Source organism: Bos indicus x Bos taurus, chromosome 1 (assembly GCF_003369695.1).
Source record: "Bos indicus x Bos taurus breed Angus x Brahman F1 hybrid chromosome 1, Bos_hybrid_MaternalHap_v2.0, whole genome shotgun sequence".
Lineage (NCBI taxonomy): Eukaryota > Metazoa > Chordata > Mammalia > Artiodactyla > Bovidae > Bos > Bos indicus x Bos taurus.
This window is the reverse complement of record NC_040076.1, coordinates 28,015,705-28,087,793: the sequence shown is the minus strand read 5'-3', so window position 1 is coordinate 28,087,793 and position 72,089 is coordinate 28,015,705.

The following is a 72,089-nucleotide window of genomic DNA, read 5'->3' as shown; positions in this document are numbered from 1 at the left end:
AGACTGCAAGTAGATGGGACCAGACCATCCTAAAGGATATCAGTCCTGGGTATTCATTGGAAGGATTGATGTTGAAGCTGAAACTCCAGTATTTTGGCTACCTGATGCAAAGAGCTGACTCATTGAAAAGACCTGATGCTGGGAAAGTTTGAGGGCAGGAGGAGAAGGGGACAACAGAGGATGAGGTGATTGGATGGCATCACCGACTCAATGGACATGAGTTTGGGTAAACTCTGGGAGTTGGTGATGGACAGGGAGGCCTGGGGTGCTGTGGTTCATGGGGTTGCAAGAGTCGAACATGACTGACTGAACTGAACTGAACTGAATCACTTTCTATGTCATATCTCTGTCCCAGAAGCTATGAGAATTGCTCTTCCTTATTGAATGAAGCACTGATTCTTTAAGGAGGCACCTTTAATCAGCTCTATCCTAACTCTATATCATATAACCTGAGCCTTTACTCAAACAAAGTTGAACCATTCACCTTTACCCAAGCATGACTCACGTTTCCCCTCACTTTCCTCTCTTTGATTCATCTGTCTCTTCTTTTTAGAAGATCACTTTCTTTTACTTTGGTTTGTCACTAAGTCACAATTCAAATGCCATGTCATTCATGAAACAAGCCAGAAATGTCTCAGCAGTTCTTTCATGTTTATATACACCACAATATATATTCATAGTATATAATGTTTTATTATATATATATATTCCATATTTCAACTCTCATATCAAATATCTATCATTTCTAATGTTTCTTATCATCATACTCATATTAGATGCCTATTCTTATCATATATGAATGGTTATGCAACTGTCCTAAAATATCTTCATAAAACTCTACACTTTCTAAGTATTGGTAATCATTCTTTATTAAGACTCTAATTTTGCCATGGATAGATATTGTTTTCTCATTTTTGTGTTTCTAGAACCTGGTGTAGATGAACAATGAATGAAAACTATTATATAATTTAAATGTTTTCTGTTATGTTATTACAATATTTTTTTTTATTTAAGGGAAAGGATCAATGCATACTCAATTCTTTGGTATCCATAGCATCAAATATTAATAAAATATCAATATAAAAGAATAAAATATACTTTACAAGTTTTTACATGTTTAGAACTAATGATAGCTAATAACATTAAAATAACTGACACACAAAATTAAGTAAAACTTCTAGCTAAATATATCAGTCATTATTCAACATTATCAGTGATATATCAGGATTAATATCTGAAAAAAGTACTTTTACATCAGACAGTTGGAATTAATAGATCTCTACAGGAAATGTTGAAGAAGTGCTTCATCAAAGTAATTTCATATATTATCATTATGAAAGTAAATGTTTTCTCCTTAGCTTATACATATTATAAACTTAGAAAAGCAGTTGGGCTTTGTCAATATTATACTTCATTTGAACTCAGGCTCGGTTTCATCTGGCTCTTTGTGATCCAATGGACTGTAGCTTGTCAAGAATACCAGAGTAGATTGCCATTTCCTAGTCTATGAAATCGGAAAAGGCAATGGCACCCCACTCCAGTACTCTTGCCTGGAAAATCCCATGGATGGAGGGGCCTGGTGTGCTGCAGTTCATGGTGTCGCTAGGAGTCGGACACGACTGAGTAACTTGACTTTCACTTTTCGCCTTCATGCATTGGAGAAGGAAATGGCAACCCACACCAGTGTTCTTGCCTGGAGAATCCCAGGGACGAGGGAGCCTGGTGAGCTGCCATCTGTGGGGTTGCACAGAGTTGGACATGACTGAAGCGACTTAGCAGCAGCAGTAGCAGCAGTCTATGAAATATGAAATGGACTTTCACATGAATAATGCTGTAATTTAAATAAGGAAAATGTGGTTTTTGAATTAGAAAAGAGTATGTATTAAAATACCCCTGTGGCAGATTCATGTTGATGTATGGCAAAACCAATACAATATTGTAAAGTAATTAGCATCCAAATAAAACAAATAAATTTAAATTAAAAAAAAAAAAAAACCAAATCACCAATCAACACTGTCAAGTTCAAATTGAATCCTTGTTGAAAAGTATTTGTGAAGGCTTTATAATCATAAATGGAGACATAATTTGACTTCTGGTTGATTGCCAAGTCCACCTGTCATAATGTCAGTGGTACTTTTTGAATAGTGAAAATATTATGTAAGTATAAATTTGGGGGGTTTAATATGAACCATTATATCTACTACTGCGGAAAGGAATCCCTTAGAAGAAATGGAGTAGCCATCATGGTCAACAAAAGAGTCCGAAATGCAGTACTTGGATGCAATCTCAAAAACGGCAGAATGATCTCTGTTCGTTTCCAAGGCAAATCATTCAATATCACAGTAATCCAAGTCTATGCCCCAACCAGTAATGCTGAAGAAGCTGAAGTTGAATGGTTCTATGAAGACCTATAAGACCTTATAGAACTAACACCCAAAAAAGATGTCTTTTTCATTATAGGGGACTGGAATGCAAAAGTAGGAAGTCAAGAAACACCTGGAGTAACAGGCAAATTTGGCCTTGGAATACAGAATGAAGCAGGGCAAAGACTAATAGAGTTTTGCCAAGAAAATGCACTGGTCATAGCAAACACCCTTTCCCAACAACACAAGAGAAGACCCTACACATGGACCTCACCAGATAGTCAACACTGAAATCAGATTGATTATATTCTTTGCAGCCAAAGATGGAGAAGCTCTATACCGTCAGCAAAAACAATACTGGGAGCTGACTGTGGCACAGATCGTGAACTCCTTATTGCCAAATTCAGACTGAAATTGAAGAAAGTAGGGAAAACCACTAGACCATTCAGGTATGACCTAAATCAAATCCCTTATGATTATACAGTGGAAGTGAGAAATAGATTTAAGGGACTAGATCTGATAGATAGAGTCCCTGATGAACTGTGGATGAGGTTCGTGACATTGTACAGGAGTCTGGGATCAAGACCATCCTTATGGAAAAGAAATTCAAAAAAGCAAAATGGCTGTCTGGGGAGGCCTTCCAAATAGCTGTGAAAAGAAGGCAGACGAAAAGCAAAGCAGAAAAAGAATGATATAAGCATCAGAATGCAGAGTTCCAAGAAAAGCAAGGAGAGGTAAGAAAGCCTTCTTCAGCGATCAATGCAAAGAAATAGAGGAAAACAATAGAATGGGAAAGACTAGAGATCTCTTCAAGAAAAATAGAGATACCAAGGGAATATTTCATGCAAAGATGGGCTTGATAAAGGACAGAAATGGTATGGACCTAACAGAAGCAGAAGATATTAAGAAGAGATGGCAAGAATACACAGAAGAACTGTGCGAAAAAGATCTTCACAACCAAGATTATCACGACGGTGTGATCACTCACCTAGAGTCAGACATCCTGGATGTGAAGTCAAGTGGGCCTTAGAAAGCATCCCTATGAACAAAGCTAGTGGAGGTGATGGAATTCCAGTTGAGCTATTCCAAATCCTGAAAGATGATGCTGTGAAAGTGCTGCACTCAATATGCCAGCAAGTTTGGAAAACTCAGCACTGGTCACAGGACTGGAAAAGGTCAGTTTTCATTCCAATCTCAAAGAAAGGCAATGCCAAAGAATGCTCAAACTACCGCACAATTGCACTCATCTCACACTCTAGTAAAGTAATGCTCAAAATTCTCCAAGCCAGGCTTTAGCAATATGTGAACCATGAACTTCCAGTTGTTCAAGCTGGTTTTAGAAAAGGCAGAGGAACCAGAAATCAAATTGCCAACATTTGCTGGATCATCAAAAAAGCAAGAGAGTTCCAGAGAAGCATCTATTTCTGCTTTATTGATTATGCCAAAGCCTTTGACTGTGTGGATCACAATAAACTGTGGAAAATTCTGAAAGAGATGGGAATACCAGACCACCTGATCTGCCTCTTGAGAAACCTATATGTAGGTCAGGAAGCAACAGTTAGAACTGGACATGGAACAACAGACTGGTTCCAAATAGGAAAAGGAGTATGTCAAGGCTGTATACTGTCACCCTGCTTATTTAGCTTATATCCAGAGTACATCATGAGAAACGCTGGGCTGGAAGAAGCACAAGCTGGAATCAAGATTGCTGGGAGAAATATCAATAACTTCAGATATGCAGATGATACCAGCCTTATGGCTGAAAGTGAAGAGGAACTAAAAAGCCTCTTGATGAAAGTGAAAGTGGAGAGTGAAAAAGTTGACTTACAGCTCAACATTCAGAAAACGAAGATCATGGCCTCTGGTCCCATCACTTCATGTGAAATAGATGGGGAAACAGTGGAAACAGTGTCAGACTGTATTTTTTGGGGGCTCCAAAATCACTGCAAATGGTGACTGCAGCCATGAAATTAAAAGATGCTTACTCCTTGGAAGAAAAGTTATGACCAACCTAAATAGCACATTGAAAAGCAGAGACATTACTTTGCCAACAAAGGTCCGTCTAGTCAAGGCTATGGTTTTTCCAGTGGTCACATATGGATGTGAGAGTTGGACTGTGAAGAAAGCTGAGCACTGAAGAATTGTTGCTTTTGAACTGTGGTGTTGGAGAAGACTCTTGAGAATTCCTTGGACTGCAAGGAGATCTAACCAATCCATTCTGAAGGAGATCAGCCCTGGGATTTCTTTGGAAGGAATGATGCTAAAGCTGAAACTCCAGTACTATGGCCACCTCATGCGAAGAGTTGACTCATTGGAAAAGATTCTGATGCTGGGAGGGATTGGGGGCAGGAGGAGAAGGGGATGACAAAGGATGAGATGGCTGGATGGCATCACTGACTCAATGGACGGAAGTCTGAGTGAAGTTTGGGAGTTAGTGATGGACAGGGAGGCCTGGCGTTCTGTGATTCATAGGGTTGCAAAGAGTCGGACATGCCTGAGGGACTGAACTGAACTGAACTGAATACGGATTTTAACTTTAGTCATTCAGTCGTGTCTGACTCTTTGTGACCCCATGGACTGTAGCCCAACAGGCTCCTCTGTCCATGGGATTCTTCAGGCAAGAATACTGGAATGGGTTGCCATTCACTTCTTCAGGTGATCTCCCCAACCCAGGGATCAAACCTAGGTCTCCTGTATTGCAGAGAGATCCTTTATTGTCTGAGCCATCAGGAAAGCACAATATGCATTTCAACTTGAATTATTCTTAAATTAGAAATATGAATTATTTTTACCACTATAATAGGAATAAGTAAATATGTCTATTTTTAAATTGTGTTTTCTATAATCATTAATAAGTGTTTTAAACTCACTTAAAATCTCAAACATATATCTAAATATTAACTGTGGCTTTTGAAAATATAAGTAACTACCCATGATAAAAATAATATACATTTATTCTATTTGTTATTGATTAAGTGTATGGGCATCTCTCTACAGTCAAGTGAAATAATGTCAATATCCCATAATCTATGCCTGGACATAATATAAAATAATACTTATTAGGTGCTAAATACATGCCTAGTTCAGTGCCATGGCCTTCAAGTATAAGATCTCATCTTAAAAATAACCGTGGGATTCCCTGGTGGCTCAGATGGTAAAGCATCTGCCTGCAAAGCGGGAGACTCAGGTTCAACCCCCAGGTCAGGAAGATCTCCTGGAGAAGGAAATGGCAACCCACTCCAGTACTCCTGCCTAGAAAATTCGATGCATGGAGGAGCCTGGTGGGCCCCAGTCCATGGGGCCACAAACAGTCGGACACGACTGAGTGACTTCACTTTTAAAAATAACCCAATTAAGTAAATGTGTCTGTTGTACATAAGTAGTTGTTTAGATAAAGTTCTCTAATTTTATAATGCTTATACATGAGAGAAATGACACTTGAACCTAAGTATGTGTTCAAACACCAGGTTATTCAATATGCTCCAAACTTATTACCAAACAACCTCACATAAAATATATGCTTCATACATTCTTTAGGTTTCTCTTATCTAAACCAGGGGCCAAGCCTGGACTATGGGCCAAATCCCCTCCCGGCCTGGTTTTGTAAATAGTTTTATTCAAACATATCTCTCCTCATTTATTACCATATTGCCTAGAGCTCCTTTTTTCATACAGTAGGAGAGTTGAATAGCTACAACGTAAAACCTAAAATAGTTACTTTAGAGAAAAATATGCCAATTCTTAATGTAAACTACATTGTGCTATATAACCTCCTGAGTAGGAAGGGACTGGATGACTTTATAATTATAAGCATTGCAAGGAGAAGACAACCTAGAATTTATGATGTCAGTGATTACAAGTAACTCAACAACCATTCATAAATATTTCCATTGTCCTCCACCCCCTGAAATGTTTACATCTGAATCCCCAGAATTAACGTGTTACTTACATGGTAAAACAAACAAACAAAAAAAGACATTGAAGAACTAGTTAAGTTACAAATCTTGAGATAAGAAAATTTACCCTCAAATTTTTCAGGCATGCCCTGAATGTATTAACACCGATCCTTATAAGGTAGAAACAGAAGATCAGATATGAGAAATGATAATGGAAACAAATGGTTTAAGTGATGTGCTTTGAAGCTGGAGGAAGGAGCCACAAGCCAAGGAATGAAGAAGGTCTCTGCTGCTGCTGCTGCTAAGTCACTTCAGTCGTGTTTGACTCTGTGCGACCCCATAGATGGCAGCCCACCAGGCTCCCCCGTCCCTGGGATTCTCCAGGCAAGAACACTGGTGTGGGTTGCCATTTCCTTCTCCAATGCATGAAAGTGAAAAGTGAAAGTGAAGTCACTCAGTCGTGTCCTACTCTTAGCGACCCCAGACTGCACCCTAGCAGGCTCCTCCGTCCATGGGATTCTCCAGGCAAGAGTACTGGAGTGGGGTGCCATTGCCTTCTCTGAAAAAGATCTCTAGAAGCTAGAGTAAGGAAACAAATTCCTTCTGGAGCCTGGAGAAGGAAAGACCCAAGTGACACTTGACTTTTGCCCAAACAGAATTCAGACTTGTGGCCTCTATAACTATAGGAGAACAAATTTGTGTGGTCTTAAGCCACTGATTTTAGGCAATTTGTTATAGCAGCTATTGATAATAATAATACAAATAATACAACCTTTGACTAAGAGCTGAACTATTTTGAATTTGTAAGTCATGTCTTCTATAATTCTTAAACTTTTTTTTTTCTAATTTTATTTTATTTTTAAACTTTTGAGGGATCAGTAACCCCTCTGATCAATCTGATAAAACAATGGACACTCTCCTCAAAAATTTTTGAACATGCATACATGAAGAAAATTTTACATTCAATTTCAGAAGTTAATATGCCCCCAATATCACCTATTTAAAGACTTTTTAAAGTGCAAAGGACCTCAGGTGCTATGCCTATAATTGGGTTGACTACTGCTATTCAGTGAATCATAGAGATAATGCTCTATTTTTGTATCAACATACACTGGCATTGTTTATCTGATTTCCTGTCTCCTGCCTCTAGAAAGAAAACACCATGATGACACAGACTTGGTCTCTTTGTTTGCCAGTCAACATGTAGAACCCAGAACGGTGACTGGCACATCATAGATATTTAATGTCTTTAATGAAAGAAAGGAAGTGTGAACACATCAATGAGCCAAAACTGAGGTTTGGGGGCTTCTTTTTGTACACTCTGGGCTACACATTTATTAAGAAGGGAATGAGTAAAAGTGCTTAGTATTTTGTAAAAATAATTTTGACAGCAGTATGGAGTAGCAAACAGATTAAAAGCACAATGATAAAGCATGTTAGGTAGTTTAAAAAAAGAGAGAGAGAGAGAGAGCGAGATTAAAATTAAAAAAAAAAAACTGTTAGGTTTCTAAGCAATGCAAATTTAATTCTTTGTTTACCAGAGCATTTTTTTTCCTTTATCTCTCCAAAAGAACCTTGGCGTGAAACACCAGGCAGTGCTAACAAAGTTTTATTCTAGGAAACTTTAAAAAAATGAAGATTCCTAAAGTTTCTTAAGCAGACACATCTGCAAAAGTCTCCAAATCTGCTTTAAAAAGTTACCAGGTGATTCTTAATAATATACTGCTGCTGATGCTAAGTCGCTTCAGTCATGTCCGACTCTGTGCGATCTCATAGACGGTAGCCCACCAGGCACCCCCGTCCCTGGGATTCTCCAGGCAAGAACATTAGAGTGGGTTGCCATTTCCTTCTCCAGTGCATGAAAGTGAAAAGTGAAAGTGAAGTTGCTCAGTCGTGTCTGACTCTAGTGACCCCATGGACTGTAGCCTACCAGGCTCCCCTGTCCATGGGATTTTCCAGGCAAAAGTACTAGAGTGGGGTGCCATTAATACAGTCCCCTTCAAACCGAAAAACTTTCTAATTATTAACAATCAAAGAAACAAAACATTATGTATTTCTATTCCTTAGAAAGTTTCCTAAGCTTATCTGAGCTTATGACTTACCCGGGGAAAGTATTATAAAGCAGAGATCAGATCAGTTCAGTCCCTCAGGCATGTCCGACTCTTTGCAACACTATGAATCACAGCACACCAGGCCTCCCTGTCCGTCACCAACTCCCAGAGTTCACTCAGACTCACGTCCATTGAGTCAGTGATGCCATCCAGCCATCTCATCCTCTGTCGTCCCCTTCTTCTCTTGCCCCCAACCCCTCCCAGCATCAGAGTCTTTTCCAATGAGTCAACTCTTCGCACGAGATGGCCAAAGTACCGGAGTTTCAGCTTTAGCATCATTCCTTCCAAAGAAATCCCAGACCTGAGTTCCTTCAGAATGGACTGGTTGGATCTCCTTGCAATCCAAGGGACTCTCAAGAGTCTTCTCCAACACCACAGTTCAAAAGCATCAATTCTTCGGTGCTCAGCCTTCTTCACAGTCCAACTCTCACATCCATACATGACCACAGGAAAAACCATAGCCTTGACTAGACAAACCTTTGTTGGCAAAGTAATGTCTCTGTTTTGAATATGCTGTCTAGGTTGGTCATAACTTTCCTTCCAAGGAGTAAGCATCTTTTAATTTCATGGCTGCAGTCACCATCTGCAGTGATTTTGGAGCCCAGAAAAATAAAGTCTGACACTGTTTCCACTGTTTCCCCATCTATTTCCCATGAAGTGATGGGACCAGATGCCGTGATCTTCATTTTCTGAATGTTGAGCTTTAAGTCAACTTTTTCACTCTCCACTTTCACTTTCATCAAGAGGCTTTTGAGTTCCTCTTCACTTTCTGCCATAAGGGTAGTGTCATCTGCATATCTGAGTTTATTGATATTTCTCCTGGCAATCTTGATTCCAGCTTGTGTTTCTTCCAGTCCAGCGTTTCTCATGATGTACTCTGCATATAAGTTAAATAAACAGGGTGACAATATACAGCCTTGACGAACTTCTTTTCCTATTTGGAACCAGTCTGTTGTTCCATGTCCAGTTCTAACTGTTGCTTCCTGACCTCCATACAGATTTCTCAAGGGGCAGGTCAGGTGGTCTGGTATTCCCATTTCTTTCAGAATTTTCCACAGTTTATTGTGATCCACACAGTCAAAGGCTTTGGCATAATCAATAAAGCAGAAATAGATGCTTCTCTGGAACTCTCTTGCTTTTTCTATGATCCAGCAGATGTTGGCAATTTGATCTCTCGTTCCTCTGCCTTTTCTAAAACCAGCTTGAACATCAGGAAGTTCACGGTTCACATATTGCTAAAGCCTGGCTTGGAGAATTTTGAGCATTACTTTACTAGCATGTGAGATGAGTGCAATTGTGCGGTAGTTTGAGCATTCTTTGGCATTGCCTTTCTTTGGGATTGGAATGAAAACTGACCTTTTCCAGTCCTGTGACCAGTGCTGAGTTTTCCAAACTTGCTGGCATATTGAGTGCAGCACTTTCACAGCATCATCTTTCAGGATTTGGAATAGCTCAACTGGAATCCCATCACCTCCACTAGCTTTGTTGGTAGTGATGCTTTCTAAGGCCCACTTGACTTCACATCCAGGATGTCTGGCTCTAGGTCAGTGATCACACCATCATGATTATCTGGGTCGTGAAGATCTTTTTTGTACAGTTCTTCTGTGTATTCTTGCCATCTCTTCTTAATATCTTCTGCTTCTGTTAGGTCCATACCATTTCTGTCCTTTATTGAGCCCATCTTTGCATGAAATGTTCCTTTGGTATCTCTGATTTTCTTGAAGAGATCCCTAGTCTTTCCCATTCTGTTGTTTTCTTCTATTTCTTTGCATTGATCGCTGAAGAAGGCTTTCTTATCTCTTCTTGCTATTCTTTGGAACTCTGCATTCAGATGCTTATATCTTTCCTTTTCTCCTTTGCTTTTCAATTCTCTTCTTTTCACAGCTATTTGTAAGGCCTCCCCAGACAGCCATTTTGCTTTTTGCATTTCTTTTCCATGGGCATGGTCTTGATCCCTGTCTCCTGTACAATGTCACGAACCTCATACCATAGTTCATCAGGCACTCTATCTATCAGATCTAGGCCCTTAAATCGATATCTCACTTCCACTGTATAATCATAAGGAATTTGATTTAGGTCATACCTGAATGATCTAGTGGTTTTCCCTACTTTCTTCAATTTCAGTCTGAATTTGGCAATAAGGAGTTCATGGTCTGAGCCACAGTCAGCTCCCGGTCTTGTTTTTGCTGACGGTATAGAGCTTCTCCATCTTTGGCTGCAAAGAATATAATCGATCTGATTTCGGTGTTTACCTTCTGGTGATGTCCATGTATAGAGTCTTCTCTTGTGCTGTTGGGAAAGGGTGTTTGCTATGACCAGTGCATTTTCTTGGCAAAACTCTATTAGTCTTTGCCCTGCTTCATTCCGTATTCTAAGGCCAAATTTGCCTGTTACTCCAGGTGTTTCTTGACTTCCTACTTTTGCATTCCAGTCCCCTATAATAAAGAATCACAATAATTTCCTGGGAAATAATTGCTCCATATATATAAAATAGAGCCCAGAAGTAAGATATTTTTGTAGAATCCCTAGGAATTTATGAGGCTTCCCAAGTTGCACTAGTCATAAAGAATCTGCCTGTCAATGTAGAAGATACAAGATACACAGGTGTGATTCCTTGGTCAAGAAGATCTCTTGGAGAAGGTAATGGCACCCTACTCCAGTATTCTTGCCTGGCAAATCCCATGAGCAGAGGAGCCTGGCAGGCTTTAGTTTATAGGGCTTCAAAGAGCTGGACACGACTGAGCACGTGCACACACGGGTGCACACACACACACACACACACGCACACACACACACACGGAATGTTTGCAAAGACTATATGTGCATGCAAGAGCAAACCTAGAAGAAATAAGGAATAAAGAGAATAATAGAGTTGACAATCTATGTTTGTGTGCTTAGTTGCTCAGACATTTCTGACTTTTGCGACCCATGGACCGTAGCCTGCCAAGCTCCTCTGTCCATGTAACTTGAAAGTGAAGTCACACTCAGTCGTGTCTGACTCTGCAACCCCATGGACTGTGTAGCCTACCAGGCTCCTCCGTCCATGGGGTTTTCCAGGCAAGAATACTGGAGTGGATTGCCATTTTATTATCCAGGAGATCTTCGCGACACAGGGATTGAACCCAGGTCTCCTGCATTGTAGGCAGACGTTTTACTGTCTACGTCACCAGGGAACTTAACCAGGCAAGAATACTGGAGTAGGTTGCCATTTCCTTCTACAGGAGATTTATCCAACCCAGTGATCGAACCCAGGTTTCCTGCTAGGGGCATTCTTTACCACTGGGCTACAGGGGAAACCCAAGAATTTATAATGGCCTAGAAAGTTAAGAAATTCTACACTAAATAGCCTTTTTTGAAACCAATATAATTTATATACATATAAGTACACTCCTCATTCTGACTGGAATATTGGTAATATAGATGACAAGGCATGTCTTTAAGTTTTTCAAACATAATGGCTAAACATTTTCAATGAAACTATCATTTCTAGGTGAAAAAATCTTCAATTTCCTACTAAACAGTGACTGAATGTGAAACTTTTATTGTTGCATAAACACATACACATTAACACACACCTGCATATATGGTTTTCTTTTTCTAAGTAAAAACTTTATTCTCCTTTTAAATGATCATTTTTTTTAAGCAGAGCAATTATTTAAAGTCTCTAGCCTCTCACAACTTAGTATAAAAAAGTCCCACTTCTATTTTTAAAACATAGAATTGGTATATAAAGTGCAAAATGATAGAATGTGAACATTCATTACATTTTAACAATTGAGTATTAATGGAGTGCCTTGCACACCAAATTACAATTAAATGAGTGGACTTAATGTTAATTTAAAATACTTATTGTTCAACTCTTTTTTTATTGGTAATTTCTTTCTATATCTTTTTCTTCACCTTATACTAATATTCTTAAGGTTTGGCAATTCTTTAATGTTAGTGCAGTATAGCTATCGTGTATGGTAATAGTTAACGAGGTAATAGCCAACAAGGTAATAGCCAGAGGAATTTGTGCCTATTGGTCTGTATTTTAGGGAGGTAAATGTCTATATAGATTTGGCAGAAATTAAATAAAATATGTGTGTGTGTGTTGCTCAGTCATGTCCAACTCTTTGCAACCCAATGGACTGTAGCCTTCCAGACTCCTCTGTCCGTGGAATTCTCCAGGCAAGAAGAGTGGAGTGGGTTGCCTTTCCCTTCTCCAGGGGAACTTCCCGACCCAGGGTTTGAACCTGGGTTTCCTGCATTGCAGGCAGATTCTCTACGGTCTGAGCCACCCTCACTACCCCATATATATATTTATATATACAATTACATAATTATTTATTTTCATTTTTGTATATGGGAACTTGGCAGACTTCTTTCTCAGGTTATTCGAAAGGCATGTTCTTATATTTCTCTTATGTTTCTTCATCCATAGCTTTAGTTTTTCAAATTCGGCCTCAAGATCTTTTTCTGCTATGCTTTGTTATATTCACTAATGATTTTTACATTTATATACTTCTTTCTACACTGTGTTCTACTGATATGTATATTTTTCATGTAGAATATAATTATGTAATGTTTAAATTTCCAGTAGGAAAACCAAGATCACGGCATCTGGTCCCATCACTTCATGGCAAATAGATGGGGAAACAGTGTCAGACTGTATTTTTGGGGGCTCCAAAATCACTGCAGTTGGTGATTGCAGCCATGAAATAAAAAGATGCTTAGTCCTTGGAAGGAAAGTTATGACCAACCTAGATAGCATATTAAAAAGCAGAGACATCACTTTGTTAACAAAGGTCTGTCTAGTCAAGGCTATGGTTTTTCCACTGGTCATGTATTGATGTGAGCGTTGGACTGTGAAGAAAGCTGAGCGCTGAAGAATTGATGCTTTTGAATTGTGGTGTTGGAGAAGACTCTTGAGAGTCCCTTGGACTGCAAGGAGATCCAACCAGTCCATCCTAAAGGAGATCAGTCCTGGGTGTTCATTTGAAGGACTGATGCTAAAGCTGAAACTCCAGTACTTTGGCCACCTCATGCGAAGAGTTGACTCATTGGAAAAGACTCTGATGCTGGGAGGGATAGGGGGCAAGAGAAGGGGACGACAGAGGATGAGATGGCTGGATGGCATCACCGACTCAATGGACGTGAGTTTGAGTGAACTCCGGGAGTTGGTGATGGACAGGGAGGCTTGGCGTGCTATAATTCATGGAGTTGCAAAGAGTGGGACACAACTGAGTGACTGAACTGAACTGAACTGAATATAGAGACCGGTTATTAGAGGAACTTAATTTTTTTATGGAATATCATTAATTCCCAATTGCTAATCTTCCAGCATTTATTCAGTAAATTTACCAGCACTGTAGGTTTTAAAACTTTATTTTCTCAGTATCGAATGCTGTGAAATGGTCATTAATTGTATACTCTCAAAGAACTTATTTACTTATATTTTAACTCTTTTTATTTTTTTTCTCCTGCCTTGTAATGGATCATCTTTAAACAGCACTATTAAACAAATGATGTGCAAATACTGAAATCACTAGAGTACAGTAAAGTGCTTTAACGAGGCATTCTAGGCTATAAAGGAGGGTAGTTGCTAAGGTAACTCAGTTAATGTAAGTTTATTGAGAATAGCAAGCTGACTGAGCATGCACACAAGCCAAAGAGAAAACTGTCTGCATTGCCACCAAGCCTGGAGTCACTGAGTAGAATGTAGAAATTTTCCTTAGAAGAAGGGACTTTACTACAGAGCTTTACTTACTCTTTACTTTACTACAGAGCTCTTCCTTGAGGCTTTTAACAATTGGTGTTTTTGTTTCACTGCACCCCCTTTCACCTGAGGGTTTCTGCTGACTTCTGGATTCTTATATTTTTGTCCTCTCTTTTCCGCATTATTTCATTTACTGCTGTGAGTGGGTGAGAGGCCAGGTACCAGTCTCCATCACAGGGAGTTCCTCCTGTACCATGTATCCCTAGAGTTAGAAGTTGTGGTCAGCAGGTTGATGTTGAAGACACAGGCGACTCTGCAGGAGTAATCTCTCAGAATGGGGCTGGAAGCACGGCCACCATTTCTCAGATGCACAAACATAATCAGTAAATTCTCTGCAAATTTCCTCTAAAGCATCCAGTATAATCTTTCTCTGTATTTTTCCTGTAAATGTTTATCATAAGATGAATTGAAGTATTTTTACAAAAACAGTAATGCTGAAATTACATCTGCATACATACTGTATAGAGTGATATTTTATTGAAATAGAAAGGTCATACCTTATCAGTGATATTAGAAGGGACCATGTAATCTCTCCTCTAACAATTTAATAAAATACAGGAAATCACCCTCAGCATCTTTGAAAAAAATATAAAGCTTTGATATTTGAAAAATAGTACTTCAAAATGAATAAGTGTAATTGAAGGCAATTGTCCTACCTGTGGCCCTCTGAGATATATAGGTATGTTGGTGTCTTTGGAGACTGCCAGCAAAAGGCTAACTTATTGGCGATTTAATTGCTCCAGGGATTGCAAAGGTGATCTTGTAGTTGGCCTCCAGTGACAGGTGCTATCCCTTTATTATAATTTGAACCCCTGGGTGTTAAAAAATTCATGGCTTTTCTATTAGGAAATCTGCATAGTTCTCCAGTCATGGTTATTCATAATCCTGTGATGAGTTGCAGACAAGCTCATGGAGAACTTAAGGCTTCGGCATTTTAGTCAGAAATTTCTACCCTCATTCACAAGCAAAAAAGACTAAGCTGATTTGCATTTATATTTGAACAATTCGTTAAGTATCTTTATATGAGTATTTAGGGTCTTTTGGAATCAAATATGGCGTGAACAGTTGCACTTGCTAATGGAATATTTTTGGCAATTAGTGCTTAGAAAATGTATATGAAAATTATGTGTTAGATTGGCTTTAAAATGTATGCACACCAGAGGGCATTGTAGCTTTTATTGAAAGCTTCTTTAGCTATTTCCTTTTAAAGTGAGTTTTATTTTTTACATTTTTTCTCTCCATAACTATTACTCAGCTTTTGCTTTAATATTTATAAAACACATTCAAGCAATATTGCTATTCACCTGTGTCTGTTGAACAAACAGGAATGTTATGATTAAATGAGAAAATTAAAGTAAGCAAGCCATTTTAACATATTCCTTACTAACACTTTAGATTTCTTCATATTTTTTGGCCTTCATTTTTCCCCTGCTGCAGAAGAATACCTACTCTATGTATTTTTCTATGTCCTTTCTTAAAATAATATATAAATTATTTTCTTATTTATTCTTGATTTTCAAAATCTCTTTTGGACTCCAGCTATAGAGGGTAAATTCTCCATCTTATAAAAGAGCTCCATTTGATTGCTTCATTAAAAAAAAATTATTACATATCAGAGGTAAAGGATTCAGATTCAGCCTTTCAACACTCATTTTCTAGTATAAGGAACATGTGATGATCATTCAGTGTGTTGAGAATCTCAAAGAACTGAAAGGATTCCTCAGATATGTGAGACCAGGTATGGAGAGTAGGACAGACTGTTAAGGCTGAGTTAAGCTATAAAGAGCAATTAAAAAGAAATAAATTAGAAGTTTGGGATTAATATATACACACTAAAGTGAAAATGAAGTCGTTCAGTTGTGTCCGACTCTTTGTGACCCCATGGACTGTAGCCTACCAGGCTCCTCCCTCCATAGAGTTCTCCAGGCAAGAGTACTGGAGTGAGTTGCTATCTCCTTCTCCAGGGGATCTTCCTGACCTAGGGATCGAACCCAGGTCTCCTACATTCCAGGCAGATGTTTTAATCTCTGAGCCACCAGGGAAGCTCCAATACACACACTGCTGCTACTGCTGCTAAGTCGCTTCAGTCGTGTCCGACTCTGTGCGACCCCATAGATGGCAGCCCACCAGGCTCCCCCGTCCCTGGGATTCTCTAGGCAAGAACACTGGAGTGGGTTGCCATTTCCTTCTCCAATGCACGAAAGTGAAAAGTAAAAGTGAAGTCGCTCAGTCGTGTTGGACTCTTCGCGACCCCATGGACTGCAGCCTACCAGGCTCTTCCACCCATGGGATTTTCCAGGCAAGAGTACTGAAGTGGGGTGCCATTGCCTTCTCTGGATATACACACTTGTATATATAAAATAGATAACCAGCAAGGACTTACTGTATAGCACAGGGAACTATACTCAACATCTTGTAATAACCTATACAGGGAAAAAAAAAATCTAAAAAAGAATATATATATACATATGTCACTGAATCACTTTGCTATACACTTGAAAGTAACAGAGCATTTCAAATGAACTATACTTTAAGAAAACAACACACAAAAGTAAATCAGACATTGTAACAAACCTTTTTTAAAAAATTATTTTAAATGAAATATGGAGTTGCTCATATATAAAGACTAATATATATATATATATATATATATATATATATATATGTACTTATAAACCAGTAATCAGAGATAAAGGAAAGGTTGTTTCTTGTATGTGGCTTTTATGATAATGGTGCAAAAATAAGTGTAATTGAACAAAAGACCAGGAAAACTTCTGAAACCACATAATTTTATTACTAGGTTGTTTTTAATGTTTTTAAAAGATGGTGTGATGGTAGCTTTTAAACACTGAGACTCTTGAGCAATTGTATCTTTAGCATGAAATAAAATATTTGTGGCAACAAGAGAAAGGCATAAGGGATCCAATGAGTGAAAGCGCAGCAGTGTAAGCATAACCTGTTCTTAGAAGGAAGTGCAAGTAGCCCAACAAGTTATGAGAAGCTTTTGTCAAGGAGATGATAAACCTATTTTTAAAATACATCTCAATAACAACTTATGTAGGGAATCTTTTCCAACTGCTTTTAACTGGAAGTGATCTTTCCTCTTACAGAATGTTGTGCCTGTTTTACAATCCTCATCTTATATTCTTATTTTTTTTTCTATTAAATGATAAGCTTCATGAGAGTGCTGATTTATGAATGCATCTCCCACAGGGTTTAAGCCAATGCTTTGAACAGAAGAGAGGCTCAATAAATATGCATGGTGCTTAACTTGAAAACTATCTAGATATATGAATATGAGAACTAAGCATATGTCAATTTATAATGATAAATTTCAAAATGCTAGAAGTAGTGTTCTTGTCCATTTTGCTGCTTGTTAGCTTTGTTACCTTCATTAAGTAATATAACATTCTTGCACCTCTCTTACCTGTTAAATAGTGGATTTGAACATGTGAATAACATGTATGATTGGGCACTGAGGTAAGACAACTGTGTATATTATCTAATTTATTCTTCATAACAACCCATATGAGATGATGTGGAAATTATCAACATTGATTCCAGAAGCCCTGGAGTTACTTGAATCATAGTGTCAAGTAATTTACCAGCCATCACATTGATAGTGTCTAGTGGAGTCACCAAGTCACTTCTTATTAGAAAGTTCTCTCTAATGTCTTTAGACCTCTGAAAGGCTATAGTTCCACATTAAAAAGAAGAAATCACATACTCCTGGCTCAATAAAAAGTAATTCAATTGTCCTGCAATATATCTCACCTCTCCTCTGGATATAACATTTTTCTTACTATTAATTTTGGAAAAAAGAGACTTTGATTTCTCCTTAAAATCTCAACTATTTGAAGTTTAACACTGAAGTCATCCAGAATTCTTTTAAAAAAGAAAAATGCTTCAATCACTTACACTATAAAAGTTAAATAGAATAAGTATTCATAAATAATCTCCACACTGGACTAGTGAATGCTTTATCTTAAAGATTTTTGAAGATATTTTTCTATTACCGTTCTTCTCTGTTACCTTCAAGAAAAGTACCAGAATATCCCCATGTTGATTCATTTTGCCCTTCACCACAAAGGAAAAATAGATGTATAAAAGAAACCATGAACACTATTCAAATTCATTGCCTCTTCCAGGTTTGGGTAATTGAGTTGCCTCAGGATCAATATGAAACTGCCTAGGATGCAGAAAGTCAATAACTACTTCTAAAGTCAAGAGTGTCTAGTTTAGGTATCTGCAAAAGCAAAGCCTCCAGCTGCTGCTGCAGAGCAAATCTAAATCTACATAACAAAACCTAGAAATGAAATGCATAGAGCAAGAGCTCCATACACATCTTACTGTAATATCAATACAAAGAAGCTTAGGAAGACCCCCCACCACTCCCACCGCCATTGAGCAAATATTTTTTCTTTAATACTTCTCAACCTTAGAGTAACATTGGATGAGCCGTACATTCATTTTAGATAACTTCATCTAAAATTTGATTTAAAAAATAAAGTCTGTGTGCAAGGTTACTATACCTAGGCATCTAAAATATACTTTAAAAATATCTTTTAAAGAAGTCATGCAATAATAATACATTGTTTCCTAAATAAATATAAATGATTTATTTTATTATACTCCTGTTGGGAGAGTCTGTCATTTCCTTGGTTCTGTCTCGCCACAGCAAAAATTTAAAGTGACAGACTGATTGGTGTTATAGCTAAGTTATATTTTTGGCAAACAAAGGAAACTGAAGCCTTGAGGTGTGAGGACAGGCCGACCCAAAAGATGAGAAGAGAAGAGAAGTCCCTGGTTCAATTTTGGCTTCTCTTTACATATATATATATATATATATATATATATATACATATATATATATTTTTTTTCCTCTTCCCCCTGAGCGTGCCCTATGTAAATTAGGCTAGCCAGGAGGGATGTTTGTTTTACTTGAGGTTCTCACTCTGGTCCTCAGACGTTCCTTTGTTCTATTTTCATGGGTTTTTTCCTTCTTTGCTTTTAGCTGCTGCTATTCTGGACTCCTTTTTTCCTATTCTGACTACCTAACACTCCCCCCTCAAGAGATGGGAGGCCTGATTCTTGGGAATACAGGCTTTGAGGTCTCTCTGGCTACTTCCTGCTGAACTAGGATGGCAAGGGGCATTGGGCCTCCCCTCTTGCTAGTCTCAAGCCTCAGAATTCTTATAGTGATGTCCATCTAAGGGTGAGTGATATTTTCCATGGTCAGCTGTAGTTTTATATATCCTTGCTGAACTAGCACTGCATGTTGTTGACCTGGGCAGAGACAAAACAGGTTAGACAATTGATAATACATGGAGCAATCATAAGCAGCATCAATATATTGACAAAAAAGATTAGTAGGAGCATTAGCCAACTGCAAATTTCCCCTCACCAGGAGAAGGACCACCCCAAAAGAGATTGTAGCCACCCCGAGAACTCTCCATTTTGTTCTTTGAGATACAGTAGAATCTGAAAGTTTTTCTTGAGGACTGTGAGATTTTTTAAATTCAGCGGGAGGTATTTACCCAGAAACAACACATCTCATTCAAGATGGCTCAAGCCCCTCCTTGTTCAGGGATCAGGAGTTCTATCTCTTGTCCATTTTGGAGTATAACCCCTGCAAAGATGTGTTGGCTATTTAGAGCTATCTTGAGAAATCTTATCCCCAGAAACTAGATTTTGGGGGTGTTCATTAGAATGGCACTCATTTGTAGTTCTGAATAGATATCTGAGATCTCCCAGGGGCTCAAAGGTGTATTGAGTGTCCTCTTCTGTTTTCTTCCACGGCTTGACTTGTGAGTAGTGAATCCAGGAGTCATGTCTTGGTACTTGACTGCTGTGGGGGTAGAAAGTATTACAGGGTAGGGGCCCTTCCATGTGGGCTTGGAGTTGAGCTTTTGGGGACCCATCTTTTCAGACTTTAATTAGGACTTGAGCCCCTGGAGCATATAGTTGTGACTCTTTAGAATCTTTTGGGTCTTGTTTGATACCCAAGAAGTGTACATCCTGTTGGAATTGCCCAATGGTCATGGTATAAGACTGGAGGATCTGAGCCTCTGAATCTAGGAAAAGGCCATTGACATAAACAAAATGGTTCCCATATTGCATCTCTTATGGACTAAGACCAATGACCAATCTGTTCCTTAGAGGCAATACAGGTGCAGAGGAGAGCTATTGGTAAAGCCTCCTTCCATCCCAAGGAGGTCTTTTGGGTTATCTTTTTTATTACTGATTTTAAGAATTGGTTGGCTCTTTCTACTTTTCCTGAAACTGAGGCCTCAAAGGCACAGTGAAGATAATAATGAGTAATGTCCAATGCTTTAGAGACCCCTTGGGTAACCTTAGAAGTAAATGGTGTCCCATTGTCACTTTGTAATGACCTAGGCAGACCAAATCTCAGAATGATTTCATGGAGCAGTTTGTTTTGTATTTTTCCTTTTTTTAACCCCTCCTCAGCCTTCTCAGTCTGGGTGGGAAAGACTTCAATTCATCCTGTGAATATATCTATCATGACTAATAGGTATTTATACCCTTGAGAAACTGGCATCTGAGTGAAGTCCATCTGCCAGTCTTCTCCTGGGTAGGTCCCACATCGTTGGATGGGCTGGGACAGCTGGGTTCTTCAAGTTATTTAATTGCCAATTGGAACAAGAGGAGACTACTTGACTTAGAGTCATTTGGAGTCCTGTTCTTCTGAAGGACTTTTCTAGTAATCTTTGGAGGGCCTTCTCCCATAAATGAGGGATGGCATGTAAGGAGTTAACCAACTTTCATTGAGGTTCCCAGGCAGAAAAAGTAGTCCCTCCTTTTGGAACCACCCAGTATGATCTTCGTGAAAGCCTTCACTCATAGCTTTAAGAGTCCCACCTTCAGTATATGAAGGAGTTTCTGGCAAATTAGTCTGTCGAACTAAGGTGGCAAACCCTATTAAATCATTGTTCTGTAATGCTGTTCTCTTAGCTGCCTGATCTGCTTCTTAGTTCCCTCTTGCCACTTCTGTGCTCCCTTTTTGGTGCCCTTTAGAGTGGAAGGCTGAAACTTCAATGGGAAGATATACTGCCTTCAAGAGCCTAAGGATTTTATCACCATATTTGCATGGGGATGCATGGGTGGTCAAGTGGCCTCTTTCCAAATAGCAGCATGTACATGTAGCACCAGAAATGTATACTTGGAGTCAGTGTAAATGGCTACTCTTTTTCCTTTTCCCAACTCTAAAGCTCGAGTCAGGGCTATGAGCTCAGCTAATTGGGCTGAAGTACCTGGTAGCAAAGGTTTAGCCTCTATGGTCTCAAAATTGGAGACTACTGCTTATCCAGCTCTTCTTTTTCCATCCAAGACAAAGCTGCTTCCATCAGTGTACCAGATTTCTTCAGGATTGGTCAGAGGATCTTCTGACAATCGCTCTCAGGGTTTTGTCTAGTGGTCCAAGCGTTTTAGGAAAGAGTGAAAGGGGAGAGAGCCCTTGGGGGTAGGCAGGAGGGTGGCAGGGTTAAGAACCTCAGAAGCGGATATAGTGAGGCCTGGATTTTCCATTAGTGCTACTTGATATCTGAGGATTCTTTGATCAGACATCCATAAATGGCCTCACCCATTTAGGAGTTGTTTCACTTAGTGGCTGGTAAAAATAGTTAGCTTGCCCAAAAAAGAAAATTTTAAAGCATCTTCTATCAGGATTGCCATAACTGCAAGATTTTGAATGCAGGGAGGCCAGTCTTGGGTGGTTTGATCAAGCCTCTTGGATAAGTAAGCTACAGGCTGGGGCTCAGGTTCCAATCTTTGAATCAACACTCCCAAAGCTATTCCTTCCTTTTCATGTATATAAAGTTGGAATGCTTTTTCTGGGTCTGGCAACCTCAAGTCAGGTACTTGAGTTAAAGTTTGTTTTAGTATAGCCTCTGCCTTTTTTTGAGGAGGTCCCTACATTAGTGGGATTGAATCATCCTGTCCCTTCAAGCTTTCATATAAGGGCTGGGAAATTAGACTATAGTTGGGTATCCAGGGTCTGCAATACCCATTTAGCCCCAGGAGAGCTTGTATTTGTTTTCGAGTCATGGGAGAGGGCAACTGGAGGATTCCTTGTACTTGATCAGAGGACAGCCTCTTGGACTTGTGTGTAATCTGAACTCCCAGGTAAGTGACCTGTCTCGACCATCTGTGCTTTAGCATGGGAGACTTTATATCCCCTCTCTGCCAAAAAGTTTAGAACCTGAATTGAATGCTGTTGGGCATTTTTCTCATCTGGAGAGTAGATTAGTATGTCATCTATGTATTGTAATTTTTCCCATTAGGTCTCAGGTCCAGATCTAGGAGATCCCAGCTAAGAGCCTGCCCAAATAAATGGAGGCTATATCTGAACCTCTGATGTAATACTGTCCAAGTCATCTGTTAGTATTTTTCTTCTGGAGCCTCCCACTCGAAGGCAAAAAGATATTGGGATTCTTTAGCTAGTCATATGCAAAAGAATGCATCTTTGAGATCCAGAACTGTAAACACTTGGCCCCGGGGGGGGGGGGGGCGGGTTCTCTCAAGATTACATAGGGATTGGGTACTGTGGGATGGAGGGGAACTACAGCTTCATTTATGATCTGGAGATCTTGAACCATTCACCACGTCGTGTCCTTTTTCTTTACAGGGAGGATCAGGATGTTACATGGCAAATTGTTGGAGACCAATAGCCCACAGGCAAATAATTTATTTATTAGAGGCTGTATCCTTCCCAAGCTTCTCTTCTGAGGGGATATTGTTTCTGGTATGGAAACCAAGTGGGATCTCTGAGGACAATGACGACCAGTTCAGCTTGGTGGGCTCATCCAGGAGTCCCCTGGTCCCACACCTGGGGGTGAATTTTGTCCTCCAATAGTTTTTGGTTCTTTCCTATTTGAGAGGGTGTAATGGGTTCCTCAGCAGTAACCAGAAGCTTTAGGGCTCTAGGGGCTGAAAAGCTTCCCAACACAAGGGTAGTTCCCAGTTTAGTGAGTATATCTCTTCCCAACAGGGGAGTAGGACACTCAGGGACCACCAGAAATTGGTGGGGAAATATTTGTCCATTCCAGCAACAAAGAAGTGCTCAGGTAAGTCTTTTTGTAATTGTTTTCCCTATAGCACCCAAATGGTACAGGTTTGGGAGGAGAAGGCTCCAGAGTAGGAGGTCAGAATAGCGTAGGTAGCCCCTGTGTCAATCAAGAAATACTCGGACCTACCTGCCACATCCAATTGCACCCTTGGCTCCAGGCCTGTGATGGTTATCTCAGACAGGTGGGCTGGCTGGAGCAGGCTGCTTCAGTCCTGCTGAACTATTGTGAGGGAAGGCTTGGCATTTGACCATGAGGCTCTTGGATACCAAGGGCAGAGTGTCACCCAACGTCCCAATTGATGACATTTTTAGCAAACCATTTTAGGAAACTTGTCACGGTTTGGACACTCTTTGGCCCAATGTCCCGCCTGTCTACAGATTAGGCATTTGCCTCATGCCTTGTCCTTCAAGGACTCAGGGTTTGTCATGGGGCTTCCCTGGAGGGCAGCCAGCATCTGGGCATGCTTTGTATCTTTCCTTTTCTCCCTTTCCTGGGCCTTGGCTTCCCTCTTCTCTGTGATAAATGGTATTGGTGGCTGTCTGAACCATCTCATCTAAAGAGGCAGCAGGGTCCTGCTGCTGTAGCTATTGTAACTTTATCCTAATATCTGATGCACATTGGGACAGGAATTTGTCCTTTAAAATCACCTACCCCTCATAAGAGTCTAAGTCCAGATTGGTAAACTTTTGGAAGACTCTTTTAGCCTTTTCAGAAAGGCAATGGGGTCCCTGTTGGGCTCCTGAGCTATTGCTGAGACCTGGGCATAGCTAATTACTTTTTGCTGGGATGATTTTAGTCCTGCCTTTACACAGATCAGAAAATTATCCCTTCCCAGATATGCTCAGGGTCATTATAATTCCAATTAGGATCTGAGGAAGAGATCACAGTTTTTCTTACTGGGTTGACATGTGAAGCCCCATAGCATACCTTTGGGCTTCCTTTAAGACCTTGGCGTGCTCAGGGTCAGATTAAGTTTGGTTAAGTATGACCATTATGTCCTTCCACGTCAAGTCAAAGGCCAAGGTAATGTGTTGGAATGTATCTATATATTTGCCTGGGTCATCTGTATAGCTTCCCAGGTCTTGTTTGATCTGTACTAGTTTTAAGAGGGAGGAAGGCTTATGGACCCAGGTTGGTTCTTATTCTCCTCCAGTTTCAACTAAGGGGCATACTCGAGTTGACTTTTGTGGAGGGGGTGTCCCTAGATATGGGGACATGTTTGGATACAAGGAAGGTGCACCAGGCAACTTGGGAGCCATGAGGGGTGAGCCTTCAAAGGGGGCTTCCTTCTTTTGCTTTTCTGTGCCTAACACCATTTGCCTAGTAAGCTCACTTTTAGGGCCTACAACAATCCCATACTTAAGACAGAGTTCCTTCATATCTCTTAGTCAGAAGAAAAGTTGGACATAGGGGATCTCTGTCCCTTTCCCTTGTCTTTTTCAGAATAAGTCTAGCTGCAGGATGGTACTGTAATTTAAACTCCCATCCTCACGCCAGTGTTCTTGTCCCCCAGAGGATATGGTAGCCACACAGTGGCACGAAAGAATTTTAAAGATCGAATAGCTTCCAGTTATCAAGGATGCATCTCAAGAGGATCTGTCGGAAAGTGGATTGGTTATTCCCCATCGGAAAGACAGTGATGACAGGGAGGAAAAGAAAAAAGAAAAAAAACTAATAGGCCTCCTTCTATTTCCATGGGTGGACTTCCTTAGGGGTGAGTCTTTTTGAAGCTTATCCTACCAAGTACTGTTGCAACCTGAGAGCCAGGCATCCCTGGGTCAGGGTGCAGTTCCCCAGGCAGGCTGAGGCATGACAGCCTCCTGGCGATCGAATCCCCCAGGCAAGTCGAGTCAGGTTGGCATCCTGAGAATTGGGTCCCTGGGCAGGTCAAGGCATGTCAACCTCCTGGGACTTCTGGACTGGCGGATCCCCAAACAGGTTGAGGCGTGACAACCTTTCAAGGGCCAGATTCCTATGCAGGTCAAGGCAGGTAGACCTCCTGGGACCCCCGGGCTTGAGTTGGGTGCCCCCAGGTCTCCAGCATGACTAGTGCTGAGTAGGATTGAGGGGTTGTAATCTTAACTCTTTTCTGGTTTGTCTACCAGAGGATAGGAATAGCTATCATGATGGAAAGCAATACAAGTCTGTTTCCTGAGACTGGAAATTTGGGGAAACAGCCATAAGCTTTACCCTCCTATTTCACTGAGGGAATGTAAGTCATTGATTTACTCCCCTAGTCTTTCACTTCCTAGGGTGTCTCCAATGGTAAATATTTCATTGTCCTAGACCCACTCTAGGTAATAACAGAAGTAATGACAAAGGAGTGTGTTATCTGGTCCTGTTAAGAGCATTAAGAGTATTTTAATAATATGCGAGGTAGAGCAGTATTGCCTATAAGGGGCAGGGTACTGGTTGTAGGAGTTAGTAAGTAGCTTAAGAACAAGTTGATAAGAGGCAACAAACCAGATGTTCCATAAAAGTGAAGTGGAGATTTGATGTGGGGCTATGTTTGTAACTTTCAGAGAAGGGTGGCAAGGGTTTGGGCCCAAATGGCCTGCAGGGCTAACTCTCAAAGTGGTACACACTATCCCTGGAAGCCCAATTGCCCTTGAAGGGATGCCACCAACAGATGGGCTTCTAGCAAGCATTGTATTCCTGTCACCCATCCTAGCAGGTTCACTGAGAGATGCTATTGCAGCCCATGTTTTTGAAAACATGGAAGATGAAGTCCTGAATATCTAGAGGGATTGGATATTATACAGCATTCCCCGCCCCCTTCCCTGCCTTGCCCCCAGAGAAGGCGATGACACCCCACTCCAGTACTCTTGCCTAGAAAATCCCATGGATGGAGGAGCCTGGTAGGCTGCAGTCATGGGGTCATGAAGAGTCGGACAAGACTGAGCGACTTCCCTTTCACTTTTCACTTTCATGCATTGGAGAAGGAAATGGCAACCCACTCCAGTGTTCTTGTCTGGAGAATCCCAGGGACAGGGGAGCCTGGTGGGCTGCCGTCTATGGGGTCGCACAGAGTCCACACGACTCAAGCAGCTTAGCAGCAGCAGCCCCCCCGCCCCCCACCCCCAAAGGGCCAGCTATTTTCTGGTTGTCCCTCAAGAAGATTGTAAACACAACATTGTGGACCTAGACAGGGCTCAGGAGAAGAGCATGAAACAGGAGGGAAGGGATCAGGGCATAACTTTTGAAAGAATGACATAGCCCAAGGGCATAGCATAAGCCAATTAAAATCAAATGGATCCAAGATGACAAGTCAAATTCAACTAAACCTTGATCTTCAATCTGCAAGCTAAATGATATACCCAGAAGTACCAAGATAGTTCCAAGGCACTGTCAAAAGACAGAGGAGTGGGTGGTTCCCCAGTTGTTAGAATGGTCCTCCCACTCATTAGCATATGAAATCACCCAGCCCTAGAAAACTAACCACAATGTTAATTCCATGGCCACTCCCCTCTGTGATGGCCTGCACTCTTGAAGTATGCTTCTCTCTGAATCTGAACAAATCCACCTCTTACTGATTGATGTGTTTCTCACTAAATTTTTGCAATGAGACATCAAGAGTCTGAGCTTCATTAGGTCCTGAAGCCAGGCACCATGGGTTTTGGCCAGGCTCAAGTCACAGGAAAGAGGAGTTGAAGGACAGGAGGAAAAAGCAGTGGGAAAAATGTGCCAAAGAATCCGCTACATAACTTGCTGTAAAATCTGCTAAATACCTGACCTGTGCTCACAGTTTTCATTGGCCTGATCCTTGGCACAAGAAGATCAAGGACAGAAGAACCCCCACCCGCTTGGGCAACAGCTACCCTCAATTGCACCACTGCAGCTCATCTGTTCACGGGGGGCTCAAGGAACAATAAACAAGAGATTATAAAGGAATTAATATTTTGTTAGCCATATGTCCTTCCACCCATAAGGGTGAGGACTTCCCACCTCAATGGAAGGTCTTCTGGAATCAGGAACTGAGCTGTGTGAGCTTTCTGCTGAGTTTTTTGTTTTTTGTTTTTTTTTGCTGTCCCAGTTTCCAGCATGCTGGGCTTCTTGTCGCTTCCACTGCACTGGTTTTCTTCATGTTCAGCTTCCACTGCAGGAGCTTTTGCTGACTTGGGCTTCTGCTGAGTTTGGCCTCTGCCTCATGGGGGCCGAGCCGAGGTTGTTTCAACCAGGTTAAATCTGAGTCACGGCACCATAGATATTGGGGGAGTTTGTAATTTCCTTGGTTCTGGCTCACCACAACAGAAGTTTGAAGCGAAGGATGGATCAGTGTTACAGTTCTGTGTTACAGCTCAGTTTTATTTAGCGAACAAAGGAAAATACATTCTTAAGGCATGAAGGCAGGTGGACCCAAAAGATGCAAAGAGAAGAGAAGCCCTGGGCTCAATTTTGGCTCCTCTTTTTATATGTTTTTTCTACTCCCCCAAGCCTGCCCTATGTAAATTGGGCTATCCAGGAGGGCTGTTGTTTTATTTGAGGTTCTCACTTTGGACCTACCTTTGTTCTATTTTTGTGGGGTTTTTCCCCTTGTTTGTACTTTAGTCACTGCCATTCTATACTCCTTTTTACTATTCTAACTACCTAACACTACAACACTAAAAATATTGCATAATGTGTCTCTTGCATTAAAGAAAATTTCAAACTGACTTTGATAAAACCATATTCAAAAAAAATAATTTTGTGAAACTCATCTTCCAGAAAACACTGGTCATTTTTAAAAGTAAAAACATTGCTACCTTCCTTGACAAGAGTGTTCCTAAATTTGTCAGTGAAAGGAGAACTCCTTAATGGAATTGGTTGTTGGTGGGAAGGCAAACTAGTACAGCCACTATGGAGAACAGTGTGGAGATTCCTTAAAAAACTGGAAATAGAACTGCCTTATGACCCAGCAATCCCACTGCTGGGCATACACACTGAGGAAACCAGAAGGGAAAGAGACACGTGTACCCCAATGTTCATCACAACACTGTTTATAATAGCCAGGACATGGAAGCAACCTAGATGTCCATCAGCAGATGAATGGATAAGAAAGCTGTGGTACATATACACAATGGAGTATTACTCAGCCTTTAAAAAGAATACATTTGAATCAGTTCTAATGAGGTGGATGAAACTGGAGCCTATTATACAGAGTGAAGTAAGCCAGAAAGAAAAATACCAATACAGTATACTAACACATATATATGGAATTTAGAAAGATGGTAACAATAACCCTGTATACGAGACAGCCAAAGAGACACTGATGTATAGAACAGTCTTTTGGATTCTGTGGGAGAGGGAGAGGGTGGGATGATTTGGGAGAATGGCATTGAAACATGTATAATATCATATAAGAAATGAATTGCCAGTCCAGGTTCAATGCAGGGTACAGGATGCAGGTGACCCGGGTTTGATTCATGGGTCAGGAAGAGCCCCTGGAGAAGGAAATGGCAAACCACTCCAGTATTCTTGCCTGGAGAATCCCATGGAGAGAGGAGCCTGGAAGGCTACAGTCCATGGGGTTGCAAGAGTCAGACACAACTTAGCAACTAAACCACCACCATTATATGTGATGCACCATAGAACTAAAGAGCCTCTTGATGAAAGTGAAAGAGGACAGTGAAAAAGTTGGCTTAAAGCTCAACATTCAGAAAACTAAGATCACGGCATCCAGTCCCATCACTTCATGGCAAATAGATGGGGAAACAATGAAAAGGTGGCTGGCTTTATTTTTCTGGGCTCCAAAATGACTGCAGATGGTGATTGCAACCATAAAATTAAAAGACACTTACTCCTTGGAAGGAAAGTTATGACCAACCTAAACAGCATGTTGAAAAGCAGAGACATTACTTTATCAACAAAGGTCCGTCTAGTCAAGGCTATTGTTTTTCCAGTGGTCATGTATGGATGGGAGAGTTGGTCTATAAAGAAAACTGAGTGCCAAAGAATTGATGCTTTTGAACTGTGGTGTTGGAGAAGACTCTTGAGAGTCTCTTGGACTGCAAGGAAATCCAACCAGTCCATCCTAAAGGATATCAGTCCTGGGTGTTTACTGGTAGGACTGATGTTGAAGCTGAAACTCCAATACTTTGGCCACCTGATACAAAAAGCTGACTCATTTGAAAAGATCTTGATGCTGGGAAAGATTGAGGGCAGGAAGAGAAGGGGACGACAGAGGATGAGATGGTTGGATGGCATCACCGACTCAATGGACATGGGTTTGGGTGGAGTCCAGGAGTTGGTGATGGACAGGGAGGCCTGGCGTGCTGCAGTTCATGGGGTTGCAAAGAGTTGGACACAACTGAGTGACTGAACTGAACTGATGTAGTTTATATGTGTGTGGAGTCCAGGATGGAACAGAGAGATTTCTCAATAAAAAGTAAATGTCCATAGAATGATCTTACAGCTGCTAAGATTATCTGTTTCTTTTTATTAGGCAATTAAATTCAATTAATTCTTATCAATAATATCTATTAACAGTGCTTCCTGAAAGCCAGGAACATTTTTATTTAATGTGTAGACTTAGGCAAAAGAAAATGAAAAGAAACAACTGTTACATTTATTAAACTCCCCTAAACCACATTAAACATCTATCTCTAGTCCTCGTATTCAGATTACACAGTTTGTCACTTGAGAGATTCTAGTTTGTTGCCTTTTCTTACTTCTCCAGCACATAGTGAATTCTTACAAGGTAGGACAAAGACATAAGTTTATAAACTCCTCACTATGTCTACCAATTTTTCTTGAGAATAATGTTATTATGGAGAGCTAACCAGGTTTGATGATGGGTTCCACTTTGAACCTTGGCTTCACATACCAACTATTTCATGACATTAGCAAGTGAGACATGCCTGAGTCTTAAGTTTCCTCATCTATGAAATTAGATAATAACAACCTCAAAAACTGTTCTGACCCTTGAAAAAGATAACATACACCAAATGCTTGAGTCAGTGTCTGGAACAAAATAGGTGAACAAGCCTATGTATACCATACCTGCGCTTATTTTGTATTTTCACAAAGCATCTTCTAAAGCAGGTGACTTGGTGCAATGCCAGTTTTCATCTTGGAATAAAGAAAAGTCTATGGTTGACTTGTATTGATTTTTGCAGAATTTAGGAATGGAATCAGAATACATAGAAACAAAATTTAGATAAATAATGTAGAAATTTTAACAACCTCTCAGAGAAGAGACAACATAATGTTTATTGCAGTATTGGTAAATCTCAGGTTTGTTACTTATTAGATAAAGCAATCTATCTTAATTGCATCTTATTAAGATAATTTAAATTCCAGGGTATTCTCTGTTGAAAAAAGAAGGAAAATTAAGACTAACACTAAGAAAGAGAAGTCTTTTTGTATTGGCAGACACTTGTTGAACTAATAATCATAAATTTTAAATTAAATTTAAATTATAAAATATTTGGAAGAATTACAATTTTATCCTAAATTCTTATTATGAAAAATAAATACATCTGCTGCCCGTATGTTATTTTAGTGCATTCAACTTTATTTGATAACATGTTTTTAATTATCTACATTATATCAAAATAACAGTCTTTACCAACAATGAATCTTACTAAAGTTAAATATAGCATTTGTTTTAGGAACTCTTGTGTGTATGAGCCATAAATTTTCTTGAGTTACTTCAAGTTGGAGGGCATAATGTACCTACAGAGGAACCAAAATATCACCACATTATATTTCAGAATAAAAGAAATTCTAGTAGCTAGAACTAGGCCTTGTTGAAAAATGAAGATTGTCTGGAATACAATACAAAGCAAAACTGGAGGCCCATTTTCAATAAGGTCTCTTCAACATTCATGCATCAATATTAATGGTGCTATTTTATGAACAACTTTTCATAAATTTATTCTCTCTCAGTGAATAATAGTTTTATTATTAGTGAAAAATAGTTTTAGCATTAGTTTCAGATATCAAGAATCATACACTTCATAATTTCTATCTCTCCATTTGTGTTCCTTTATAGACTTGTCTTTCATTTTATTTATTCCATTATTTTGAAGCTATTTGAGCATTTTTTTAAAAAGCATATGATAAAATTCTTGCCTCAAAATCATTTATTGAGTTTGTAGTGAAATAATGCTTACATGCTCAACGACGCCTCAGGAATAGTATAGTCTTTACACTGATCTTGTTGCCAACTTTCTCTTATATCCTGGTTCCTTTCTACATTCTTTCCACAAAATTTATCTTCTTAAATACACCTTTCTTTCTGTCATTCTTCTCTTCAAAAGTCTTCAGTCATTCTGTGGTGCCTGGAGCAGCCAGTCTACAGAGTGTTACAAAGAATTGTAAATCCACGTATACACCAAAAGTGGGGGGTACACTAAACACAGAGCTATACAAATAGGCATTACTATTCTCCAAATGTGTGTGATGCTGTTAATGAAATATAAATTTCAAATACTAGGCAATTTTTAATATGAGCAATTTCACATATTTCTCAGTAACTCACACTAATATGTTTTGAATTTTGTGCCAGTCAGCTTTCCATAGACTAATTCAATTTATTCCTCTCTCAAACACCCATGCATAACCACACATACACCCATTCAAACACATGGACACCTTGACATGCAAATACACACACAAGAATGATACATAGAATTGCTATCTTCAATCTGCAACTTAGAAGATGAAATTAAAATAAGTGAAATAATTTGTACAGAGTCACATGCCTTGTAAGAAAATAGGAAATTGGGATTTGAAGCCAGGAATTTCAACTCAACTGTGAATGCTTTAAATCACCCACCTAGTACAGTTACTCTTTTATGGGGGCTCATGAAACTTGTTTTTTAAAAAGACTACTCATACTTGAAAAATATGCAATCCAATACTGTAGAGAGTTAATTGCCCTTACTTTATATGGTATTGACAGCTATGACACAATAGTTTCCTGACTTGAATTTCAAGTAGTGTGTTTCAAATATTAATAAAGATGTGATGTAAAAGAATTGTTTTGTGGCCATTTAATTTTAGGAAAAATTGTAAATTGTATCTCATAGTGGAGATTGACAGTGTGTATCAGTGCAGTGAATTCTTTGAGAAACTCAGCATGAATAAAAGTGGTCATTGTTTCCTTAGTAGATTTCCTATCCAAATTTGAGCATAGACCCCTAATTATGGGGCATATTTATTCTGTTGAAAAGTGTTCTGTGGTAGAACATCTAGGGAAACAAAGATCCAAAAGATCAAGTTTTCAGTCTTATATTCTACTACAGGTCCAAAGAAACCCTAAGTTTAATTCTGATCATACCTTTTGCTTGTATCTGTGCCTTTCTTCACTTTTGTTGACCTAGGGATGGAACCCAGGACTCCCACATTGCAGGTGGATTCTTTACCAGCTGAGCTACAAGGGAAGCCCAAGAATATTGGAGTTGACCCAGGAATTGACCCTGGAGTTGACCCTGGCATTGCAGGCAGATTCTTTACCAGCTGAGCTAACAGGGAATCCTTCACTTTGTTATCCAGGCCTCCCTCTAAAATTTAAACCCCAGGTGGTGATAGTAGTAAAGAATCAACCTACCCATGCAGGGGACATAAAAGACCTGGGTTCAGTCTCTGGGTTGGGAAGATCTCCTAGAGGAGAGCATGGCAACCCAACCCAGTTTTCTTGCCTGGAGAATCCCATGGATAGCGGAGCCTGTCAGGCTACGGTCCAGAGGATTGCAAAGAGCTGGACACAACTGAAACAATTCAACACCCATGCACGACTTTCCACGTTGTTCAGTAATAGTTGCTTACTCTACAATCCATAAGGACTCTCCCTTTTCTGACCTCACTTGGCAAGGAATCATGAATTGCCCATAGCATTTTTTATAATTCGTGTTCCTTCTTTATCACATAAACCATAATGTTAGGCCCTGTATGCAACCCTGTTTGTTTACAGGTTTTGTATAATTTAAATATTTAGTCCAGTTCAGTTCAGTTCAGTTTAGTCGCTCAGTCGTGTCCGACTCTTTGCGACCCCATGAATCGCAGCACGCCAGGCCTCCCTGTCCATCACCAACTCCTGGAGTTCACTCAGACTCACATCCATCTAGTCAGTGATGCCATCCAGCCATCTCGTCCTCTATCGTCCCCTTCTCCTCCTGCCCCCAATCCCTCCCAGCATCAGAGTCTTTTCCAATGACTCAACTCTTCGCATGAGGTGGCCAAAGTACTGGAGTTTCAGCTTTAGCATCAGTCCTTCCAAAGAAATATTTAGTCCAGTTGTTTGTATTAATATGTAGTAGGCACTCAAATATGTATTGTTGTATTGGTGAATGTAACCAAATGATATTTTGTTATTAATATAATGTAAAATTCATGCAACTATGGAAAATAACAACTTTCAAATAAAATGTTTCTTTTGACTCTATCAGTCACTTTATGCTAGGGCGATGGTCCCAAACAACCGCAAAAACTTGAGGGCTTCCAACAAAAAAGATTTGTGGCTCCTGGTTCTCACGTAGTGGTTCTGCTATGGCTCATCTCTATTTGGAAGCTAAAACTAAAGAAATAGCCCCTACCTGGGTCATTGTATGCATCATAGCTCAGAGAAAGGAAAACTTGCAGGTACTAAGCAACAGATGTGAAAGTATCTGCTCAGAATTGGCGTCTTAATATAGACCGAATTTTGTGACCAAGTTTGACATCAATGAGATGATGCATGCAATTATCTTATAAGAAAGGGAAAGGAATATTTCATAACCATACAACCACCACAGTAGCCTAATTTAGATCCTGAGTGATGTCTTTTAATGCTTATTTTTTGAAACAAAATGTTGAGTAAATATATTTTTCTGTACAAGAAATGATCACACAGTCGTAAAGAATCTGCCTGCCAGTGCAGGACACATGGGTTCTATCCCTGAGTCAGGAAAATCCCCTGGAGTAGAGAATGGCAACCCGCTTCAGTATTCTTGCCTGGGAAATCCCATGGACAGAGGAGCCTGGTGGGCTCCAGTCCATGGGGTCACAAAAGAGTCAGGCATGACTGAGCAACTGAGCATACAACACAGACACATAACAAGTGATTCATATAAAAACCCATCAGATCTCCAAGGCTATTTAAACCAAGACACTGAAAAATACTGATACAAAGGAACTGGTACAGAGGGTAAACCTCTTTTGGCTACAAGATTTCTTTAAAGACTAATTGGTAATTTAATAATAAGCTAATATTTTTTGCTACCCTGTGTCTACTACTGAAATAGTTTGGGAGGGTGAAATTCAAAACTCTGTAGGTTAAGATTCAACATTCAGAAAACTAAGATCATGGCATCTGGTCCCATCACTTCATGGCAAGTAGATGGATTAACAATGGAAACAGTGGCAGACTTTATTTGGCGGCGGGGAGGGGGGGGCTCCAAAATCACTGCAGCTGGTGATTGCAGCCATGGAATTAAAAAACCCTTACTCCTTGGAAGGAAAGTTATGACCAACCTAGACAGCATACTAAAAAGCAGAGACATTACTTTGTCAACAAAGGTCCGTCTAGTCAAGGCTATGGTTTTTCCAATAGTCAAGTATGGATGTGAGAGTTGGTCTATAAAGAAAGTTGAGCCCCAAAGAATTGATGCCTTTGAACTGTGGTGTTGGAGAAGACTCAAGCGTCCCTTGAACGGCAAGGAGATCCAGTCATCCTAAAGGAAATCAGTCCTGAGTGTTCATTGGAAGGACTGATGTTGAAGCTGAAACTCCAATACTTTGGCCACCTGATGTGAAGAGCTGACTCATTTGAAAAGACCCTGATGCTGGGAAAGATTGAAGGCGGGAGAAGGGAATGACAGAGAATGAGATGGTTGGATGGCATCACCGACTCAATGGACATGAGTTTGGGTAAACTCCAGGAGTTGGTGATGAACAGGGATGCCTGGCATGCTGCAGTCCATGGGTTCGCAAAGAGTCGGTCACAACTGAGTGACTGAACTGAACTGAGGTTAAGATTCATCTTCGTACTAAGTGTATACTCTAGTATAAGCCTCTAGTAGAGTTAGTAGTGAGAACATTTTATATAAAAATAAATAATAAATAATTCAGAGTTTAAAATAAAATTTAAATAAATTAAAATATTGATTTGTAAGGCAGTAATTCTGTGGAAAACCCACAACCACCTTTTCAAAACTGATGTGCAAAACACAAGGGCATGCTCACACACATTATTTAAAATTTATATATATTCTAGGCATATAAAACCTGAAAGTTCACATTAGTGCTACTTCCTAGTGGTTACTCTGGAAGAAAAAAAAATGGTAGTTTCAGAGAGGTACCAAAATAATGATACTGAAGGATGGTGAAACTGGTGATATTTTAAACATGTGTTCTCTATTATATACAGGACAAAATAAAAAAGTGAAAATAGTTATATAGGTCAGTAGTGGATGGATTGGCTTATTCTCACTGTGATCATCTTGCTGACCAATTACAAAAAAATGTAGGTGGGGAAAGTGAAAGAAAAGAAAGTGAAGTCGCTCAGTCATGTCCAACTCTTTTCAACCCATGGACTGTAGCCTACCAGGCTCCTCTGTCCTTGGGGTTTTCCAGGCAAGAGTACTGGACTGGGTTGCCATTTAGAGCACAAAATACTATGAGGGTGTTGTTGGCATTTTTTGACTCTCAGGAAAAATGTAATTGCATTTCCTGAACCTGAAATTGTTGTTTGTTCTCACATTTCTGTATAAATCACTATGAACTCTTCAATGTTTAAAATGAATTCATGGGTACTTTAAAAAATTACTGTAGTAAATAGCTACCTGTATGAATATGTAAATAATTGTACCACAGGCATCTCATGTATGAAGTGAGAAATTATTTATCTTGAAGTGCTGTTATTACAAATAAATATAAGTAAATACTTAATATAATTCCTAGCTAGTCCTAGTAGTAGTATGATTTTTATTTCATATATGTGGTAAGTAATTTTACAAATATTGCTTAAGACCTCTTAATATGTTATACATAAAAAAAAAATCACAAAGTGTCTGTCTTTTTAAAAGCAATCAGTTCAGTTCAGTTCAGTTCAGTTGCTCAGTCATGTCCGACTCTTTGCGACCTCATGAATTGCTGCATGCCAGGCTTCCCTGTCCATCACCAACTCGAGGCGTTCACTCAAACTCACGTCCATCGAGTTGGTGATGCCATCCAGCTGTCTCATCCTCTGTCGTCTCCTTCTTCTCCTGCCCCCAATCCCTCCCAGCGTCAGAGTCTTTTCCAGTGAGTCAACTCTTTGCATGAGGTAGCCAAAGTACTGGAGTTTCAGCTTTAGCATCATTCCTTCCAAAGAATACCCAGGACTGATCTCCTTTAGAATGGACTGGTTGGATCTCCTTGCAGTCCAAGGGACTCTCAAGAGTCTTCTCCTACACCACAGTTCAGAAGCATCAATTCTTCAGCGCTCAGCCTTCTTCACAGTCCAACTCTCACATCCATACATGACTACTGCAAAAACCATAGCCTTGACTAGACGGACCTTTGTTGGCAAAGTAATGTCTCTGCTTTTTAATATGCTATCTAGGTTAAAAAGCAATATTAGTTTGTAATCATGAATTTCAATGGAAATTATCCATTTCATAATTATTTTTAAAATGTTCTGCATACTGTTACATTGGCAATGTTTTTCTGAAGGTAGTTTTAAGTCATTCTCAAAATGAGATATAAAATATTGTCTTAAAGTTTTTAAATATCGAGATTATACAATGGATGTATAAATAATGGATATAAAATTCACTACACTAAAACTGGTTGAATTTTTTACATAATATATATTCAAAAACTTTTCAAGTATAGATGCTGTTAAACTTAAATATGTTTGAGGGGTAATGACTTCTTAAAATTATTTACAAATAAGAATCGAGCCAGTATTTGCTTAACTTCCTAAAGTCAGTTTTTTCTTTGAGCTATGAATTCATTCCTGCCAGTATTTTTCAGATTTCCTTTGTCTTGTTGCCTGAAGTCTTTTTACTTTAATGATGGAAATCAAGTCCCACTGGACATGAAAACCAACTTAAAGGTGTAAACTGGTCTAGAAAATGTGAAAAAAAGCTTGACATTTTTTGTTGCTTAATTAAGTGATCTAAGTTTTTGGTTTGGGGCAGGGTTTTTGTTTTTGTTTTTGGTTTGTTTACTTTAAAGCAATTTTGACCCACCCAGTCTTATTGAATGCTTTGCATAAGCCTATAATATTTTTTCTTAAGTAAACATATTTAAAAGCCTTTGAAGGTTTTTCCTTTGTTGTTTCAATGTTTGTAGGGTACAGAATGCTCATATTGAAACATTTTAATTTTCAATAAAAGTAAATGCAACATGCAATAAATGGTCACTCCCATTTTCTGATTAATAACAGGGCTTTGAATGAGAGGGGAAAGGCCATCCACAAACCATTGTGTTTTGCCTGCAGCCCTATCACTCACTTGTATTGTCTTTCTTGATTGATATGTCACTTGGTGGCAGCTGAACTGTGTGTTTGAAGACCTTTTGTATAGATTTAATCAGGAGATGGAAATCATGTCTTTGATTGGCACTAATAATTTATAATAATTTACTCTAGCTAGGACAGTTACACCTCTTTAAGGTTCTGAAAAAGAAGTCATTTATATTTCTTTTACCTTTCATTTCAAATCAACTTATGTAGGTTGTCATGGAGGGAGAATTATAAATTTGGAGTAATATACATTGCATTATACTTTCGAAAAAGTAGAGTAAATATCATTTCCCTATCTGTATATAAATGTACCTTAAATAACCCTATTAAAAATGTTAAAGGAAAAAATTAGGAATGAAGCAATGAGATGTGTTTGGCTAAAGAATGCTTGCCTTAATACTACAATACAATTTTAAACTATTCTAAAGATAATAATAATAATAATAAAACACACTTATAAAGTTTCCATAATTAAGGCTAAAGTTTTGTTTAATTTGTTATCTGTTAATAAGATATAGAGAAAACACAGGTGTGTTCTCCCAAATCTATCAAAAGCTAATATGTCAGTACCATACATGCCACTTGTAATGAGACTGTCTGCTATTTTCTTTGCCATCTTCAGTAATTTTTCTTTATTTAGTTATTATCAGGCGACCTCTATTTGTTCACTCCTTCAATTATAGGCTTTTATTTGTAAATTATACAGCAAATATATTTTTAATTTGTACACTAGCTGCATCATGATAACTCAGTGGAGGGAATTTTGTGTGCATGTTCTTGCCAAATTCCCTTCCAAGCCTAAACATTGCTTGATAAAAATGATAGGCTGTGGACAAATTTTTTTCTTGGGTAAATTCACATCAAATAGGATTTTTTAATTAAATTTATCCATCTCTCTTCCAATCATCTCTCAATTTTCCCATTACGAAGAATTTTTCCCTTCTAAATCTAGTAGGATTTAATATATATAATTCATTTGATCTATGTTTGTGGATATTTTTAAGAACACATGTATACCTGTGGCGGATTCATGTTGATGTATGGCAAAACCAATACAATATTGTAAAGTAATTAACCTCCAATTAAAATAAATAAATTTATATTTTTTTAAAAAAGAACATCTAATGTTCTCTTCCTTTGGGATCAAGTCCATGTCTGATTCATTTTTGTTTTGCTGTCATTACATAACACCATGCTATGAGCACTGTAGGTGAGAAATAAATATTTGTTTAACAAATGCTGACATAAATAAATCAGTAACTGCATGAAGATAGTGATCTTTCAAGATTCCTCCAGACTTATGAAATAAGAAAATGTCTGTAGTCATTAGAAAGCCAACTGGAATAAAGAACATGTTATCTGAGTAAATCATCTTCTTATCAGGTCTTATAAATTATTTCCTCAAAAATAATTTCAGAAGGAAGGCATTATGAATGTATGAAAGAGTAATTATTTTTTCATATTTATTATTTGGATTTTTTAATATATCAGTAGACATAAGGTATATGTTCTTCCTATGTGAAAATTCAAGTCTGCCTTTTTTCTTCAGTTTTTGGTATTAAAAACATAGACTGTTATCTTCCAGATAGTCATAGAGCATGAAGAAATTTAGGGGTGTCAATGCTCATATAGATTATTGAACTACTTATAATTCTTAGGTAGAAAAGAATATGTAAGAAAACATCACATTTTTACAACAACCCACAAGTTCTTTTTATTTTTAATTTTATAATGATACGTCTAGTTTCATTATAAAACACTGCAGACTATATGAGATAGTTATAATTTAAGCGCTATTTTTTTCTGTGTATTTTCTACATCTCCATAGCTATATTTTCCTCTAACTATATATGCTTTACTCTTTGAAAACAGTATTTTACCTGAAATACGAGGAAATTCTCAATTCATGTTTAACTCATAGAATTGCCTCAGCTGAACAAATGTTTGGACTATGAAAACTACGCTCAGACATCTTTGTCATAGAGATTTAGCATATCATCTCTAAACCCTTTGTGGAAAATAGCTATAGCAGTTCCATGACCGAATTTGGAATAATCTCTATTTCACACATAGTGGAAGTTTGGCAATGTTCAGTTGGTACTGTGAATATACAAAGTAAAGCAGAAAAGTATAACAGGCAAAGCACAGTTAGTGGTCTGCCAGATAATCTATAATGTTTCCTAAATTCCATATTCTGCATCTTTGTTATTTTCCCATTCAGAAGGAATAATTCAATATAGGCAAAGAAGACATCTATAGTCTACTTATGTAGGTAGACATGGCAATGCTTTATATTCATTCCTTGATGTGAAAAACTGACTCATTAGAAAAGACCCTGATTCTGGGAAAGATTGAAGGCAAGAGAAGGGAATGACAGAGAATGAGATGTTTGGATGGCATCATCAACTCGATGGACATGAGTTTGAGCAAGCTCCAGGAGTTGGTGATGGACAGGGAGGCCTGGCTGCCGTTCATGGGGTTGCAAAGAGTCGGACATGATTGAGCAACTGAACTTAAATGAATATCATAAATTTTTCCCACTAAAAAGCATTTTTTTTCTTAAAACAAGCTTCAAATAAAATTCCTACCTGTCATTCAGTATTCACTAACAATTTTCCTAAGGCCCTTCTAATATCTGCCTGCTGCTTGCTCCCAAGGCAACCCCACATTTTCATTTAAAAACATTTTTATAGCAGCAATCCAGTTTCACCAATCAGTTTCTTCTTTGATTATTTATTGCTATGTAACAACTGCCTTCAAAACTTAGTGGCTCAAAACAACAATTTGTTATCACTCATGTTGCTGATGGCTCATTTACTCATCTAGATGCTTCATACTTTTGGTCTCTCAGATGATTACAGAAGAATGGCAACTATGTCTGGAGTCATTTGTAAGAGTATTGGACATGGATTGGCAAGATGTATTCTTTACCTATGTGCTTATAATCTCATTGCATGATTGGGGCCTCAAGGTTCTAAGGATCGACACAAACACACACACACACACACAGAAAGAGAGAGATGTTATACATATATGTAAATTTCTCCCCTTCTCTCTCTTACTATGTATACCACAGAATTTCCTTAGCCTTTGTTCTTTCTTTCATCCCAGTAGGAATATCACAGCAGGTAACACTACTTTTTAGCAAGACCACTTCTGCCTTCAGAAGATAAAGTAGGGCTTGGAGGGAAACCATTCTTCAGAATGGTGACAAAATCTTCACTTACCTAGACTTTCTCACGAGTAACTAATCACTCCCTGGAGAAAGCATTTTAGATTCTGTATTAATTTCCTACACCTGTCAAAACAAAGCACCACTAACTGAATGGCTTAAAACAATGTAAATGCATTGACTCACAGTTCCAGAGTTTGGAGGTCTGAACTCCTAGTGTCCAAAGGTCCGTCCTTCCTTAGACACCTCTAAGGAAAATCCTTCCTTGTATCTTCCTTGTTTCTGGTGCTTGGCTGGCGATATTTGCATTCCTTGACTTCAGCTTCACTTGTCACGTGGCATTCTTACTGTGTGTCTGTCTTCATGTGGCCATTTGGTCATCTTTTTTATAAGGACACTGTCCTTATAGTGTCCTTATAAGGATTAGGAGACCACCCTACTACATTATGGGGCTTCCCAGGTGGCACAAGTGGTAAACAACCTGCTTGCCAATGAGGGAGATGTAAGACTCAGATTTGATCCTTGGGTTGGGAAGTTCCCTAGGCGGAGGGCATGGAGACCCACTCCAGTATACTTGCCTGGAGAATTCCACGGCCAGAGGAACTGGTGGGCCTATAGTCCACTCAAAGAATTGGACATGACTGACGCATCTTACAGAGAAGGCAATGGCACCCCACTCCAGTACTTTTGCCTAGAAAATCCCATGGACGGAGGAGCCTGGTAGGCTGCAGTCCATGGGGTCGCTAGAGTCGGACACGACTGAGCGACTTCACTTTCAATTTTCACTTTCCTGCATTGGAGAAGGAAATGGCAACCCACTCCAGTGTTCTTGCCTGGAGAATCCCAGGGACGGGGAAGCCTAGTGGGCTGCCATCTGTGGGGTTGCACAGAGTCGGACACGACTGAAGCAACATAGTAATAGTAGCAGTAGTAGTAGACGCATCTTAGCTGCACACACTACTGCATTATGACCTTATCTTGTGTAATAACATTGATAATGATCCTATTTCCAAATAAAGTCATATTCTTAAGCACCAGGGGTTAGAACTTCAGCACAATTTTTTCGTGAGAGACAATATAACCTATAACATTTCCTGCCATCTGTACTTTCTTTGGATAATATTCTTTTCTGCTCAGCATCCTGACTCTACTAAACTTTTTGTAACTACTGGATATATAAATCTTGTGTGATCACCCAATATAATTTTGAAATTAGACTGTCTATAATCTATGCCATTATGAACACTTATCAACTATGATTATATAACAGATAATTTGAATTATTTTTAAAACTAATTTATAAACACATTTATATAATTGTATTAATATATTTTAATTCACATACATAATTCACATAATAATTATCAAAATTTATTGTACTAAATCAATGAGCATTTGAAAGTATCAGTAATTCTTATTTTCTATTTTACACATATAGTATTCTACAATCACTGTTAAGGATAGATCCTGCCTTGGGGTTTCCATTGTAGAAAGTGAAACTGTTAGTCACTTAGTCGAGTCCAGCTCATTGTGACCCCATGGACTATAGACCGCCAGTCCACAGCATTCTCCAGGCAAGAATACGAGAATGGGTTGCCATTCCCTTCTCCAGGGGATATTCCTGACCAAGGGGTTGAACCCTGGGTCTCCAGCACTACAGGCAGACTCTCTATCATCTGGGCACCAGGGAAATGATTTGTCATCACTGCACTTACTTCTTACTCCTTTACTGCATCTCCATCTCTGCTCAGTTTACTAACTGTCCTACACTGGCCCTGTATTTTGTAACAGCAATATAGTAATATTAAAGAGTAGAAAAACACAGTGAGCCATCACTTACATAGGATTTGTGTGAAAATTACTCTCTTCTATAGGTAAACATCTCTAAACTTGTTATAGTTACCAATCCATCAGATTTTTATTATTTATAGATCATTAGATTTAAATAATACAAAATTGCTCTCCAAATCTTCTAAACTTATCACTAGTAATGTCATTGGTCAATACTATAGCTCTCAGTTTTATTGAAATATAGTATTTTAATTATACTTGGATTTCTTGTCTACATTATTCTTTTATTCATTTTATGTAATTCTTGCTTAGCCTACTGTATCAAACCAAGTCTGAAGAAGGACTACCTTTGGAGGGGAGGGATGATCAGCTTGGATCCCCTCTCCATCCCACTCCAAAAAGAAAGTAAGACAAAGAACAAAAATGTGGAACTGACATCTGATTCTACACAGGGAAGATTTGTAATCTGGCAAACACATGTTCTGACAACCACGAAGTTTATACTCTCTGGTAATACATGAGTAGCTTTGCAGGTTTAACCCCCATCTGTATGAAAGGTCTTTCAACACAGTCTGATTTTATGTTTACAAATCAACATTGTGAAGGAAAATCCTGGCTCCAAAGTCTATTGATACCAGGAGATAGAAGCATTTAGTATCAAACATAAGCAATCTGATTATAAGAAAGTATATATTTTCCTTTAGTATTCAAACTGACAATATTTTCAATGTCTTGAATGAGTGAGGGAACAAATAATATTTCTGGTCCGGACAATATCAAGTTTTCATATTTGCTACATAGTCAGTGGGGGAGCGAAGAACACTGTATTATATGGTGACCACACCAGAAAATTGGCCTCTGTTAAGCCCTTGGTGGCAATAACTGGTCATTCAAGCCATACCCTTTATCTTGTCATTGAAATACTGCTGCAGTGAAATACCATTTAATAACTTTATTTAAAATAATGCAATCACTAAAATAACAGAGTGGCCTAAAATAAACAGGAATGATAGAAGAGTGTTAACCTTTGTTACTGGCTGAAATTTAAATTTAAATTTGTAATATATAGGAATTAAAATATTTAAGAGAGCTGTTGTGTCTTTTGATGGGAAAAGAAATACTGGGTTAACTTTTTACCTATTTGAAAGGGACTGATTCATTTTGTGTTACATTCACTGAAGTGGAAAATTAGCATGGGGTTATGAAAAGAAATTAAAAAAAAAAAAAAACTCACTGTGAACTAGAATGAAAAGAAAAGTAATTAATTGGTACACTTTCAACTGCTCCTAAGAAGGACAATGCACTGCAAAAAAGAATTAACACCGTGGAAAGTAATCTAACTAGTAAAGGGTAAAAGTACAAATTTTATTGAAAGCGATGCTTCAGATCATGTGTCTTAGAACAATGCAGTGATCTTCAGGTTATGCAAATCTGGATGTAGAATTTTATTTCCTTTTTAAAAGTGTCTTAACAAATTTTGAAATAAGTGTGTTCTAAGAGAACTTCTAAATTAAGTAAAAATCAATAGATAATATTGCACTGTCACTCAGATGACAGTCAGGGCTATTCGATAAGCCACAGTTGTTAATTTCTTTGTTCTTGAACCATCAGTAAAGTAACTCTTTGTCATTGTGATGGTTCAAGCGTCCACCTTCCTGGGCCACAGTGTCTCGATATTCAGTCAAACATTATTCTGGATATTTCTGTGAGAGTAATTTTAGATCAGATTTATATTCAAATTGTTGGACTTTGAATAATATAGATTGCCCTCTGTAATGTGCGCGGATCTCACCTAGTAAGATGAAGGACTGAATAGAACAAAAGACTGAACTTTCCTGAGCAAGAGGGGATTATCCAGCAGAGCGTGGTTAGACTCAACTACAACTCTTCCTTGAGTTTCCAGTCTATAAGCCTTTCCTGTCAAATTCTGAATTTGTCAGGAATCCACAATTGCATGAGCCAGTTCTTTAAAATGGATCTCTTCCTATATCTAGTTATATATTCATCCTAATGATTCTTTTCTTCTGTAGAACTTGTACCAGTACAGTCAACAGAATGCTTTCCAGTACACTTTTCTTTCTTGATGGGCCTAAAATCTTTGTTTACATACTAGACACAGAGAATCTGAAGAAATCTAAAGAAATTCTCATTTCTTACCTCGCTTGTTGGAGGTCCAGTGATGTTTAACATGTCATGATCTTTCCTGATAAATTTTAAAAGGTTTTCCTATGTATTTAGAGCTACCAAAATGTTTTTAATGTTAGAAATTTGCTTATTGCAGCTGTTTAAATCTTTCCTCACAGGTGAACAAAATTGGACAGAAATGAAAATTTAAAATCTAAAAGGCATTAAGAAAACTAAAATTGATAAAGCTTATTTGTTAAAAGTTGAATGCAAATTTAGTTGTCATGACCACCATCTACTCTTTATATTACATGTGAGATCCATTCCAGATAACACACTCCTTTATCTTGGGGACTCAGGCAGTGAGTACCTTCTCTTCAGAGCACCTCGTCAGTTGGGAGATTACACTTGAACCTACTAAAAGAAAAAAATCTTGCACCTGCATATTGTTGTTTTAACAAATTTCCATAGATATAGTTAACAGCAGCATGAATTTATTCTCTTCATTTCTGTAGGTTAGAAATTTTACATGGAGCCTACTGGGTTGAAAGCACTGACTGCATATGGATACATACCAAAATTTTAAATATGGTTTTCTCCATCTATGTCTATGATGTAGAGGTGTAAGTGATAAGAAACTTTGGAAAGAGAAAAACATGCATTTGATATATCATTGATTATTTAAACAAAAGAAACTGTGATATTCAGTTGGCTCCCAATGATCATTTCTAACCCATCCTCAGCAGAATCTATGTGAAATTTTCAGCTAGAAAAAATTAACTTCTTTGAAAAACATATAACATTTAAATCATTGGCATTATTAAAATCCCCTTTATTATGATTCATTTGTATCTATCTAAATATATTGACAAATGACAAAGGAATATGCAGAATCCATTGAAATCCCACATGACGAATAATGGACTCTTAAAGTTGATATATAGGAGGATGGATTATTTTAAGAGCTTTATATTACCTGGGACAAATAGCCTTATACATAAAGTCATTTATTTATTTTTCCCCCTAAAAATAGTCCCATCAGGGGATTACATGCAGGCATTTAATGACTTCTCACTTCTTTATTTCTCACACTGTGGTCAAAAGCATTTGACACTGTTCCCAACTCTCTTTGTCTGGGAATACTCATTTCTGCTTGACCTCTCAATAGTATTCAACTTTGTTAGCCCCAAAGGAAACATAAAAAGCTCTATATACAGATGATTTGCAGCTAGCTTGTGAGAGCTCCATTTGTTAACAGTTGGTAAACCGCTTCTCCAGATTACTTCAACTGCAGTAGAATTTAAGAGAGGTGTCTAGAAATTTTGACAGTTTTTGTTTTCTGTTCTTTCACCCAAATAAAAATGGGCTCAATAGAAGAACTTTAATAGGTATGCACTTGTATATTTTCCTGCAGCTGCTAGAAAATTTTATGTTTAGTCAAAGATTGGTGTTCATTATTTAATGTATGTTTATTTCCTTAATCTTGAATAAATAAGTTAAATACTATTTGGAAAGCTACTTCTCTTAAGTATAAAAAGTAAAAATATATATATATTATAAATGTTGAAACCCAACATATCTTAGTATGTCTCTGGAGGTCACATTTTGTTTTTATATTGTACATGTTTCTTTAATGTAGCTCAAATGGTCTTTTTTATGTTTCTGCATTCCAGAAGTCAGAATTAGCAAGACTTGAGAAAGTTGCAAAATGCAAGACTTATGAACACAAAAATGTTAATTATATTTCTTTTTTAATAGTGTTAGTGAAAGATAATTCACATGAAGTTATAATTCAACAGCTATATATTTTCAGAGTTGTGCAACAATTACCACAATTTTAAAACATTTGATTCATCCCAAAAAGGAATTCATATCACATAAGCGTCTCATATTCTTCAAGTCCATTCCCACAAGACCTATGCAAAACAAATCTACTTTCTGTAATATATAGATCTGTCTAATCTATACATTTTGTGTTAATGAAGTCATACAATATATAGTCTTTTCTGTCTCACTTCTGTTAATCTATTGTAACATCTGAATTCCTTTAATGACTTTTAAAGTATTTTAAAAAAATATTCTTAGTGGTTGCTCTATAGAATATGAACACCTTAGTTATCAGAATCTACTTCATATTTATGCTAATAATTCTAGTGAACTATAGTAATATTACTTCTGTAAACATCTATTTCCTCTTCCCCATTTTGTTCTCTTAATGTTATGTGTATTATTACCCATACATATTAACACCCTAAAATACATGGTTAAAATTAGATAAGTATAATATGTGTATAATTTATATAATTTTATGTTTTTTAAAAGCACTGAAAGAAGAGAGAGCCAGTATATATTTATAATTTTTAATATATTTTCTTATTTACAATTCCTGGTTCTCATTTGTTTCCATGGGCTCAAGCTATCTTTTAGTGTTATTTCCTTATTGCAAATCTGCTCTATTCCCACCCATATCTTTTGTATTAGTATCAACTACTTTAAATCTCTATATTTTATAGGCCTAAGTGACCCCATAGACTGCAGCCTACCAGGCTCCTCAGTCCATGGAATTTTCCAGGCAAGAGTACCGGAGTGGGGTGCCATTGCCTTCTCTGAATAATATGATTATATACCTATTATTTTATACAATTGCTTTCTTCCCATAACTAGCTTATTTTTAACTAAAGGATAACTATAATATTGTGTTTGTTTCTGTCATACATCAACATGGATCAGTCAAAGGTATACATATGGCCCTTTCCTCTAGAGCCTCTCTCCCACCTCTCATCCCATCCCATCCCTCTAGGATATCACAGAGACCCAGTTTGAGTTCCCTGAGTTATACAACAAATTCCCACTGGCTATCTATTTTACATATGTTAGTGTATATGCTTCCATAGCTACTCTCTATTATCCCACCCTTTCCTTCCTACCCACCCCTCTCCCCATGTCCATAAGTCTGTTTTCTATGCCTGAGTCTCCATTGCACACCTACAAACAGGTTCATCAGCACCAGTTTTCTAGAGTCTATATATGTGTTAATATACAATATTTATTTTTCTCTTTTTGACTTACTTCACTCTATGTAATAGGCTCTACATTCATCTACCTCAAAACCACTGACTCAAATGCATCCCTTTATATGGCTGAGTAATATTCTATTATGTTGTATACAATTGTTTTTTAAATCAGAAGGAGAAATGAAAAGAAATATGCAATCTTAATGTCCTTTATAATTATCTAACTAATTACCTTTACTGATATTCACTATTTTTGTGGATTGTTATGTGAATTTAAAATTACTGCCTGGTATTCTTTTGTATTTCTTATAAATTCTGCTAACAACAGGTTTTCTTGTTGTTGTTAATTTTGTTTTTTCCTATCAGCACTTGGAAATGTCTTTTCTTTGCAGAAACACCTCCAGTGTTTCTGATGAGAAGCCAATTTTTAATCTTATTTTAGTCCCCTTGTATGACAAATTGTTTTTCTCTTTCTATTTTTAAGATTTTCTCTTTGTCTTTCAATATTTTGTTTATCCTATAGCTGGATCCACAGGACCTCTTTGCATTTATGCTGTTTGTAATTGTTTGAGCATCTCAATTGTATAGAGCAGCATTTTTAATCATATTTGTGACATTTTCAGGCATTACTTGTTCACATATTTCTTTCTATACCTTTCTCTCTCCTCTTCTCTGCCACTCTTTAAGAGTATGTTTGTGTACCTAAATCTGTTTTACATTTCTCTGAAGTTTTGCTAATTTTTCTTTATCCTCTTTTTCCTCTGTGTCTTTCAGATTGTATAATCACTGTCAATGTCTTCAAATTGGTGATTCTTTCTTCTGGTAGCTCACAACTACTGGTGAGCTGCTGTAGTGAATTGTTTCTTTTCAGTTATTCTACTTTTCAACTCAAGAATGTCCATGTAGCTTTGTTACAATTTTAATCTCCTTATCGGGGTTCTTGATTTGAGGAAACATTGTCATCATAACTTTCCTTACTTCTTGAAACATAGTTTCTCTGGTTATTTGAATATACTTACAATAGCTATTTTAAGTTTTGTCTGCTAAATGGACACCACTATCCTCTCAGGGGAAGTTTCCATTGCCTGTTTTTCTTCCTGTGTGGGATACACTTTTCTGTTTCTTTGAATATCTCATAGTATGTTGTTGAAAAATATACATTGTAGATTATACAGCAACTTTAGGTTGTGAGTTTGTTGCTGTTGCTTGTTATTATTGTCTTTTATGTATTTTTTGGTGATATGGCTGGACTACTTAGGTGAAATTTATTTCCCCCCCAATATATAGCATCTGATTTCTTTCCTTAGAGAGTGCAAAAATGGGCAGATGCACAGTCATCCTGAGATAAAAGTAGTTTAAAAGGGCTCTCTTTGATTCCCTCTTCCCCTGATATTTCTGTTAAGTTCTAACTCATCTACCTCTGTTGGTACTTTGCCCAGCTGTTCAGTTCAGTCGCTCAGTCGTGTACGACTCTTTGCGACCCCATGAATTGCAGCACTCCAGGCCTCCCTGTCCATCACCAACTCCCAGAGTTCACTCAAACTCACGTCCAGTGATGCCATCCAGCCATCTCATCCTCTGTCGTCCCCTTCTCCTCCTGCCCCCAATCCCTCCCAGCATCAGAGTTTTTTCCAATGAGTCAACTCTTCGCATGAGGTGGCCAGAGTACTGGAGTTTCAGCTTTAGCATCATTTCTTCCAAAGAAATCCCAGGGCTGATCTCCTTCAGAATGGACTGGTTGGATCTTCTTGCAGTCCAAGGGACTCACAAGAGTCTTCTGCAACACCACAATTCAAAAGCATCAATTCTTCGGTGCTCAGCCTTCTTCACAGTCCAACTCTCACATCCATACATGACCACAGGAAAAACCATAGCCTTGACTAGACAGACCTTTGTTGGCAAAGTGGTGTCTCTGCTTTTGAATACGCTATCTAGGTTGGTCATAATTTTCCTTCCAAGGAGTAAGTGTCTTTTAATTTCATGGCTGCAGTCACCATCTGTAGTGATTTTGGAGCCCAGAAAAATAAAGTCTGACATTGTTTCCACTGTTTCCCCATCTATTTCCCATGAAGTGATGGGCCCAGATGCCATGATCTTTGTTTTCTGGATGTTGAGCTTTAAGCCAACTTTTTCACTTTCCACTTTCACTTTCATTAAGAGGTTTTTGAGTTCCTCTTCACTTTCTGCCATAAGGGTGGTGTCATCTGCATATCTGAGGTTATTGATATTTCTCCCGGCAATCTTGATTCCAGCTTGTGTTTCTTCCAGTCCAGCATTTCTCATGATGTACTCTGCATAGAAGTTAAATAAACAGGGTGACAATATACAGCCTCAACGTCCTCCTTTTCCTATTTGGAACCAGTCTGTTGCTCAGCTGTTAGCCTCCACCATTTGCCTAATGAATACTTACAGTGTTTTTGTCAACATCCTGGGCATAAATTACTCCATAGTCTGATCCAGTTAAATCAGACTTCTGTGGAGTAGCCTTTGAATCTAGTTTAAAGGCTTGTTTTAATACAGTTAGGGCTCTTCTTATCTGTTCCTTTCCCTAGTTCTCTCTTTTTAACTTCTCATTGGTCAATGATTTAGCTTGTTGCTATCATAGAGATAACAACTCCTAAAAATCTCCCTTGTTAAACTGCACTTTCAGGCTCAGTTTTCTAGTGGTTTCCTTATACATAAGTTCACTTCTTTTGTAGAAAGCAAAATCTGGCATAATCTTTTCAGTTCCTACTCCAAAGCTGGGGGCAGGGACAGTAACCCACTTCATCAGAGTGGCAGCCTTCCTTTATGCATAGTGACTGGGTGGGGGCAATGGTCCCTGGTCTTCTCCACTTTCTGTTATGCAGCGCATGCCCTTTGAGCAAGTTGTCACAGAGGTGACTGATGTCCAAGATTCTTGTCTTTCTGGGATAGATATTCCACCCAAAAAGTAGGACGGTAACCAACCTGTCCGCTGCTCTTGCCTGGAATAGAGCTGCTGTAATATGGAGACTGGAAGGATGAAGTTGAGAAGAGAAATGTTGGTAATCTTCCCATTATGGAGAGGTATAATATTCTTAGGTTATTTTAACTATCTTAATTTGGTAAATAGTAGAAAAAATAATCACAAATATATATTTTAATTTAGTTGTCCAAGATTTCTATTGTTTATCCAAGTGTTCTATAACTTGTATTCTAAAGTAGATCTTAATACTTTTATATTAATAATGGAAATCTAACAGATAATTACTTGAAGGACTATTATTTAAATAAAAATCAATTATATTGAAATAAAGAGCATCCAACAACTGAAAACTACTTTTTGAGAAGTACTATATTTTGAAAAAATTTGTTCACCACACAAGGTTATTACATGTCTCTAGTAGCCTGAAGGAAATGGCAACCCACTCCAGTGTTCTTGCCTGGAGAATCCCAGGGATCAGGGAGCCTCGTGGGCTGCCGTCTATGGGGTCACACAGAGTCGGACACGACTGAAGCGGCTTAGCAGCAGCAGCAGTAGCCTGAATTAATAGAAAGTTTCCTAAGGCGTTAACTTTGTATTTCTTATCTAGTATGCCATTTCCATTTATTTTTAATCTTAAAAAAAATAATTATTTTCAACTCCTCCTGATAGAATTTAATTTTCTGAAACAGCATTAAATAATGATTCCACATAGCATTTATTTATTCTTAAATTAATTGTTATAGTCCTTTGAAGAGGTTTCCACCAATGATGTTTGATTTAGTAATTAAAAAGAACAAACAACAACTTCAAAATCAACTTTGTGCTGCCTCCCTCAGCCTATCTTTGGCCAAACTGTGAAGTGGGCTCAGATTGTCTGCTGCATTCATTCCTTCCTTTTACACTCTTCTTGAAAGTGCCCTCCTCAGACCACCATCCTGCTCTCTTCCATTATATATTGCCTTATTATTATGTGTTTTTGGTTTTATCCCAAGATTGGGTCACTGTTTCAAGGCCTCAAATAGATATTTAAATAAGGTTGTGCCTAATAATATCAAATAGATATTTAAATAAGGTTGTGCCAAAATTCTCCAAGCCCGGCTTCAGCAATATGTGAACCGTGAACTTCCTGATGTTCAAGCTGGTTTTAGAAAAGGCAGAGGAATCAGAGATCAAATTGCCAACATCTGCTGGATCATGGAAAAAGCAAGAGAGTTCCAGAAAAACATCTATTTCTGTTTTATTGACTATGCCAAAGCCTTTGACTGTGTGGATCACAATAAACTGTGGAAAATTCTGAAAGAGATGGGAATACCAGACCACCTGACCTGCCTCTTGAGAAATTTGTATGCAGGTCAGGAAGCAACAGTTAGAACTGGACATGGACCAACAGACTGCTTCCAAATAGGAAAAGGGGTATGTCAAGGCTGTATATTGTCACCCTGCTTATTTAACTTATATGCAGAGTACATCATGAGAAACGCTGGGCTGGAAGAAGCACAAGCTGGAATCAAGATTGCCAGGAGAAATATCAATAACCTCAGATATGCAGATTACATCACCCTTATGGCATAATGTGAAGAGGAACTCAAAAGCCTCTTGATGAAGGTGAAAGTGGAGAGTGAAAAAGTTGGCTTAAAGCTCAACATTCAGAAAATGAAGATCATGGCATCCAGTCCCATCACTTCATGGGAAATAGATGGGGAAACAGTGTCAGACTTTATTTTTCTGGGCTCCAAAATCACTACAGATGGTGACTGCAGCCATGAAATTAAAAGACACTTACTCCTTGGAAGGAAAGTTATGACCAACCTAGATAGCGTATTCAAAAGCAGAGACACTACTTTGCCAACAAAGGTCTGTCTAGTCAAGGCTATGGTTTTTCCTGTGGTCATGTATGGATGTGAGAGTTGGACTGTGAAGAAAGGTGAGCACCGAAGAATTGATGCTTTTGAACTGTGGTGTTGGAGAAGACTCTTGAGAGTCCCTTGGACTGCAAAGAGATCCAACCAGTCCATTCTGAAGGAGATCAGCCCTGGGATTTCTTTGGAAGGAATGATGCTAAAGCTGAAACTCCAGTACTTTGGCCACCTCATGTGAAGAGTTGACTCATTGGAAAAGACTCTGGTGCTGGGAGGGATTGGGGGCAGGAGAAGAAGGGGACAACAGAGGATGAGATGGCTGGATGGCATCACTGACTTGATGGACGTGAGTCTCAGTGAACTCCGGGAGTTGGTGATGGACAGGGAGGCCTGGTGTGCTGCAATTCATTGGGTCACAAAGAGTCGGACACGACTGAGTGACTGATCTGATCTGATCTGATCTGTGCCTAATAAGAGAAGTGGTATTGCAGATGTCACACAGGTATTTTAGACTGTACATACAGCATGCATTAACTTATATGAATAAAAAGTACCTGTGGCCCTTTAAATATTTAAATTTATCAGAATTTCCAAATATATTTTAAATCAAAATATATCAGTGTTCACTTATTTGATGATAAAGTCAGCCTTCATAATCTTAAGAATGTGATTTTGTTAAATCAGAATTGACAAAGTAAATGAATTCCTAAAGATGGCTTTATTTTCTTCTTATGATTCATAGAATTTAGAAAAAATGTATATTTAGATACATTAGTTATAATATGATGAATGTCTAAATATAGGCCTGAATTGAGGGATCAACACTAATAAAATTTTGAAGCTACTGCCTTCGCATATAACTATTTGTCTTTATGAACCTGTAGGCGAAAAGAAGAGAAAGGGTCAATAGACAAAATTACCTATTGATCTCCCAACAAACTGCATCCTTTTTTATAATAATGCATTTCCTGTTCCCTTCTGGATGTTATTGTATTGTATTGTTATTGCATCTAAAGTATACAACAGCTATCTGGAGCCTGAAGTATGAGTTTGATTGCCTGTGGTTAAGACAAGACTGTTCTTCCAAGTGTTTTAACTGTCTTTAAAAATGTTAGATACTATTATCATCTATACATTAGTTGAGACTTTTATCTTTACTTATGTTGTATTTATAAGAGAAGCTTTACAGTCAGGTCTTTTTCCATTTGATACCAAGATTCTATTTTAGATGCTATTGCTGATTATCTACTCTTTCCCAGATTTCCTATATATTCTGTCACATGTCAATATGGTGTTTCAATCTTCATGTCCGCACTGATATGTTGGAGTTAGTACTATCAAAACAAAGAATGAACACAGTAAACTCAAGAGACTTGGGACAATGTAATTTGGGGTACAAGTGTGTGTGTATGCATACACATGCTTCTGTGTGTGTGGGAAGGCAGGCCAATAAAGACATCCATTTTATTTTCAAATCACTAAGAAGGGGCCTGATGCTCTTAAACATGCAATCAATGTTTATATATTGTCCTTTATTCATTTTCTTAAAAAAAGAGTCTTTTTCTCACAAACAGATTTACCAATAAAATTAAGAAGTATCTTGATAGTATTTTGTAGACAAACATTTGGGTCATAATAAAAATAAATGAGTACTTGCCACAGAAAATAAATTATGTTTCATAATTTTCACATTCTTTAATTTTCACAAGTCAGGGTCTAAGCCTCAATAATGAAAGAAACTCCTTTTTGGAGCTTTTTTTCATTAAAAAATGTCCCAAGTTAAAGAGTCTATGCTTTGGCAATAGTTATCATGAGTCACGTGCTTTATATTTATTATCTAATTTTCCGTTCATTACTTAATGAGGCAATGAGGCAATGATTATTGTTCTAAGATAGGATATAGCTTGTTAAAGGTCACACATATCTAATAACTGGAGAAGCCAAAATTTAACCACAGGTCTGCCAGATTTCATGTTCTTTCATTTTTCCACAATGATAGGATGCTTCCCTTCAGAAATGATATCTCAAGGCCATACTCCTGCAATGACTGCAATTTAATTTAGTTGTAAAAGAATCACCTGTGTTTCAAAAAAATGAGGTGCAGTATACTTAATAGCAGAAAGAAATTAAATTGGTGCTTCTGTGGGAAATAATGCTAGCTATACTTGAAGCAAATAATGTTAAAATATGTATCATAGAGAATTTAGTGACAAATTGTTCTTATTCTTTGGGCTTCAATGGTGACTCAGCTGGTAAAGAATCCGCCTGCATTGCGGTAGACCTGGGTTTGATCCTTGGGTTGTGAAGATCCCCTGGAGAAGGGAATGCTACCCACTCCAGTATTCTGTCCTGGAGAATTGCAAGGACTCTATAGTCCATGGGGTCACAAAGAGTCAGACACAACTGAGCAACTTTCACTTTTTGTTCTCTTCAATAATGGGAGAATTCACATTTGGTCTAGGAAAGTGTTAGTTGTTCAATTGTGTCCAACTTTTTGTGACCTCATGGACTGTAGGTCACCAGGCTCCTCTGTCCGTGGGATTTTCCAGGCAAGAATACTGGAGTGGGTTGCCTTTTCCTTCCCCAGGGGATCTTCCTGACCCAGGGATCAAACCCAAGTCTCCTGCATTTCAGGCAGACTCTTTACCATCTGAGCCACTAGGGAAATCCTTCTTTTTAGTAATAAGCATGTTATGTAATGTCAGTTGAATATTGGCAGCCTTTTTATCAGACCTATCCTGTATAATAACACAATGTGAAAAATATAGTTCCATTTACAGGGAAGCAGAATAAAAATTTATTAAAAATATTTTGTCTTCACTTAAAGCCTACTCCATTTGAAAAAGTATCTTTAATATAATTGTGTCATTAAATCATAAAAATGGAAATTGTGTTAACAGCAGGATGTTATCTTTTATTGAAGGCAAACAGCAGGGTTGCTGCTAATGAGAACGTCATCAACTTATCAGCAAAAGGTCAACCTAAAGAGCTCTTTAACCAATTTCTCCCTAAGTAGTTATTTTTTCCCCTTTGATGGCATATCACACTGACAAGCTAGACTTTTACGTGGCTGTATTATTATGAATCAGTCTCTATTATGACAAGAAATATATATAATTGCAAGACATCCATGGAATTTGGGACACATTGTTCAGAAGTTAATTTCTTTCCCTGAAAGGACTATCGGGCTCTTTGGTGATGTTGTTGCTTTGTTCATTTATTTTAAACATTTTGATATTATATTGGTGAGTCCTCCATTCAAGACCTTGAAAGGTGTAAAGATATTTTAAACAATGGGTAAGGACATTGGTAATGTCAAAACAATGATAATAAAAACAGGATAAAAACAGTGCCTTATACAGATTGATCAGATTCTTATCTTTATTCTATTAATTGCCTTCTCTACAAATAGATAAAATATTAATCAAAATTACAGTATCATTTACTATGAGCTTATTTTCTGCCATACACTCATCCATGTGTTGGATAAACACCTTTCATTTTGTATTCACAGCAAGCTTTTAACAATTACAGTGACTGACTTTTGTTTGCGTTTCTGTAGGTTTTTGAAGACTGTCCTAGAGCTCATAAGAGTTCTCCAAGATTTGATTAGAATTGATTTACTAATGATATTTATTAGGCTCAAGCTTTTGGAATATTAGGACACCGGAAGCCATTGAGTATATCACCTGGAAATCTGTGCTTATACCAGAAGTATGTAGCAAGCAATTATTAAAATTAGTGATAATAATAAAAACAGTAGTATTTATTCCAGATATCTCATTTTCCCAATTGAATCTCTCTATTACTCATTTAATTTTGAATTAAATGACTATAAAGGATTAGTTAAAAGGCTAATGAAGAAAGCAAAATTAATTCAAATCTCACTTTAAAACCTCACTTTTACAGTTTTGTAATGTTTATCTTTAAGTGTAAATTGGGTAGGCCTTAGTACTCAAATATGTGGTCAAACATTGGTGTAAATATACCTCTGAAATAATTTAGGTAACATTACATTTAAATCAGTAGATTTTGAGTAAATCAGATTATCCACCATAACAGATGAGCCTTATCCAATCAGTTGAGGGTTTAAAGGAAAAAAGGACTGATGTCTCTCAAGGAAGAGGGAATTCTATCAGCAGACTGTCTTTTAACCCAAGCTGCAAGCTCTGTTCTTTTCTAGGTCTCCCCAGCCTGCTAGCCAATCCTGTAAATTTTGGACTTGCACACCTCTACAATCATCACAGACATGTGAGCCCATTACTTAAAATAAATTTCTATTCCTCTCTCTCTAATACACACACTCTATAAATAATTGTATATATGAATATATATGAGATAGAAATATATATGTACACATACAGATACACAGGTGTACACATGCCCTATTGATTTTTCTCTGGATAGCCCTAATACAAACATGTAACACAAATCTGTAATGGCTAAAAAGCATTACTGAAACTCTCTTTGGGGGAATGGGCACAGTGTCATCATATTTTTATGTCTTAGGATACTTGCTTGTGCATATAAGTGGATTTTAAGAAGAGAGAATGCTTGTAAAGTCTCCAGCATACGTATCTCCCTGATGTGACTATTAATATTTTGATGACATCAACCGTATGTGGATGATGTTTCTAATTAAGTATAAATTTTATGTGAAATTCATCTAATTTTAACCATTTATCCAATGTTTTCACAGCTTTGGATATGTCTTAACTAGCTTAGAATTACATATACAGGAAAAATTTGAATATGGATTAAACAGAAACTGGGTATGCAGGTTTTATGACTAAATCTTCTGATCTAACAACATTATTTAAAATTTCAATTCAAGGACACTTATTGTTTGGAGAAATATTTTATCCACAATCGCATTAAATATTATGCTAGTTAAAGTCAGATGTTTCTTTCATTTTGTTTCCAGGTTTTAGTCTGGTGCCAATATTGATCACAACATCACATAGGAGTAAGCATATGTCATACTTCTTGAACCAGAGATCTTAGCTCTGAAATGTGTGTTTCAAAGAGGATTTCAGTCTACAAAGAGAATTTAACCATTTAGAGGTAGTTATATAAATGTAGATACAGTAAACTATGTATTTCTCAGAGCATCCTGCCACACACTTACCTAGAAATAAATAAGACCACAAAATTCTACACAAGTACTCAACTTCAGTATAGAGAAGATTAAGATCACATTTTTCTATAAAGCAACTTATTGAATCAATTATATAATGATTTAATGTTTAATCTAAAACTCCTTTGCACTAGTGATAATATTTGCATTAATACATTTTTGTCAACCACTTAGTATCCTATACAAGCTTAATCATATGATTGAAAAGGGGATTTACAACCCCTGAAGTTTAGGGCAATTGAAATTGAAAAAACACTTATTTCTCCCTAATCTATTTCTTACGTAAGTACTCTTGGTCTGTTCTGGCTGCTATAACAAAATAGGACAGATTGTATGGTTTTAAGCAAAATAAATTTATTTCTAACAGTTCCAAAGGCTAGGAATTCAAGGTCAGGGTGTCTTCATGACGGGGTCAGGACACTCTTCTGGGTAGTATATTTCTTGTAGTTGCCTCAGATGGTGGCAGGGGCTGGGGGTTCTGTGTGCTTCTTTTATGAGGGCACTAATTCCATTCACTGCAGATGGTGACTGCAGCCATGAAATTAAAAGACGTTTACTCCTTGGAAGAAAAGTTATGACCAGCCTAGATAGCATACTGAAAAGCAGAGACATTACTTGGCCAACAAAGGTCCCTCTAGTCAAGGCTATGGTTTTTCCTGTGGTCATGTATGGATGTGAGAGTTGGACTGTGAAGAAGGCTGAGTGCCGAAGAATTGATGCTTTTGAACTGTGGTGTTGGAGAAGACTCTTGAGAGTCCCTTGGACTGCAAGGAGATCCAACCAGTCCATTCTAAAGGAGATCAGCCCTGGGATTTCTTTGGAAGGAATGATGCTAAAGCTGAAACTCCAGTACTTTGGCCACCTCCTGCGAAGAGTTGACTCATTGGAAAAGACTCTGATGCTGGGAGGGATTGGGGGTAGGAGGAGAAGGGGATGACAGAGGATGAGATGGCTGGATGGCATCACTGACTCGATGGACATGAGTCTGAGTGAACTCCGGGAGTTGGTGATGGACAGGAAGGCCCTGGCATGCTGCGATTCATAGGGTCGCAAAGAGTCAGACCTGACTGAGTGACTGAACTGAACTGAATCCCATTCATGAAGGCTTAACCCTCATGACCTAAGCACTTCCAGAAGACCCTATTTATATGGAAGCATCGGACAGTGAAGAGACCTAAACTCTGAAGTATGCTGTTGATCTACCTTGTGTTAGCATTATAAAATGGCACCACTGGAGAAAGTCATAGAAAGGAACAGTCAAAGCACTGATGGCCCGGTTTTTTTCCATCTTTGTCTGGTCTGTTTCCACTTATTTTGACTGGTAAATTACTGTTTCCTTTCTCCTTGCAGAGAGTACCTTCTTTCCCTCTTGCCTTTGGGTTTGGAAATATATGTGCTTTGCTGGAGAGACTGAAGCAGAAATACAAATTTGAAGGAGATTTCTCTGTGAAGGTTCCCATTTGCAACATTTTGTATTACCTTGAGGACATTCTTAGGCTGCTGGGCTGTCCTGGGAGGAGAATGCAAGATACATAGGGAAGAAGAGAGTGGAGTCAGCTTCCCAGTGTAGGTCAATCAAGCAGAGTAACTTCATTTGTCCCATGAAGTTTATTTTCCAATTCCTCAAAAGGTCTTCCGTAGTAGGACCTCTTGTGCTTATGGTAGCTGTAGCCAAGTGGTTGGTTTATGCAGAAGTGCACAGCTTAACAGATCTTGAACCTAGCCAGACAATAAGAAAATAGTATTTATATACTCAAGCCAACATAAACAAGTAATGATGAAAGATTGATCTCTTCCTCTTTCATGCCTAAGGAGGGAATATAATCAGTTTTCATTGTTATGAAGTAACTGTTCAAAAAATAAATAACAATAAGTGATATTTGGAAAAGCTAAACTACAGGTAGATATTTGGTAGCATTACAATTCCGTCCATCGTCTGATCACACATTATTTAGATGTGCTTTGTAGAATATGGTTTTGATCTTTAGCTAGGATTTCAATCAGTTTTTCAAAGAAATATGGCTTTTTATAATCTTTATGTAAACATAATTATCTCTTTTACTTACTGCGAGACCTTTCCCCTTCATGATGCATAAGGAAAGCAAACATTTAAACGTTTACCTAAGGCAATAATTGCTACCTGCAAAGTATCAACTCATTAATGAACTGTTTTATGTACTTGCCAAAATTACAGAGCAATTTCATATTGCCTAGGAAGGCTCTAGACATGATTCTTCATAATCATGGTCAATTGTCCACTAAAACATAATTCAGTTCAGTTCAGTTGCTCAGTCGTGTCCTACTCTTTGCGACCCCATGAATCGCAGCATGCCAGGCCTCCCTGTCCATCACCAACTCCCGGAGTTCACTCAGACTCATGTCCATCGAGTCAGTGATGCCATCCAGCCATCTCATCCTCTGTCGTCCCCTTCTCCTCCTGCCCCCAATCCCTCCCAGCATCAGAGTCTTTTCCAATGAGTCAACTCTTCGCATGAGGTGGCCAAAGTACTGGAGTTTCAGCTTCAGCATCACTCCCTCCAAAGAAATCCCAGGGGTGATCTCCTTCAGAATGGACTGGTTGGATCTCCTTACAGTCCAAGGGACTCTCAAGCGTCTTCTCCAACACCACAGTTCAAAAGCATCAATTCTTCGGTGCTCAGCCTTCTTCACAGTCCAACTCTCACAATGTTTTCTTGTTTAGCTAAAATCACCATGGTTTAGATTAGCCCTCAAATTACATTTTGCTGAAATGAAGTTTGTATATCTATCTGTGTGGAAATAAGTGATATAGCTACCTTAACTTAATTTGAAAATAGTAACGTGTTTCTATTTTTATTTTCTTTAGCAATTCTGACTATATGTTATATGGATAAAAATCAGTAGCCAACCAAAAGCAAATTCTGTGCAACCAAAATATAACTCAATTCCACAGATTTGTATTGAATACCTACTGTCTTCCAGCCATTGTTTTAAATCAGCAATGAATAGAACAATCTTTCTTTTCCTGGAAATTACATTCTGGTGAAAATGTTCTACAATTGGATGTAATTGTTTTATGAGTGATTGATTAATTATTCCATTCATTCATTAAACAAGGACTCATTTAACACATATAGTAACATATGAGGTCCTTTTTGACACTGGAATACAGTACAAAAAGAGAGGATACATGTCTATGTGGAGTACATTGATATAAGATTTGGAAAACAGATGGCAATAAGTGAAAAATACACAAGACAGTTTGGGTTGTGATCAGTGTTATAGTTGGCTTTAGGAAAAAGAGAAGGAAAGCCACCAGAAAGTCACATCTAAGAGGCAGTTTTTCTAAAGCAGTGCCATTTGTGCTAATAACTGACAGATAAGAATGAGTAAGGCATGCAGAAACTTGGGAGAACATTTCAGCAAATTCCGAGTAAAAGACAAACGGACTATAAATCTATGCAGTGATGATCCAACACAATAGCAATCAAGAGAGTGAAAATTAAGTAACAATTAGGTATGATTTTACCTATTACATTGGCACATGTCTTGATGTCTAAAAATATATAGAGAAATGAGAACTCTTATACATAGCTTATGAAAGTTACAGTAGAGTGGAGATTAGTTAAGAACTATTTACCAAAGATAAAGATTCTATGTCTCACGATGCAGCAGTTTCCCTTCCATAAATGCTGGAGAACTGTTTGTACATTTACACATAAAGAATCACAAGACCTGGAATTACAATGCTCATAAGGCTATAGTTCATTGCAGGAAAAGGAATGGCACTAAAGTAAGAATACACATTACAATCTGTTTAAGCCATGCAAGTATTAATAATACACCACAGAGAAAGAAGTAAAGGGTGATGGTGGAATGTGTAGCAATGAACCCAGAGTAATGCCCAGGGCAAGATCTTCCTGAATCCTGACCACAGTGGTAAGAAATACATTTTTTTTTTATCCTGAAGATAACATAGAACCATTTTATATGTTAACTAGAGCCCATTGATGATCAGATTTATATGGTGCCAGAGAGAGGGATACTCCAAGAAGAAACAGATAATACTGTCCTGTCTACTTTCCTATTGGGAATAATACTGCATATGCCCTTCATGAGTAGAGACAAGCGAGTCACTTTCCTTAATGGTTAATAGCCATTTTTGTTTGTTTGTTTAGAGCATAGTGGTACTCACATTTCCATTTTGAAGAGTACTCTAAGAGCATGCATGGGCTAAGTCACTTCAGTCATGTCTGACTTTTGGTGACCTATGTACTGAAGCTTGCCAGGCTCCTTTGTCTGTTGGATTTTCCTGGCAAGAATACTGGAGTGGATTGTAATGCCCTCCTCCAGGGGATCTTCCTGACCCAGGAATCAAACCCAAGTCTCTTTTGTCTCCTGCATCGGCAGGTGGGTTCTTTACCAGTAGTGCTACCTGAGCAACCCATTCTAAGAGTATGTAACACAAAATCCACAATACGTAAGTAACCAAAACTCGGGTATTTAGGAAATTTGTCTTCAGGTGTCAAGGATTTGTAATCAGAAAGCTTCAGTTTATGCTGGGAGGGATTGTGGGCAGGGGGAGAAGGGGATGACAGAGGATGAGAATGGCTGGATAGCATCACCAACTTGATGGCCATGAGTTTGAATGAACTCTGGGAGTTGGTGATGGACAGGGAGGCCTGGCGTGCTGCGATTCATGGGGTCACAAAGAGTCAGACACGACTGAGAGACTGAACTGAACTGAATGATTACATAAGAGGAAAAAAACCCTGGAATTCATGAGTAGAGTTACTGACAAAGGGTACAGAGACTGGGTGCATAGGGTGACCGTGGAAGTGTTTGAGCCTTGCCAGTGGCATATTCCCTCTTTCCATTCAGGTGGATGGATCTGAAATGACATTTTAGAGATTGAGAAGTAATATAATTCTGATTATCAATGGGTACATCCGGCTGGCCAATAAGGCCTATATTTCCAGGGCTATTCTGGGGCTCAGTGTCAGTAGGGGATGTGAAGAAAAAGAGCAGTATTTGCCCACTGCTTTATAGCTTTTCAGTGTGAGTGTTATAAAGTTTTACCAATTAAATTAGTGAAGGGTTTTCCTTTTCTTTTTGTTTGTTGTTTTATTTTGATGTTTGGTTGTGAGATTTGGCATTGCAAAAAACACCCTATGTAACTATGAGAGAAGAAACACAGAATTTCAGACGCAAGGTTAGGTTTCTGATTACATGTGAGAGTTGGGAGAATGAAGAGCAATGTTTATTGGTATTAACACAGTCATCATCTAGGATAACCCCATATGTTGAAGTTCGCGTAAAATTGGTGAAACCCCATTTTATATACTATAGGAAAACTTCTCCCTTTTGTTCTTTCTGGAATCTTGATGACATTGGGAGGGTTGGTTGTATTTCTCCTGGTCACCACTGGCTCTGAATGCCTGCTTCCTTTCTTCTGTTCTGGTCTCCACTAGACAAAGACTTAAATCCATTTAAGTTTCCGAATGTCCTTCTGTATTGTTCAAGGATCCTCTCCTTTTCCTGATATTTTCCCCTCACCCCTTTCCTTTTTGCTTCAGTCCTTATTTTAGAAAGGGTAACTGAGATCTTTCATTTGGAAATTTCTCTTGTTTAGAGAGCACTGGAATTTGTGTCAAGAATCCAGTCATATATTTATCAGGTAGAAAAGAATATTCAGTAATATGCCATCAAAACTAAAACCAACCACCTCAAAAAAGAATCAAACTGTACAGTTTTGAACTGAATTCCCTGGAAAGAATCGTCAATGTTTATGTACCTTATAGATGAAATGTCAGATTGATGGTGCCTATTGGAGCTCTAGTATGCAGGCAGAAATGGAAGGACTGTGAAAAGGAGTGGATAGGATATAGCCGAAAGCAGAGATCAGTGAAGAGTTGCAGGTTCCTTGAGAGGCCTGGACCATGAAGAGGAATAAATTCCTCTTATGATGCCTGGTCATACTGTTCATGAGGTTCTCAAGGCAAGGATACTGAAATGGTTTGCCATTCCCTTCTCCAGTGGGCCATGTATTATCAGAACTATCCACCATGATTCATCTTTTTTGGGTGGCCTTACATGGCATGGCTCATAGTTTCATTGAGTTAGACAAGGCTGTGTTCCACATGATCAGTTTGATTAGTTTTCTGTGATTGTGCTTTTCATTCTGTCTGCCCTCTGATGGGTAAGGATAAGGGGCTTATGGAAGCTTCCTGATGGGAGAGACTGACTGAAGGGGAAACTGACTCATTGGAAAGGACCGTGATGCTGGGAACAATTGAAGGCAGGAGGAGAAGGGGACAAAAGAGGATAAGATGGTTGGATGGCATCATCGACTCGATGGACCTGAGTTTTAGTAAGCTCTGGGAGTTGGCGAAGGATAGGGAAACCTGGTGTGCTGCAGTCCATGGGGTCACAAAATGTTGGCCACGACTGAGCGTCTGAACTGAACTGAGTGATGTCTGGGATTCACTGTAGAAAGATTAATAGTAGTTTATGGATAGAGCAGATAGAAATAAGTCTCTTAGTTTATATTCGATTGCAGGCTTTCACTTGGTTATCACACATGCGAATTTGAGTTTAGAAAGGAGGGTTTAAACCTTTGGACCAAAAGCACCCTAAGTAATGTGAATGCAATTGATAAGAGACAGAGAGAAGTTTGTAAAAATAGGTTACTGAAAGGTAAAAATTTGACTTCTAGAAATAAAAAAAACAAAACTCAAGAGAAGAGCTATAAGACAAAACTGAGGAAATTTCCCAGAATATAAAAGGAAGAACATTTTTAAATAAATATCAAAAGTCATGACATATTCAGCTAGGAAATCTAACACTACTAATAGACATTCCAGAGAACAGAGAAATGTATAGTTGAAATAAATGGTAGTGCTCTCCCCCAACCCCACAGGCATCTTTTGGTCACCAGATGTTTAAATGAAGTGAAATAAAATAAATATTCTCTTTAGTTGATAAACTTATTATTTATATGTAATGTAACCTCTTATTTCTCTACAAACTTTATCTATTAAATGACTGATTTACATATTTTATTTCCCTGCTTGACTTATAGGTATTGAGTTTGAAAAGTCAGGTTTAGTTTAGTTTATCCACACTGTTGGCTTCAGATAAATTTGATCTAAGTTCTAAGACCTCTTAATTTACCACTTTAAACTTAATTTACCAGTTTAACTTGGTTTTTCTCAGAAACCAAATTGTATCAAATGCAATTCCAGATTATATATTTTTTTGACTTGCTTCAGTTTTGTATTTATTATTATATTTTTATTTTTTCTGAGCTCAACTTTTTTTTAAATTTTATTTTATTTTTAAACTTTACAATATTGTATTAGTTTTGCCAAATATCGAAATGAATCCGCCACAGGTATACCTGCGCTCCCCATCCTGAACCCTCCTCCCTCCTCCCTCCGGGTAGTCCCAGTGCACCAGCCCCAAGCATCCAGCATCGTGCATTGAACCTGGACTGGCATCTCGTTTCATACATGACATTTCACATGTTTCAATGCCATTCTCCCAAATCTTGCCACCCTCTCCCTCTCCCACAGAGTCCATAAGTCTGTTCTATACATCAGTGTCTCTTTTGCTGTCTCGTACACAGGGTTATCGTTACCATCTTTCTAAATTCCATATATATGCGTTAGTATACTGTATTGGTGTTTGTCCTTCTGGCTTACTTCACTCTGTATAATAGGCTCCAGTTTCATCCACCTCATTAGAACTGATTCAAATGTGTTCTTTTTAATGGCTGAGTAATACTCCATTGTGTATATGTACCACAGCTCTCTTATCCATTCATCTGCTGATGGACATCTAGGTTGCTTCCATGTCCTGGCTATTATAAACAGTGCTGCAATGAACATTGGAGTACACGTGTCTCTTTCCCTTCTGGTTTCCTCAGTGTGTATGCCCAGCAGTGGGATTGCTGGATCATAAGGCAGTTCTATTTCCAGTTTTTTAAGGAATCTCCACACTCTTCTCCATAGTGGCTGTACTAGTTTGCATTCCCACTAACAGTGTAAGAGGGTTCCCTTTTCTCCACACCCTCTCCAGCATTTATTATTTGTAGACTTTTGGATCGCAGCCATTCTGACTGGTGTGAAATGGTATCTCATAGTGGTTTTGATTTGCATTTCTCTGATAATGAGTGATGTTGAGCATCTTTTCATGTGTTTGTTAGCCATCTGTATGTCTTCTTTGGAGAAATGTCTATTTAGATCTTTGGCCCATTTTTTGATTGGGTCATTTATTTTTCTGGAGTTGAGCTGTAGGAGTTGCTTGTATATTTTTGAGATTAGTTGTTTGTCAGTTGCTTCATTTGCTATTATTTTCTCCCATTCTGAAGGCTGTCTTTTCACCTTGCTAATAGTTTCCTTTGTTGTGCAGAAGCTTTTAAGTTTAATTAGGTCCCATTTGTTTATTTTTGCTTTTATTTCCAATATTCTGGATCTGCATCCATTTTCATTCCTTAAGCTATCCCTCCAGTAAATCATATAATTCTGCATATTAGTATTAATATGTACCATAATACATATTCTTAGAATGAACTTTACTTGAAACTCATATATTTTTATTTTATAATAGTAGATAATTTTGCAGATATTTATAATCATTTTCTTTTTATATTCATAAATGAATTTAGTCTATTATTTTCTTTGGATTACCATTGTTGATGTTTTCTAACAAGATAATAATCTCAAACATGAAATTTTTAAAAATCATCTTTTTCTGTAACTTGAAGTGTTATTATTTTGGGAATTTTCCATATTTGTTATAATTATAAGTTTTTCTTTATTATTAGCATATTTCTTTGTTTTAAATCTTACCTCATGATTAGAGTGAGGCACAATTTTTCTGCATTATTTTTGGTTACCTATTAAACTAAATATCTGTGCATATATGTCTAAATATGCCTGTATTTGTATGTATATCTATAACCATAGGCATGTTTTAAAGATAATAAAATAATAAAGAGACTTCTTGTTATCTCCCAACAATGTACAAGAAGAAATTTTATTAGGCTTTAGCCCCTTCTTCCTTTATACTACCTTTGTGTTGTATTGTTAGTCTCAAATTTGAACATATTTTACATCTATTCTTGAGGTATATATCTTGATTCTTCTTTTTCCTGTGCTGCTGCTACTGCTGCTAAGTCACTTCAGTCGTGTCCGACTCTGTGTGACCCCATAGACGGCAGCCCACCAGGCTCCCCCGTCCCTGGGATTCTCCAAGCAAGAACACTGGAGTGGGTTGCCATTTCCTTCTCCATTTGCAGTTCCTTTAATAAAGTCAATTTAATGAGGGTTATAAGGCAAAATATTCAAAATGTAGATTCAGAAAATATTTTTCCTTTGACTTAACATATGAGTTTTTACTTTAAAAGGCTACTCAGAACACTATATTATCATAACCTTTTCCTTCACAAACATGTGCATATTGCTTTATTTTCTTTTAGATTTTATTCTACAAAATGCAAGTATGATAACTTGGATTTACACTGTTGAATAGTTGTCTGATTTTCTTTGACTTCCAAGGTAGACTCACGTATCACAGCTTTTCTATACATTGGCATTTACTTATTTCTTTGTTTTGCTTAGAGCTGATTGGGACTCTGTGAGCCCTGTTATCTTGAAGTATCGAAGCTTCTTCAGTTGTTAGAAATTTATTTTTTATTAAATATAAACATTGAATATTTCAACTTTTCCACAAGTGATTTTATTTTCCTCATTGCATATTCATATATTATATCTATCCTCCTAGTTTCTCATATTTTCTCAGGATTTGTTTCAGTATCTTACTTTTAGAATTTGCCTCTAGTTTTGCTGTTGTTGCTATTGTGATAATATAATACAAAAATTACAGTTTTAACCTCTAAGGATTCTTTCTGGTATCAATAGTAATTTTCCAACAATTAAATAGCCTTTAAAACTTCATTGATAGGATTTTTAACATTCTTTTATTGCTTTGTAATTTCCTACAGCAGTTATTTTGTTTTGCGGATTTGGGGGTATTTGTTTTGAATATAGCTTTGTGATTCTTTTTTTTTTTTTTATTTAGAGTTGTTTTATATGGAGCCAAACTGATTGCATATGAATTATCTTTCTTTCCTTTGACAATGGACCACCTACAAAACTTGTTTTACATTAATTTTGTCATCTGTATAGTAGAAAATCTGCCTCAAGTCTTTGTCTTTTGCTGTAACCTGGGTTAGTTTTTGGAAGAAGGGATGGATTATCTATTCATATACTTTCCAAAATCATGCTTTTCTTTTTTAATTAGCATTTTAAATATGATTTAAGCATAATTATAATGTTTCACATGATTTTCTTGGCATAATTTCTTGCCAATACAACAAAAACCTCCCTATATACTTGTAACTCTGTCTATATCTTTTCATATGCATCCATATTTATGTGTGTAAATGAAAAAGAGAGACAAACTTCAATTCATAAACTTTGGCACTTAAAATATTCATTTAATTAATCAACAGTTTTGAAGATGAACACATTTATCAATAACTAAAGTGCTTAAAGCAATTCCTGGTCAATACCAACTGTGAAATACATTATCATGAATTATTTCTAATATTAAACCTACAGAGTTTTGTTTTTTTTTAATCTGTCTGTCTTTGTGTTGTCTCTGCATGCTCAAACTTCTAGGCAGAGCTCTTTATTTCACAGTAGAAGCCAAATAATTCAATGATTTTGAAAATCTTCCACATTTTATTCAGTATGAGAGTAAAAGCAAGGAGATTACATTCATTGTGATTTTCAGCCTCCTAGAGACACCACTATTTATGTAGACAGAGATAAAGTTGTAAGTAGATAATGAGGGGCACGAGATTTCACTTTTATTCTGGCACAACCTAATTTTGGCTGCTTTAATATGTCAATCCAATAAACAGAGACCTTCTTTTCAAACCAGTTTTGGGGGACATGCTACCTCTCTTACTTCTGTTTGCCTCCTCTCATCAGGTCATCCTTTACTCCTGTAAGCCTGTCTACCCATTAGATAACGTTTCAGTTTTCTGCTGTCTACAGGTTTCAACAGAGTTTGTCTATTGATTTCAGTGGCCCTCCCACAAATTTAAGATATGTTGATGAGTCTGAATGTGTGTTCATGCATGAGAGAGAGAGAGGCAAAAAGTGACAGAGACAGAGACATAGGCAGAGATGGGGAGAGAAGGACAAAAGAGAAAGCTATAAAAATAGCTTTCTCTTTTTCCCTTTTCCTTTAATTTCTCAAGTATGAAATTTATGATTATTGATCAACATACTCTGGTTTTTCAACCAAAATATTTCCTAATCAAATTCTACCAAACTTGACATATTTGGCAAGAGGATCACTTCTCTAGTTTTCAGTAATGATTAGAAAATTCCTTTTACATTCACTTCTATAGGAAGAAAGAAGTTCTATTTGATATTAGAATGATATTCATATAAAAAGTATATAATCCAGTGTCTTATTTTTTTAATGAGGAGGAAAGAATCAAGACTCTGAAATTATACAATGTATTTTAAAAATTTAATGTATTTGATAAAGAACTTTTGTGTTTATCATCTAATTGTGAAATAACTTGTGCCTCTATTATCAGATTCCTAGAAGCAGATATTAACTAGTACAATTTTCTTATTGTCTGTCTTGATTAAAATATTAAATGGGCAAAATTTATCACTATTTCATTTTCTCTCTGCCTGATATCCAGAGATTTGTAATCTCTCTAAAGTAACAACTCTGTAAAGTTCTTAATGACTACATTCTCATTTATTTATTCATTCAATCCATTCGGCAAATATTTATTTTGCACCTATTTTATACAAGGAACTTTCTTAGGTGCTGCAAATATAGCTGAGAAATAAATCAGTGTCCTTGTGGAGTTGACATTTAACTGGGGCAAACACAGCATAAAGAAGTCAATGTATAATATATTAGTAGTAATAAGTGCTATGAATAAAGAAGAATAAAGCTGCTTAATGGCATGAAATAATGGGTGTGGACTGGGGTACTGTTTCAGATAGGAATGAATTCAGACTGGATGAATTAATGAAAGATTCAAATATATTAGGGAGAAAAATTGAAAGCATAGGGAAAACATTGTAAAAGCTATGAATTGGAAATATGATTAACATATTAGAGACAGAAAGGAGACCATTGATTGAGGCCCAGGAAGTGAAGGGAGAGGTAGGTCACAGAAGTGACCCCGAGTGAACTGGGGACTTGTGGGAGGGTTTTTGCCAGAACAGGGATATAACTTACTACATCTTCATTTCAAAATGACCACTGCAATGCTGAAAATAGCCAGGCCATTACATTAGCTTGAAAAAAAAATGGATAATTGAGAAAAGTGTAACTCTAAAAGAATACATTAACCAGTAACTTGTCAAAATCATGCAACATTTGCTCTGTATCAAGTATGCTCAGCAGAAAACTGAGAATACTAATCACTTTCCACCATTCCATTTAATTATTGTCAGAAAATAAATTATTAATTGACTTTAGTGTGTGTGTATGCCCAATTACTCCTTTGTGTCTGATTATTTGTGATCCCATGGACTGTAGCCCACTGGACTCCTCTATCCATAGAATCCTCTAGGCAGGAATTCTGAAGTAGGTTGCCATTTCCTATTCCAGGAGTCTTCCTGACCCAGGGATTGAACCTGTGTCTCTTGTGCCTCCTGAATTGGCAGGCGGATTCTTTACCACTGCATGACCTGTGAATAACTTATTAAAGATATAAGCAACTATAATCAATTATAAGTAGAACATTTTTGAAAATTTTGTGTGATGTGCATTTACCAATATGTTTCTAAATTATTATGGAATAATAAACACAACAAAATATTTATTAACACATTATCTATTTTAGAGGAGCACTTTCATGAATGCTTTCTAACATATTTTCTGGTTTGATTTTCTTCCTTTCCTAAATTAAAACAAACAAATAAAAATCTCCCTATACTAAATCTGTTTTTATGGCTTTACTTTGAAGCTCTCCCAAATTATTTTAATTTCACTAGAGTGAAAATAAATAGGCACATAACTTAGACACCAGCTTCCCTGGTGACTTAGATGGGTAAAGAATCTTCCTGTAACGCAGAAGACCCCGGTTCTATCCCTGGGTTGGGAAGATCTCCTGGAAAAGGGAATGGCAATGCACTAAGTATTCTTGCCTGGAGAAGCCCCATGGGTAGAGAAGCCTGGTGGGCAACAGTCCATGGGGTTACAAAGAGTTGGGCACAACTAAGTGACTCACACACACTTTAACTTAGGCACAAGTCCATCAGCTATGTTTTACCAAACACAAGCATAGGATAGAGCACAATCTCTCTCTTCAATGTGCTAGAGTTTGGTAGAAAAGAAAACACATAATAAAGAGTTGCCATGACAGTATATATGCAGTAAAAAATGTAAGAGAGATGATCTCTTATGAGATGGTCCTTATTTTAAAATATAAATCTATTTTTGAGCTGTTTAATAACATTATTTTTATTTTTTCTAAAGTAATATTTATTCAGACAGAATATATATATATATATATATATTTGTATATATCTTTATACATTCACACATGCATATATCATCAAATTGTGAATATTTAAAAAGGCATCCTTAAAATAGACATATCTATTAATATAATTATAGGAAATGTTTGCTTTATTGGCATAATTGCAGGTTGCTTGGCTATGAGTGTCCATTATTCAAGGCAACTGAGCTCAGACATGGAAGACAGAAAATTATTTCAATGAATTTCTATCTGAATATTGAGAGATATTGCTCATCAATGGGATAATAATTTAGAGAAAATTCCCAGTAAGAGGTTGTTTAATAAATAAAATGTAGAAGAAAGACCTAAGAAACTAATCTACTGTAAGAAGTTATATTCCTTGGATTCTAAATCCTTGGATTCTGTAACAAGTTGAATTCCTTGGATTTGTTCTAAATCACACATGCAAAGAAAACTATTATCAATATATACAACTAACTAAATATGTGAAATAGATGAGGAAACAGTAGAAACAGTGTCAGACTTTATTTTTTGGGCTCCAAAATCACTGCAGATGGTGATTGCAGCCAGGAAATTAAAAGACCCTACTCCTTGGAAGGAAAGTTATGACCAACCTAGACAGCATATTAAAAAGCAGAGATATTACTTTGCCAACAAACATCTGTCTAGTCAAGGCTATGGTTTTTCCAGTGGTCATGTATGGATGTGAGAGTTGGACTGTGAAGAAAGCTGAGCACCAAAGAATTGATGCTTTTGAACTGTGGTGCTGGAGAAGACTCTTTAGAGTCCCTAGGACTACAAGGAGATCGAATCAGTCCATCCTAAAGGAGATCAGTCCTGGGTATTCATTGGAAAGACTCATGTTGAGGCTGAAACTTCAATACTTTGGCCACCTCATATGAAGAGTTGAC